General features: G+C 44.7%; 1 long non-coding RNA gene and 1 pseudogene across 1 annotated transcript; both read right to left on the bottom strand.

Annotated features, from left to right (window-relative positions):
• Window positions 1-30,215: 30,215 nt before the first annotated feature.
• Window positions 30,216-30,334, bottom strand: LOC134930600 (5S ribosomal RNA; annotated as a pseudogene).
• Window positions 30,335-36,298: 5,964 nt separating this feature from the next.
• On the bottom strand, window positions 36,299-38,526 carry LOC134929109 (uncharacterized). Its single transcript, XR_010178290.1, has 2 exons — window positions 38,390-38,526; window positions 36,299-36,372 (listed from the first exon to the last, which is right to left on the bottom strand). It is a non-coding gene; the product is annotated as an uncharacterized LOC134929109 (long non-coding RNA).
• Between the last annotated feature and the right edge of the window lie 33,563 nt (window positions 38,527-72,089).

The following is a 72,089-nucleotide window of genomic DNA, read 5'->3' as shown; positions in this document are numbered from 1 at the left end:
TCATTAACTGTGGCCACAAGCTTTGTTCATGCACCCCTATGCAAGCCCAATTATCTTAAACCTGGGTCAGCTGTTCTTTAGTAATTTATTAGCCAGTGTCAGGTGACTAGTGTACCTTTAAAAGCCATGGAGTGTTGGCAGATACACATTAAACCAAGTAGGCATTTTTGCAGTTATATTATGTGTGATACAGTTGCTAGGTTTTAATTTTTGAGACTCTGTGGTAGTGTAGGACCTGAATGAAGATGGGGTACCTTGGCGAGCGGTTTGCAGGCTTCCGTGCATTGGCCAATTCACTAACAAAACCCCCATCATTTATTGATGTTGTGAAAATAAGTGAGCTTGCGTTGGTGAGTGCTGAACTTTTTGTTTGTATATTTTTAAGTAGGTGGCCATGGGCTACATGTACCCCACCCTATGAGTTGTGAGTGCAGACACTGCACCCCGCTTCTGGGTTGGTGAGTGCTGTGGTTTTATATTTGTTGGTATATTGTAGAGTTAATCTTTGGTTAACTCATTAACTGTGGCCACAAGCTTAGTTCATGCACCCCTATGCAAGCCCAATTATCTTAAACCTGGGTCAGCTGTTCTTTAGTAATTTATTAGCCAGTGTCAGGTGACTAGTGTACCTTTAAAAGCCATGGAGTATTGGCAGATACACATTAAACCAAGTAGGCATTTTTGCAGTTATATTATGTGTGATACAGTTGCTAGGTTTTAATTTTTGAGACTCTGTGGTAGTGTAGGACCTGAATGAAGATGGGGTACCTTGGCGAGCGGTTTGCAGGCTTCCGTGCATTGGCCAATTCACTAAGTAAACCCCCATCATTTATTGATGTTGTGAAAATAAGTGAGCTTGCTTTGGTGAGTGCTGAACTTTCTGTTTGTATATTTTTAAGTAGGTGGCCATGGGCTACATGCACCCCACCCTATGAGTGGTGAGTGCAGACACTGCACCCCGCTTCTGGGGTGGTAAGTGCTGTGGTTTAATATTTGTTGGTATATTGTAGGGTTAATATTTGGTTAACTCATTAACTGTGGCCACAAGCTTTGTTCATGCACCCCTATGCAAGCCCAGTTATCTTAAAATAGGGTCAGCTGTTCTTTAGTAATTTATTAGCCAGTGTCAGGTGACTAGTGTACCTTTAAAAGCCATGGAGTATTGGCAGATACACATTAAACCAAGTAGGCATTTTTGCAGTTATATTATGTGTGATACAGTTGCTAGGTTTTAATTTTTGAGACTCTGAGGTAATGTAGGACCTGAATGAAGATGGGGTACCTTGGCGAGCGGTTTGCAGGCTTCCGTGCATTGGCCAATTCACTAACTAAACCCCCATCATTTATTGATGTTGTGAAAATAAGTGAGCTTGCTTTGGTGAGTGCTGAACTTTCTGTTTGTATATTTTTAAGTAGGTGGCCATGGGCTACATGTACCCCACCCTATGAGTGGTGAGTGCAGACACTGCACCCCGCTTCTGGGGTGGTGAATGCTGTGGTTTTATATTTGTTGGTATATTGTAGGGTTAATCTTTGGTTAACTCATTAACTGTGGCCACAAGCTTTGTTCATGCACCCCTATGCAAGCCCAATTATCTTAAACCTGGGTCAGCTGTTCTTTAGTAATTTATTAGCCAGTGTCAGGTGACTAGTGTATCTTTAAAAGCCATGGAGTTTTGGCAGATACACATTAAACCAAGTAGGCATTTTTGCAGTTATATTATGTGTGATACAGTTGCTAGGTTTTAATTTTTGAGACTCTGTGGTAGTGTAGGACCTGCATGAAGATGGGGTACCTTGGCGAGCGGTTTGCAGGCTTCCGTGCATTGGCCAATTCACTAACTAAACCTCCATCATTTAGTGATGTTGTGAAAATAAGTGAGCTTGCTTTGGTGAGTGCTGAACTTTCTGTTTGTATATTTTTAAGTAGGTGGCCATGGGCTACATGTACACCACCCTATGAGTGGTGAGTGCAGACACTGCAACCCGCTTCTGGGGTGGTGAGTGCTGTGGTTTTATATTTGTTGGTATATTGTAGGGTTAATATTTGCTTAACTCATTAACTGTGGCCACAAGCTTTGTTCATGCACCCCTATGCGAGCCCAATTATCTTAAACCTGGGTCAGCTGTTCTTTAGTAATTTATTAGCCCGTGTCAGGTGACTAGTGTACCTTTAAAAGCCATGGAGTATTGGCAGATACACATTAAACCAAGTAGGCATTTTTGCAGTTATATTATGTGTGATACAGTTGCTAGGTTTTATTTTTTGAGACTATGTGGTAGTGTAGGACCTGCATGAAGATGGGGTACCTTGGCGAGCGGTTTGCAGGCTTCCGTGCATTGGCCAATTCACTAACTAAACCCCCATCATTTATTGATGTTGTGAAAATAAGTGAGCTTGCTTTGGTGAGTGCTGAACTTTCTGTTTGTATATTTTTAAGTAGGTGGCCATGGGCTACATGCACCCCACCCTATGAGTGGTGAGTGCAGACACTGCACCCCGCTTCTGGGGTGGTGAGTGCTGTGGTTTTTATATTTGTTGGTATATTGTAGGGTTAATCTTTGGTTAACTCATTAACTGTGGCCACAAGCTTTGTTCATGCACCCCTATGCAAGCCCAATTATCTTAAACCTGGGTCAGCTGTTCTTTAGTAATTTATTAGCCAGTGTCAGGTGACTAGTGTACCTTTAAAAGCCATGGAGTATTGGCAGATACACATTAAACCAAGTAGGCATTTTTGCAGTTATATTATGTGTGATACAGTGTCTAGGTTTTAATTTTTGAGACTCTGTGGTAGTGTAGGACCTGCATGAAGATGGGGTACCTTGGCGAGCAGTTTGCAGGCTTCCGTGCATTGGCCAATTCACTAACTAAACCCCCATTATTTATTGATGTTGTGAAAATAAGTGAGCTTGCTTTGGTGAGTGCTGAACTTTCTGTTTTGTATATATATATATATATATATATATATATAAAATAAGTGATCACGCTGTTGGTGCATATGCATAGCTATGCAATCACATGAATGGTAACAGTATTATTCATATATCCCGACAGCCTCCCAGTAAGCCCCTTAACCCTCCTCTGCCCCTTACCATAACTCTCCCCAGTGGTGCCTAACCCTAACCCTCCTCGCTTTGTGCCTAACCCTAACCCTCCCTTCCCCATTGCCTCAACCTAACCCTCCCTGCTTGATGCCTAACCCTAACCATAACCTTCCTGCATCTGCAGCCTAGCCCTAACCCCCCTTTCTTCTGCCTAAAACTAACCTGTCGATAATGTGCCCCCGGCATCCCGTGCGGCGTCGGTATACCGACGCTGGCATTGCCTCCTACTTTGGGATCCCCACGTCGGTATATTGACCGCTGGGATCCCGTCTGTCGGGAAGCTAACTGCTTCCCAATAAAACAGATAAAAACTATATCTAAATATTTGGACTTTCAAACTCTGCATGCAACGTTTGCACAGCATGGATGCTTGCAGTTAGCTGCAAGGACATTGTAACTGTGTACAGGATCATAGTCCCAAGCTTTGACATGCCCCCAAAATGGTCACAACTCGCCTATGTTTTAGCCACCACTCTTCCATTATTCCCACACACGGTCCCGTAATGTCAATCACTTTGCGGATAAATCCTCACTGTTGCGTTACTCCTGTTTGTGGCTTTACTCCAAACTTTGAATCAGACCCATTTTGCATTTAGTATTTCTTTCTTAGTGCTGGACTACATTTTCTAATACACAGTACTAACATACAGTATATCCTCAAAATGTTCCATTAAAATTTTACAGCATGTATTTATTATTACAACAGACGCTGTTTATACAAAAACAAAATATATTGATAGAATGTGACCTTTATTGCTCCTTGGTTTTTCAAATCATATAAAATCTACTTACAAAAGGCCATGTAGTAATAGTATTACAGCTGGTAAAATCATTAATTCACACTTGTCTTATTTCATCGACAACACATATACTACAAAAGAAATTATTTGTTACATTTTGTAAGCACAAAATCTAATGTAGTATAAATGTGTCATTTAAACCAGAAGCTGTAGATCAGCCATATTATACTGTCATCTTTTCAATGTAGCACAAACAGTATTCCTGCTCTACCTGATCCCACGGGAAGCAAAAAGTGGTGTATCCAATTAACTGAACACCAAGAACATAAAGGCATAGTAAGTGATGAAATTAGAAATCTGTTGGAGCAACTCTGTGTTTTCTGATTAAACTCTGTTCCTGGCAGCGCTTGGCAATCATGTTCACCTTCGTGCTCATAGTATAATTGCTTGTGTCAAAGCTGAGAGTCTTTGGCATAAAGGCAAGTTATAATTTTAATTTAGGTGGAGATACTGTAATTGTAGCCTGCCTTTCTTCAGGCGCACTGCATCACGTTAGAACTGTTGTGCTTGACATGGACGGAAATACTGGGAGAAGCCCTGAAGGCTTTTAGTTTAATAGTACGTGAAACTCTAAATGCCCAAATCACAACCACTGAAGTTGAAAAATGCAATTTACAACCACAAAGAAAACCATAAGATTCCAATGTTACTGCCTTGTACGCCATTTAAAGGTGTTCATTCCTCCAGGGCAATTGCATTTTAACTTCTGCTATTGCTTGATTACAATTGTAATGCCATTTGTTGAAAATTGATCTTTTGACGGCTTACAGAAAACAAGTTTATTTCCGTTAGAAAAAAATACATTTCTTCAAAAATATTCTTTAAATTGTACGTATACAGGGGGTAATTCCAAGTTGATCGCAGCAGGATTTTTGATAGCAATTGGGCAAAACCATGTGCACTGCAGGGGAGGAAGATATAACGTGCAGAGAGAGTTAGATTGGGTGGGTTATATTGTTTCTGTGCAGGGTAAATACTGGCTGCTTTATTTTTACACTGCAAATTAGATTGCAGATTGAACACACCCCACCCAAATTTAACTCTCTCTGCATGTGTTATATCTGCCTCCCCTGCAGTGCACATGGTTTTGCCCAATTGGTAACAAAAATCCTGCTGCGATCAACTTGGTATTACCCCCACTGTGTATATCCTATCAACAACAACAAAATTAGGCAGTTACAAGGGGAGATGTGAGGGTGGTCACAGAAAAATGGAAGGGTCTTATTATTTGCACCATTCACCAGTTTGACAGACAGGATATATGGTAACACTTATTTTAGGTTATGTGTCCTCCAAGGAATACAAATCATAATGTAACTGTATTTATATTTTTATCAGTGTTTGTTAGAAATCTACAAGTTATTAGAGTAAGTACAGAAGGACCGACATTTCAGGTTTCTCAGAGCAAATTTCTTTTAGATTTATTTATCTTTCTGACTTCGTCTATAGACTTAAAAATGATTAGACCACCACTATGAGTTAGAGCCCAGCTCCACTACATGTATAAGGTATGTGTAAACTGCTATGCATCTGATCAACATGCATGAGTTACCATTATGTTCTTTTCTTATGCATCACTTATGTGTTATAAATAGAAATTAGTCGGAACAGGTAGCAATGGTGGTGGATTTTTACCTCTCCCGTGGGCTGGTGTCACCAAGCGTCCTCAGGTGTAGTCCACTGTAGAGCCCACTGGCAAGGGAGAGTGAGATAAAGCTCGTCCACTGGAAGAGTCCTAAGGACTCCTCCTTTAATCACACTGAGTGCACTGTGAGGGTTTTGTACGGCTTACAGCTGCTTCCCATTGGTGTTAGTTTATGCCGTTAGGAGACTCGGACGCTCATTTAGTGCACTGTACATACTGTAAAGTCAATGAGCTACATTATTACTTTCACACATTAGTTGCGTCCGCATACACAAGTGTTTTAACATGTTCATTTGCATCTGTATAAACAGTGATTTGTAGTGATGAGGGATCCAAACTTCCCCCCCGAACTTCACCCTTTTTTGCACGGGTCCGAGTAGACTCGGATCCTCCCGCCTTGCTCGGTTAACCCGAGCGCGCCCGAACGTCATCATCCCGCGGTCGGATTCTCGCGAGATTCGTATTCTATATAAGGAGCCGCGCGTCGTCTCCATTTTTAACTCGTGCATTGGAGATGATCGTGAGAGGACGTGGCTGGCATCCTCTCATTTTCTATGTTCAGTGTGCTGCAAATATCTGTGCTCAGTGTGCTGCAAATATCTACGTTTCTGCCTGAAAAACGCTCCATATCTGTGCTCAGTGTGCTGCAAATATATGTGCTCAGTGTGCTAATTGCTTTATTGTGGGGACTGGGGACCAGCAGTATTATATAGTTGGAGGACAGTGCACAGTTTTGCTGACCAGTGACCACCAGTATTATACGTTCTCTGCCTTTAAGTTTTGCACAGTATATATATAGTAGGAGGACAGTGCATAATTTTGCTGACCACCAGTATATAATATATAGCAGTACGGTACAGTAGGCCACTGCTCTACATACCTCTGTGTTGTCAAGTATACTATCCATCCATACCTGTGGTGCATTTAAGTTTTGCAGAGTATATATATAGTAGGAGGACAGTGCATAATTTTGCTGACCACCAATATATAGCAGTACGGTACAGTAGGCCACTGCTCTACCTACATCTGTGTCGTGAAGTATACTATCCCATCCATACCTGTGGTGCATTTAAGTTTTGCACAGTATATATATAGCAGGAGGACAGTGCATAATTTTGCTGACCACCAGTATATAATATATAGCAGTACGGTACAGTAGGCCACTGCTCTACCTACCTCTGTGTTTTCAAGTATACTATCCATCAATATCTGTGGTGCATTTAAGTTTTGCACAGTATATATATAGTAGGAGGACAGTGCATAATTTTGCTGACCACCAGTATATAATATATAGCAGTACGGTACAGTAATCCACTGCTCTACCTACCTCTGTGTCGTCAAGTATACTATCCCATCCATACCTGTGGTGCATTTAATTTTTACACAGTATATATATAGTAGAAGGACAGTGCATAATTTTGCTGACAACCAGTATATAATATATTGCAGTACGGTACAGTAGGCCACTGCTCTACCTACCTCTGTGTCTTCAAGTATACTATCCCATCCATACCTGTGGTGCATTTAAGTTTTGCACAGTATATATATAGTAGGAGGACAGTGCATAATTTTGCTGACCACCAGTATATAATATATAGCAGTACAGTACAGTAGGCCACTGCTCTACCTACCTCTGTGTCATCAAGTATACTATCCATCAATACCTGTGGTGCATTTCAGTTGTGCGCAGTATAGTAGTAGGCCATTGCTATTGATATATTACTGGCATATAATTCCACACATTTAAAAATGGAGAACAAAAATGTGGAGGGTAAAATAGGGAAAGATCAACATCCACTTCCACCTCGTGCTGAAGCTGCTGCCACTAGTCATGGCCGAGACGATGAAATGCCATCAACGTCATCTGCCAAGGCCGATGCCCAATGTCATAGTAGAGAGCATGTAAAATCCAAAAAAAATAAAGCTCAGTAAAATGACCCAAAAATCTAAATCAAAATCGTCTGAGGAGAAGCGTAAACTTGCCAATGTGCCATTTACAACACGGAGTGGCACGGAACGACTGAGGGCCTGGCCTATGTTCATGGCTAGTGGTTCAGCTTCACATGAGGATGGATGCACTCATCCTCCTGCTAGAAAACTTAAAAGAGTTAAGATGGCAAAACCACAGCAAAGAACTGTGCGTTCTTCTAAATCACAAATCCCCAAGGAGAGTCCAATTGTGTCGGTTGCGATGCCTGACCTTCCCAACACTGGACGGGAAGAGGTGGCGCCTTCCACCATTTGCACGCCCCCCCGCAGTCTAGTTCCTGATAATCAAATTGAAGATGTCACTGTTGAAGTATACCAGGATGAGGATATGGGTGTTGCTGGCGCTGGGGAGGAAATTGACAAGGAGGATTCTGATGGTGAGGTGGTTTGTTTAAGTCAGGCACCTGGGGTGACACCTGTTGTCCGTGGGACGAATATGGCCATTGACATGCCTGGTGAAAATACAAAAAAAAATCACCTCTTCGGTGTGGAATTATTTCAACAGAAATGCGAACAACTGGTGTCAAGCCATGTGTTGCCTTTGTCAAGCTGTAATAAGTAGGGGTAAGGACGTTAACCACCTAGGGACATCCTCCCTTATACGTCACCAGGAGCGCATTCATCAGAAGTCATTGACAAGTTTAAAAACTTTGGGTGACAGCGGAAGCAGTCCACTGCCAACTAAATCCCTTCCTCTTGTAACCAAGCTCCTGCAAACCACACCACCAACTCCCTCAGTGTCAATTTCCTCCTTAGACAGGAAAGCCAATAGTCCTGCAGGCCATGTCACTGTCAAGTCTGACGAGTCCTCTCCTGCCTGGGATTCCTCCGATGCATCCTTAAGTGTAACGCCTACTGCTGCTGGTGCTGCTGTTGTTGCTGCTGGGAGTCGATCGTCATCCCAGAGGGGAAGTCGGAAGACCACTTGTACTACTTCCACTAAGCAATTGACTGTCCAACATTCCTTTGCGAGGAAGATGAAATATCACAGCAGTCATCCTGCTGCAAAGCGGATAACTCAACCCTTGGCAGCCTGGGTGGTGAGAAACGTGTTTCCGGTATCCACCGTTAAGTCACAGGGAAATGGAGAATTGATTGAGGTACTGTGTCCCCGGTACCAAATACCATCTAGGTTCCATTTCTCTAGGCAGGCGATACCGAAAATGTACACAGATGTCAGAAAAAGACTCACCAGTGTCCTAAAAAAAGCAGTTGTACCCAATGTCCACTTAACCACGGACATGTGGACAAGTGGACCAGGGCAGACTCAGGACTATATGACTGTGACAGCCCACTGGGTAGATGTATTGCCTCCCGCAGCAAGAACAGCAGCGGCGGCACCAGTAGCAGCATCTCGCAAACACCAAATCGTTCCTATGCAGGCTAGGCTTTGTCTCACCGCTTTCCATAAGAGGCACACAGCTGACAACCTCTTACAGAAACTGAGGAACATCATCGCAGAATGGCTTACCCCAATTGGACTCTCCTGGAGATTTGTGATATCGGACAACGCCACCAATATTGTGCGTGCATTACATGTGGGCAAATTCCAGCACGTCCCATGTTTTGCACATACATTGAATTTGGTGGTGCAGAATTATTTAAAAAACAACAGGGGCATGCAAGTGATGCTGTCGGTGGCCCGAAGAATTGCGGGCCACTTTCGGCATTCAGCCACCGCGTGCCGAAGACTGGAGCGCCAGCAAACACTCCTGAACCTGCCCTGCCATCATCTGAAGCAAGAGGTGGTAACGAGGTGGAATTAAACCCTCTATATGCTTCAGAGGATGGAGGAGCAGCAAAAGGCCATTCAAGCCTATACAGCTACCTACGATATAGGCAAAAGAGGGGGAATGCACCTGACTCAAGCACAGTGGAGAATGATTTCAACGTTGTGCAAGGTTCTGCAACCCTTTGAACTTGCCACACGTGAAGTCAGTTCAGACACTGCCAGCCTGAGTCAGGTCATTCCCCTCATCAGGCTTTTGCAGAAGCAGCTGGAGAGATTGAAGGAGGAGCAAAAACAGCGATTCCGCTAGGCATGTGGGACTTGTGGATGGAGCCCTTAATTCGCTTAACCAAGATTCACGGGTGGTCAATCTGTTGAAATCAGAGCACTACATTTTGGCCACCGTGCTCGATCCTAGATTTAAAACCTACGTTGTATCTCTCTTTCCGGCAGACACAAGTCTGCAGAGGTTCAAAGACCTGCTGGTGAGAAAATTGTCAAGTCAAGCGGAACGTGACCCGTCAACCTCTCCTCCTTCATATTCTCCCGCAACTGGGGCTGCGAGGAAAAGGCTAAGAATTCCGAGCCCACCCGCTGGCGGTGATGCAGGGCAGTCTGGAGCGAATGCTGACATCTGGTCCGGACTGAAGGACCTGCCAACGATTACTGACATGTCGTCTACTGTCACTGCATATGATTCTGTCACCATTGAAAGAATGGTGGAGGATTATATGAGTGACCGCATCCAAGTAGGCACGTCAGACAGTCCGTACGTATACTGGCAGGAAGAAGATGCAATTTGAAGGCCCTTGCACAAACTGGCTTTATTCTACCTAAGTTGCCCCCCCTCCAGTGTGTACTCCGAAAGAGTGTTTAGTGCAGCCGCTCCCCTTGTCAGCAATCGGCGTATAAGGTTACTTCCAGAAAATGTGGAGAAGATGATGTTCATCAAAATTAATTATAATCAATTCCTCCGTGGAGACATTCACCAGCAATTGCCTCCAGAAAGTACACAGGGACCTGTGATGGTGGATTCCAGTGGGGATGAATTAATAATCTGTGAGGAGGGGGATGTACACAGTGAAAGGGGTGAGGAATCGGACGATGAGGAGGAGGTGGACATCTTGCCTCTGTAGAGCCAGTTTGTGCAAGGAGAGATTGATTGCTTCTCTTTTGGTGGGGGCCCAAACCAACCAGTCATTTCAGTCACAGTTGTGTGGCAGGCCCTGTCGCTGAAATGATGGGTTTGTTAAAGTGTGCATGTCCTGTTTATACAACATAAGGGTGGGTGGGAGGGCCCAAGGACAATTCCATCTTGCACCTCTTTTTTCTTTCATTTTTCTTTGCATTATGTGCTGTTTGGGGACTCTTTTTTGAAGTGCCATCCTGTCTGACACTGCAGTGCCACTCCTAGATGGGCCAGGTGTTTGTGTCGGCCACTTGGGTCGCTTAGCTTAGTCACACAACTACCTCATTGCGCCTCTTTTTTTCTTTGAATCATGTGCTGTTTGGGGACAATTTTTTTAATCTGCCATCCTGTCTGACACTGCAGTGCCACTCCTAGATGGGCCAGGTATTTGTGTCGGCCACTTGGGTCGCTTAGCTTAGTCACACAGCTACCTCATTGCGCCTCTTTTTTTCTTTGCATCATGTACTGTTTGGGGACTATTTTTTTGAAGTGCCATCCTGTCTGACACTGCAGTGCCACTCCTAGATGGGCCAGGTGTTTGTGTCGGCCACTTGGGTCGCTTAGCTTAGTCACACAGCTACCTCATTGCACCTCTTTTTTTCTTTGCATCATGTGCTGTTTGGGGACTATTTTTTTGAAGTGCCATCCTGTCTGACACTGCAGTGCCACTCCTAGATGGGCCAGGTGTTTGTGTCGGCCACTTGGGTCGCTTAGCTTAGTCACACAGCTACCTCATTGCGCCTCTTTTTTTCTTTGCATCATGTGCTGTTTGGGGACTATTTTTTTGAAGTGCCATCCTGTCTGACACTGCAGTGCCACTCCTAGATGGGCCAGGTGTTTGTGTCGGCCACTTGGGTCGCTTAGCTTAGTCACACAGCTACCTCATTGCGCCTCTTTTTTTCTTTGCATCATGTGCTGTTTGGGGACTATTTTTTTGAAGTGCCATCCTGTCTGACACTGCAGTGCCACTCCTAGATGGGCCAGGTGTTTGTGTCGGCCACTTGGGTGGCTTAGCTTAGTCACACAGCTACCTCATTGCGCCTCTTTTTTTCTTTGCATCATGTGCTGTTTGGGGACAATTTTTTAAATCTGCCATCCTGTCTGACACTGCAGTGCCACTCCTAGATGGTCCAGGTGTTTGTGTCGGCCACTTGGGTCGCTTAGCTTAGTCATCCAGCGACCTCGGTGCAAATTTTAGGACTAAAAATAATATTGTGATTTGTGAGGTGTTCAGAATAGACTGGAAATGAGTGTAAATTATGGTTATTGAGGTTAATAATACTATGGTATCAAAATGACCCCCAAATTCTATGATTTAAGCTGTTTTTGAGGGTTTTTGTAAAAAACCACCCGAATCCAAAACACACCCGAATCCGACCAAAAATTTTTAAGGAGGTTTTGCCAAAACGCATCCGAATCCAAAACACGGCCGCGGAACCGAATCCAAAACCAAAACACAAAATCCGAAAAATTTCCGGTGCACATCACTAGAGCTTTTATCTCTCTCCATTGTACTTAATACTACAGGATTTGGACGCTCACATATCCCTAACATCAATAGGCCATACTGTATCTGTAACACGTTCGTTTGCATCTGTATATGCTGTACTATTAGCATCTGTACTGTATATATTGTTATATACTGTATGACATACTGTAGCATAATGTAGCGTAATGAGATGCACCAGTTAAGCAGTTCTTACACTGTAGTTCAGTATTGTATTTTAATGGAGTCCACACGCATGTGCATTGGTGATTTTACAAAGCGACATCTGGTGGATGATCTTAGGTATTACACTCAAAGGTAACGCCAAACGCTCTGTGCACCTCCCTTCGACTAGGCGCGCCTCCTTGCGCCCAGGCATGCTGCGTATGCCTGATCGCGACTAACGCCTCAGTCAGCCAAGATAACGGAGGACCCATCTGTAAATTATTTATTTACCTTTCTCTGTTTATCAGTGATTTCGATACGTTTGCTAATGTTCAAAAAGGAATCAAAGTGCAACTGCCTCATTACATTGACTTAGATAATGCTTTCAATACCTCTTTCCTTAGGTAGCATTTGTGATGTTATTTTACACTAATGATTGTGAAATATAGGGGGGGGGGCAGACATCTTAGATATTTCAGATGGTAATGGAAATTAATTGTGAATTGTCTATTTATATGTTACACTTGGCAAAATGTAACAGTAAACAGGGAATTAAAAAAAATCCTCTCTTTACAAGTCAAAAGTTTTATCTATTCAACTAAACTCAGTCCGCTCATATCCTCTGAACATCTTTGCAAATATGACCCTTGTCACAGGAGCACCATTTCTATTCTTAATCCATGATAACCACTGTGCCAACTGTTGAAGCAGAACCTTTTTTAACTTTATTGGGATACACATTTTGGAATGTGTCTGGATGCGTAGGAGTGGTTGTTCATCCATTAAAACACCATCTTTTATTAAAATTAATGTGAACAAACATGCATATAGAATGTATACCCTCTGAAACTGTGTACATTCCCTACTAAGCAACATTTCATATATCCACAAACATATATTGGTGGCACTGTGGCTATATGGGAACCTGTTTACTTATATGGTGGAAAACACAATGATTATTTAGAACCAAAACCACAACTGTGGCTTTTAAACAATGACAGTCCCATCTTCAACCTTATCATTGTAATCAGTGCCGTAACTAGGTATGTGCGCTGTGTGTTATGCACACAGCACAGGATGACCTGGGGCGCAATCAGCCGGCCGCACAATCTACTTAGGCGATCAGTAACTGTCAGCTCCGCCTCCCCCCAACCCAAAGCCGGAGCTATCAGTACAGATGCATGGAGCCGCAAGTGATGCCCGCCCCCCGCCAACACAGAGCCACGATGATCTCCGCCTCCTCTCCCAGCCAAGTCGGAGCTTATAGTGCAGCAGCGCAGGAAGCTGCGATCAATGTCCGTCCTCCACCCCCCCCCCCCCCACCCCCATCCTGTGCATTGTACACCTAATGAAATGCAAATAAACCAAGAAAATGTTAGCAAGGTTTTTACCCAGTCACTTGGTGCTTTTACAGTCTTCAGGAAAGCATGGCATGTTGACTGTCAGTGTCATCTATACAGACCGCCTCTTCTGTGTGTCAGAGGGGCGGAATCTTGTCTCTCCCAGAACTAACGTTATTTTGTCCTACATAGCAACCAAGTACCTATGCCCTGCACACACAGAGGTGTCAAATACAGCCTGCTGGTGTGAAAGCCGTAGAGGTTGGGTGAGTAGTAAATGTGTGTGTGTGTGGTATGCCAGGTCTCAGTGCAGCCTGCGGGTCATCATCATGGAGTGACCATGTCACTGCTGCTGTGTCCCAGCCTCGCAGGAGGGTGTCATACCATCTCTCCCTGTGCAGAAGTTATGGGCAGGGGATTTATACAATGTCAGTCTTTATGCAAAGTGTAAAGGTGACCCATTATTATATGCATGAAGAGACAAGATCCCACCCTCCCCAAATTAGGAATTGCAGATATCTGTAATCTGACAGGACAGTATTTGAGGCATTTACAGAGACCTGTCATACACAGACTCATGGCTCTTTCTTGTCCCCTGCTGTCCCCTTCAGGTCTTTTTTTATTATTTTATTTCACTGGCGTTCTTGTAAATGCACTTAAAAAAAATTAAAATAAATGTTTATGACAATATAATTGTTTTATAACGTGTATGGAACTTGGAGTTGTTTAATAACAGTAATTATGGTAAAATACTGTTTGCAGGGCTGTGAGTTGAAACATATAATGTATCGAAATTACAATTTCTTGACTATGTAACCTTTGTTGCCTATAGGCATAAGACAATGCATGGTTACACTGAGCTGCGTGACCCCCGAACCCCCCACCTGCAGGCACTTACAGCTGCGCTGGGATACTCCCTTGTGCAGAGTGATGATCTGTGCTGCAGTGCCCGTGGGCCGTGGTAGTTGAGATCTGCCTTCTCCCCCGGCTCCTGCAGTGACAGGCTGAAGGGACTTATAGCTGAGGAGTCGCTCAGTTCAGGACAAAAGGTAAAATCAGCATAAACAAGCAGCATAGCATGGAAGAGGGGGGAAGGTGGGCAGGCATGGGGCAAATGCAGGATATTTTAGGGGGAGGGTAGGTTAAATATACACCATAATGTGTCAGAGGGGATTCTACCTGGCGTAATGTGATAAAAGGAGCTCTACCTGTCGTACTGTGTCAGAGGGGACTCTACCTGCTGTAATGTGTGACAGAGGTTCTACCTGGTGTAATGTGTGTAAGTGGCACTACTGTTTGGAGTAATTAGAATAATGGAGTCTACTGTGCAACGTAACATGAATTGGTATTATTTTGTGGTCACATCCCTTCCCCATGAAGCCATCCCTATATTTTTGGCGCACCCCTACGACGCGCACTGGCCCTATTTTGAATATTGAGGGGGGGGAGGGGGGCGCCGATGCTGTTTCTTGCACACAGCACTAAAATGTCTAGTTACGGCACTGATTCTAATGGTTGTATAGTGCACCTGCTCTCTTGTTCCTATGTTGCTATCTCAGCCTAGTAAGTTTTCTAATTAAGTTATGTTTAGATCATTTTTAAAAACAGGGCCTGATTCAGAGTTGTACGGTATTGCACAGCTGCAAGGAAGTGGCTGTACAATATCATAAAGCCAATATGCAAATGCAGCAGTAGACGTCTGATGCATATAGACACCTCCTGACTGCTTCCATGATCTGCTGGTGCATCTCAAGATGCACCATTTAATCACAATGCATGACCATCGACCATCTGAGTCACCTTCAGGTTACTCAGATTTCCGTCTCAGGTCCGCAGCCAAGGTTGGTAAATATGCATCGATAGACGCAAACACTGACATAGATAATAGGCTTCATAACAGTACACAATGTCAAAATGCAGCAAAGAAGGCAAGTAAAGTCCTTGCGTACATAAAACGGGGCATTGAGACAAGGGACGAGGATGTAATCCTGCCGCTGCATAAATCATTGGTATGGCCGCACCTGGAATATTGTGTTACATTTTGAGCTTCATATTATAAAAAAGATATTGAGGATCTTGAAAGAGTTCAAAGGCGAGCTACTAAACTATTTAAAGAGTTAGAGACACTGGACTATAAGGAAAGGCTTAGTAGGTTAAATACGTATACACTAGCAAAAAGACGACTAAGAGGAGACATTATTAATATCTTCAATTATGTAAAGGGTCATTACAAAGCGTTAGCAGGGGATTTGTTTATTAATAGAACTCTGTATATGACACGTGAGCACTCACTGAGGCTAGAGGAGAGAAAATTCCGCACAAAACGTAGGAAAGGGTTCATCACCTTAAGGACAATAAGGATTTGGAACTCCCTGCCGGTGAAGGTAATAATGGCAGACTCTGTAAATGCATTTAAAAATGGATTGGACAGTTTTCTAGCTGAAAAAAGTATCCAGGGCTATAGCATTTAATATATTGACAATAAATATCTGGGAGTGGTACGAAATATAGTTGTCAATTGGTACGAAACCATTACTTCAGCTGGTGCATTATAAAGTGCACAGCTTAATACAGAATACAGGTTGAACCCGATGGGCATTTTGCCTCTTTTCAGCCTCATTAACTATGTTACTATGTTATATTGGCACTTCTACAAAACGGAGGTGACAGGCCTCTGTTTTGAGGAACAGACATGGTTACCGTCCCCTACCCGCCCCCAAACACCCTCAGCATGTCAAACAGGCTGGGGCTTAGGGGACACCGCATTCGAAGATGCGGAACTGTTCTGCACAAGCACAGAATGGTTATTGCTCATGCATAGTGTCCCCAACATCACACTTATATGCTAACCATCAGGTTAGTGTACAAGTCTGAATTAGGACCTAAGTCACATAGGATGCAGGCAGCCATGTCAGTGAAAGCTCAGCTGGCTTCACTTCAAAAATGTATCTATTCTCTGCAACATATCCTCCCATCAAGCACCTATGCCAAATCTCCACACCAGCTTCCAAAACAAATCCATTACTTGTGCCCAACACATTCCACTATTGCTGATCTATCGATCAAACAAAGCTCTGCTTCTGTCAATCCAGCCTGGATCGTTCCGCATAATGAATCAGAATCAGAATCAGAATCAGCTTTATTGGCCAGGTATACTTACGTATACTAGGAATTTGTCTTCGGTTTGCTATACAACAGCCAAGTAGGTAACAGGTAAGCAGGTGTGTGTGTGTGTGTGTGTGTGTGTGTGTGTGTGTAGGGGGGGGCAACAAGTAAAGTTACACAGATAGGTATACCGTAGGGACACAAGTGAGTTACATGTACGTCTAGTCAGTCAATGTTCAGGAGTTCAGCAGGCGGACAGCTTGGGGAAAGAAACTTTTGAGGCTTCTGGTGGATCTGGCGGGGACAGCCCTGTAACGCCTGCCTGAAGGAAGCAAGTTAAACATGCTGTGGCTGGGGTGTAGCTGGTCTTTTACTATCTTCATTGCCCGCTTTTTAGCTCTGGACAAGTACAGGTCCTGGACTGAGGGAAGGTCGGCCCCGATGATCTTCTCTGCGGTTCTGACCACCTTTTGGAGCCTGCATATGTCCCTCGCGCTGGCGGAGCTGTACCATACGAGTATCGAGGAGCACAGTACCGACTCCACAATCGCGGAGTAGAAGAGGAGCAGGAGCTTCTGTGGGATGTTGAACTTCCTTAGTTGCCTGAGGAAGAACAACCTCTGCTGCGCTTTCCCAACAGTGGCGTCAGTGTTGGACCCCCATTTAAGGTTCCTGGAGATTGTGGTCCCTAGAAACTTGAAGGAGTCCACTAGCGATACCACACTGTCAGCAATCGTTAGCGGAGGTGCACTAGATGACTTCTTCCTGAAGTCCACTATCATCTCAACAGTTTTGAGGGGGTTGAGGTCAAGGTTGTTGTGGATGCACCACTGGGCCAGCCGGCCTACTTCCTGTCTATAGGCCGATTCGTCCCCATCCTTGATGAGGCCGATGACGGTGGTGTCATCGGCGAATTTGATGATCCTTACTGATTGCGCCTCTGAGGTACAGTCATTTGTGTACAGGGAGAAGAGCAGGGGTGAGAGGACACAGCCCTGAGGGGCCCCTGTACTGATGGACCGCGCTTGAGAGGTGAATTCCCCCGCTTTCACCACCTGTGTCCTATCTGTCAGGAAGTCTATTATCCAGGAACAGGTAGCTTCTGGGACCCCTAGGCGAAGTAATTTGGGGTGGAGGATGCTGGGGACGATTGTATTGAAGGCCGAGCTGAAATCGACAAACAGGACCCTCGCGTAGGTACCGGGAATGTCTAGGTGCTGTAGAATGTAGTGCAGGCCCAGGTTGACTGCATCCTCGACACACCGATTCGAGCGATAGGCGAACTGCAGGGGGTCCAGTTGGGGGCCAGTCACAGTTTTCAGGTGATTCAAAACCAGACGCTCAAACGTTTTCATGACCACAGACATCAGTGCTATCGGCCTGTAGTCGTTCAGGTTCGTGATAGTGGGTTTCTTGGGGACCGGGACTATAGTAGACCTTTTGAGGCAGGAAGGGACTTTCTGTAGCTCCAGCGATTTATTGAAGATCTTGGTGAATATGGGGGCGAGCTGACCCGCACATGCTCTTAGGGCAGATGGTGACACTCCGTCAGGACCCGGAGCTTTCCTGGTTTTGGTCCTTTTGAACAATGCCTCCACCTCTTCTTGGGTGACTTGCAGTGCCTGGGGTTGGCCGTCGGTGTTCGGGGCATCGTAGAGGTGATTGTTTGGGTTGCAGGGGACTTCTTTTGCGAACCTGCAATAAAAGTGGTTCAGTTCATCTGCAAGGTCTTGGTGCATGGCGGTGGACTTTGATGTTTTCCTATAGTTGGTTATGGATTGCATTCCTTTCCATACAGATACGGGGTCATTGGTGGAGAGATCGTTTGTCAGCTTGTCCGAGAACCGCTTTTTTGCTAGCCTAATTCCTTTAGTCAGAGAGTTCCTAGTACGGTTGTATAGTGCTCTGTCACCGCTGCTATAGGCCTCCTCTTTGGCTCGACGAAGTTGCCTGAGCTGGGCATTGAACCAGGGCTTGTTGTTGTTGTAAATGCGGTAAGTCTTGGTAGGTACACACATGTCCTCACAGTAGCTGATGTAGGATGTGACAGTGTCTGTCAAGTCATTCAGGTCGGTTGCCGAGGCTTCAAAGACCCCCCATTCCGTGCAGTCAAAGCAGGCCTGGAGCTTCATCTTGGCCTCATTGGTCCATTTCTTGACAGTCTTAACGACAGGCTTAACTGCTCTCAGCTTCTGTGTATAGGTAGGGAGTAGGTGGACGAGGCAGTGGTCAGATAGGCCGAGTGCAGCACGCGGGATAGACCGGAAGGCAGACTTGAGGGTAGTGTAGCAGTGATCAAGGGTGCGCCCTTCCCTAGTGGGACACGTGACTTGTTGTTTGTACTTAGGTAGCTCCTTGCTCAGGTTAGTTCTGTTGAAGTCACCCAGTACTATAAGCAGAGAGTCTGGATGTTTTTGTTCTATGTCGGATATACATATGTCCAGGTGGTGCAGGGCTTCGTTCGCGCAGGCGAGGGGGGGGATGTACACTCCCACAAGGACAATTGAGGCAAATTCCCGGGGGGAATAGAAGGGGTTGCAGTTGATACTCAGCATCTCCAGGAGGGGGCTGCATGATTTGCCTATGATCGTGACATTGGTGCACCATCCGTCGTTGATGTAGAAGCAGATGCCACCACCCTTCGTTTTTCCTAAGAGAACTTGGAGCGATCGGCCCTGAAGAGACTAATAAAGGAGTGACCGAAAATCCAGACAGGACAATCATCCAAATACAATCCTAGAGAAAGAATAATAAAAAACAACCGCAAAAGCTACCACAACCAGAAAAAAACCCATACAATTGAAACAATCTGTTATGATTCCAGCACTCTGGTCAGAGGAGATCTTATGGCAAGGACCGGAGCACTGGAACAGAATGCTGGGGAAGGGAGCAGGACAGGAAAATAGCCCCTGGCGCCCTAACTCTGTTGTCTCACCCGTGTTGTCAGAAATCCCCTGCGAGACTATGGTTTCTTGAGCCCTTGGCAGCCGCGTTTGAAGGGCGGATTATGTCTGCCCAACTTCGATGCCCCCCGGTCTTAATGAGAGACAAAGGGAAACCCGAGACAGGGTGATAACAAGAGGCCCTCTAACTAAACAACCAGGCCAGGGGCTAAGCAAACTCAAAACTATAATATGTGCGGAGAAACCGCCAGGGAAAAGGACAACCAAAATATCCACTTGTACAATTCTCCTACCCGGCACCGCCGAGTACCAGAGAGGACTTGTGGAAGCGGAACCCTCCGCAAATGCTCCAAACACAAAATATAAAAGGTAAAGCGGCTGAGCCGCAACACGCGGCAGAGCCGCAACTCACAAACACCACTGGATATAAAACGGTGATCAGTCAGGACTCCAGGGAACCAAACGACCTTTTGGGATGAGATGACAACTCCCGAATACCGGACTTCTGAGGACTGGAATGACCGGATACAGCAGGACTGGAAACAGACTCTCAGCAAACAAAGGCAGCATGCAGGAAGCTATTAACGGCATCTGTGAGAAGCCCTGGGAGTGTATTTAACAAGGAGTCCTCCAATCAGCTGCTAAAGGCTGATTAGAATAAATGCCGTGCAGCTGCCTTGCTGCACGGCCAGAGAGCAGGTGAATATCTTAATTTCCTAAAGCCTAGCAACGGGGAACGCGGTCCGCCAGTGGCGTCCCCGTTGCTAGGGTCCGTGCGGCTCAGCGCGCCCGGCGTCTAGCGTTGCTAGGGAGTCAGCGGCTGTACGCGCATGGCGTCTCTAGTTGCTAGGCGCCGGGCCGCGCAGACAAGCGGACCCCGGCGCCTAACAGTACCCCCCCCCTTGAGGAGGGGTCAAGGAACCCCTAAAGCCAGGTTTCTGAGGAAATTCCCGAAAAAATGCCCTCTTGAGCCTCGGGGCATGAAGATCCTTATCCAGGACCCAAGACCTTTCCTCCGGACCTTAGCCTTTCCAGTGAACTAGAAAATACAGCCGACCCCGGGAAAATTTGGAATCGAGAACCTTCTCTACCAAGAACTCCTGTTGTCCCTGTACATCCACTGGAGATCTACCCTGAGAGATCTTCCGAGGAAATCTACTGGAAGAAACGTATTGTTTCAACAGGGAACAATGAAACGCATTTCCAATCATGAGAGATCTTGGTAAACGTAACCGAAAGGCAACTGGGTTGACTCTTTTAATAATAAGAAATGGCCCAATAAATTTGGGTCCCAGTCTAGCCGAGGATTGTTGAAGCCTGATGTTGCAAGTCGACAACCACACCCTATCTCCCACCTTAAAAGTGCAAGGACGTCGGAGCCTGTCAGAAAATTTCTTCTCTCGAAAGGCCGCTTTTCTGAGAGCAAGGTGCACCTTTTTCCAAATGGCTCTGAGATGGGAGATTAAGGTTAGCGAGTAGACTGAGGAATGATGAAAAAAAGAATTAGCTCTGGGGTGAAAAACAAAAACTGAAAAGAATGGATACTCTTTAGTGGAGGAATGACAAGAATTATTGTAAGCAAATTCAGCCAACGGAAGAAACTCGGACTAATCATTCTGGAGTTTGGCTGAATACAAGCGCAAATATTGTTTCAATGATTGGTTAACTCGTTCGGTTTGCCCGTTGGATTGTGGGTGGTAACCGGATGTTAACGACAATTTTATCTTCAATGAGGCACAAAAACATTTCCAGAATTGTGCGATGAATTGTGGACCCCGATCAGAAACAATATCAGTAGGCAACCCATGAAGCCTGAATACATGGCGGAGAAACAAAACTGCCAACCCTTGGGCAGAAGGCAATCGGGGAAGAGCAATAAAATGAGCCATTTTACTAAAACGGTCCACTACCACCCATATGACTCGGAATCTGGCTGAAAGGGGAAGGTCAACCACAAAATCCATGGAAATATGAGACCACGGCCTGAGAGGAACATTTAAGGGCATAAGTTGCCCGATGGGCAAGGAACGGGGAACCTTATGCTGTGCACAAACCTGACATGAATAAACAAATTCCTTGACGTCTTTAGAAAGACCAGGCCACCATACTGAGCGAGAGACTAACTCCAATGTCTTAGAGACTCCTGGATGCCCTGAAACTTTGTTATCATGGAATTCCGTTAAAACAGTAGCTCTCAAAAACTCAGGGACGTAAAGACGACCAGCAGGAGTAATTCTAGGAGCTTGGTGTTGAAGCTGTTTTCACTGAGTAAATAAATCTTGTGTGAGGCCCGCCCAGATGACCGAAGATGGAAGTATGGGGGTAACAGGATTGTTATTGTGAACCGGAAGAAAGCTACGTGACAGGGCATCAGCCTTAGTATTCTTGGAACCAGGCCTGAAAGTGATTATAAATTTGAAACGCGTAAAAAATAATGCCCAACGTGTCTGCCGGGCATTAAGCCGCTTAGCCGATTCAATGTATTGCAGGTTCTTATGGTCAGTCAATACCGAAATAGTATGTTTTGCTCCCTCCAGCCAATGCCTCCACTCCTCAAAAGCCCACTTTACCGCCAGTAACTCCCGATTACCAACGTCATAGTTGGATTCAGCGGAGGAGAATTTCCTGGACATAAAGGCACAAGGATGTAACTCCAGAGACTCCGGATCCTTTTGAGAAAGGATAGCCCCCACTCCAACCTCCGAGGCATCAACCTCCACCACAAAGGGCAATTCCGGATTAGGATGTCTGAGGACTGGAGCCGAGACAAAGGCTTGTTTCAAGGCCCGGAAGGACAACTCAGCTTCACGCGACCAGTTGGTAGGATCCGCTCCTTTCTTTGTCAGAGCTACAATGGGAGCAACCAGGTCAGAAAAAGAATGAATGAACCTCCTATAATAATTCACAAACCCTAAAAAGCGCTGAATTGCTTTTAAATTGGTGGGTTGCGCCCAACTAAGGATGGCCTGGAGTTTCTTTGGTTCCATGGAAAATCCCTGAGGGGAAATTATGTACCCTAAAAAAGATACTTCCGTGACATGAAACTCACACTTCTCCAGCTTGGCATATAAATGATTCTCGCGTAACTTTTGAAGAACCAGACGCACCTGGGTAACATGTTGTTCCATTGATTCAGAAAAATCAGGATGTCGTCTAAGTAAACGACCACGAATTTCCCTAGGAAGTCACGGAGCACATCGTTAATGAGGTCTTGAAAAACTGCCGGAGCATTGGACAGGCCGAACGGCATCACCAGGTATTCGTAGTGACCCGACTGAGAACTGAAGGCCGTTTTCCACTCATCTCCAGATTTAATTCGGATGAGGTTGTACGCTCCTCTAAGGTCAATTTTAGAAAAAATCACAGCAGAACGTAACTGATCAAAGAGTACAGAAATCAACGGCAAAGGATAGGTGTTTTTAACTGAGATCTTATTCAGGGCTCTAAAATCAATGCAAGGTCTAAGCGAGCCATCCTTTTTCTCCACAAAGAAGAAGCCTGCACTTAAAGGAGATTTTGATGGTCTAATAAATCCTTTCTCAAGGCTCTCCTTTACATAATCATTCATAGCCGCAGTTTCTGGCCCGGATAATGCATATAATCTTCCCTTTGGCAATGCGGCACCAGGAATTAACTCAATAGCACAATCATAAGGCCGATGGGGAGGCAGAATGTCCGCATTGCCTTTGGAGAAAACATCAGCAAACTCCTGGTATTCCACCGGAATGAGTTCTGGAATGATAGCTGCTACTCTGACTGGAAACGTGATACATTCCTTATCACAAAAAGTACCCCATTGTGAAATCTCCCCCGACCGCCAATCAATGGTGGGATTATGAAAGGCCAGCCAAGGGTGACCCAGAACAACTGGGACTGCTGGGCAATGTGTAAGAAAGAACTCGATTTTCTCGGAATGTAGAGCTCCTACTGTAAGTAGTACAGGGGGTGTATGGAGAGAAATAATCCCATTAGACAGCGGACTCCCATCTAAGCCATGCATGGTGACCCACCTACCCAAAGGTAACTGAGGAATGCCTAAGGCCTTAGCCCAAGTTAAATCCATAAAGTTTCCTGCAGCTCCACTGTCAACAAAAGCCGACACCGAAGAACTGAGGCTGCCAAAGGAAACTTTAACTGGGACTAAAAGGGAGTTATTCGAGGAGATAAGCTGCAGACCTAGGTGAACCCCCTCACAATTCACCTGGTCAAAGCGTTTACCGACTTGTTCGGACAATTACGAGCAAAATGTCCCTTACCCCCACAGTACAGACAAAGACCAGAATTTTGCCTTCTGGCTCTTTCTTCAGGAGACAGCCGGGAGAGACCCATCTGCATGGGCTCCTCTACATCTTCAGGAATGGAATATACACACGGACTTGACCTTACAGGTGCTCCTTTTTCAGCCCTCCGCTCTCTGAGACGACGATCAATCTTAATAGAAAGCTCCATGAGTTTATCGAGAGTCTCAGGAGCGGGGTACTGAAGGAGACTGTCTTTTATAGACTCTGATAAGCCGAGGCGAAACTGACTGCGCAGGGCTGGGTCATTCCAGCCACAGTCGTTCGACCAACGGCGAAACTCCGTACAATAAACCTCCGCAGGATTTCTACCCTGTCTGAGAGCGCGCAACTGACTTTCAGCGGACGCCTCTCTATCAGGGTCATCATACAAGAGCCCTAAAGACTCAAAAAAAGCGTCAACTGACAACAATGCCGGATCCTCTGCTCTTAAACCAAATGCCCAGGTCTGAGGATCCCCCAGGAGCAAAGAAATAATAATCCCGACCCGTTGAGATTCAGTACCCGAGGAAGTCGGTCTTAAATGAAAATAAAGCTTACAGGATTCTTTAAAATTAAAAAACTCTTTTCTATCACCAGAAAAACGGTCAGGCAAATGCATCTTTGGTTCAGGGACTACCCTTGGGGAAGCTCGCAAAAGATCTTCCTGCGACTACACCCGAAGAGAAAGATCCTGAACCATCTGAGTAAGTTCTTGAATCTGGCTGACTAAGAGCTGACCAGGATTTGGCCCTAAACCTGTTGGATTCATAAGGCAGATAAACTCTCACAAAACTGAATGAGAAAAAATTAAACCCCGTTTAATTTTAAGTTTTGGTATGGCCGGTAATAATGTTATGATTCCAGCACTCTGGTCAGAGGAGATCTTATGGCAAGGATCGGAGCACTGGAACGGAATGCTGGGGAAGGGAGCAGGACAGGAAAATAGCCCCTGGCGCCCTAACTCTGTTGTCTCACCCGTGTTGTCAGAAATCCCCTGCGAGACTATGGTTTCTTGAGCCCTTGGCAGCCGCGTTTGAAGGGCGGATTATGTCTCCCCAACTTCGATGCCCCCCAGTCTTAATGAGAGACAAAGGGAAACCCGAGACAGGGTGATAACAAGAGGCCCTCTAACTAAACAACCAGGCCAGGGGCTAAGCAAACTCAAAACTATAATATGTGTGGAGAAACCGCCAGGGAAAAGGACAACCAAAATATCCACTTGTCCAATTCTCCTACCCGGCACCGCCGAGTACCAGAGAGGACTTGTGGAAGCGGAACCCTCCGCAAATGCTCCAAACACAAAATATAAAAGGTAAAGCGGCTGAGCCGCAACACACGGCAGAGCCGCAACTCACAAACACCACTGGATATAAAACGGTGATCAGTCAGGACTCCAGGGAACCAAACGACCTCTTGGGATGAGATGACAACTCCCGAATACCGGACTTCTGAGGACTGGAATGACCGGATACAGCAGGACTGGAAACAGACTCTCAGCAAACAAAGGCAGCATGCAGGAAGCTATTACCGGCGTCTGTGAGAAGCCCTGGGAGTGTATTTAACAAGGAGTCCTCCAATCAGCTGCTAAAGGCTGATTAGAATAAATGCCGTGCAGCTGCCTTGCTGCACGGCCAGAGAGCAGGTGAATATCTTAATTTCCTAAAGCCTAGCAACGGGGAACGCGGTCCGCCAGTGGCGTCCCCGTTGCTAGGGTCCGTGCGGCTCAGCGCGCCCGGCGTCTAGCGTTGCTAGGGAGCCGGCGGCTGTACGCGCACGGCGTCTCTAGTTGCTAGGCGCCGGGCCGCGCAGACAAGCGGACCCCGGCGCCTAACACAATCATTACCAAAACCTGACACAAAGCTTGTAGTGTTGTGTAACTAAATGTAAAATTGACATATGGGTGGGTGGATGGGCGGGCAGGGCAGGTGTTGGAATACAGACGTGTTGACAGGCAAAAAACACAAACTTTCCATGTGGGCTAGACCCCAAGGCTTAAGACATTCGGGAGGACAAACAGTTACTCAAGACCTGTATCAAAGATGATGAGTTGCTAATCCCAAAGTCCAGAATGAACGTATCAGTCAAAACCTGACGTATCACCGAAATCCGTAAGATTTCCACCTTCCTAATAACCAAATTTCTCCCACCGAATGCCGAAGTAGCAGCCCCAATATGAAATGAATGCGTCCCATAATCCTCTGAATGGTAAGTCAAGCATCTGAGTACAGCATTTCAAATCCCACCTAAAACTTGGATAACAGAACCTCTATCTACATGCTGCAACCAGAAACCTGGACCAACTGGACACATCCTTATGTATCAACAGGCCACTACTACTGGGCAAACCCTTGCATCTCTAAAACCCGGCAGCACAACCCAACTCCCCCTCCCTAACTGATCAGTCTTGGAATGGGGCAGTAGGCATCGGAACCCAAAACTATGCGCTTAAGCAACACAGGTGACACGGATCTGCACAGGGCTAGAAAAAGGCTAGTGGGGGCCCCGGGCAACAAAGGTGTGGGAGCCCTACCAATAAAATTCTCTGCACCCTGCTGCTGACTCTACTGTGCCCATTAGAAGAGTAGAAGAGAGTGAGGGGAGTGAGAGACAAAGAGGTTGTCAGGGAGAAAGAGAGGGTGTCAGGAAAAGAGAGGGAATGAGAGAAAGAAATAAGGTGTCAGGGAGAGGGTGAGAGAGAAGGTGTCAAGGAGATGTGTGAGGGCACCTTGACAACCGCCCACCCACCCCACCTATAATCTCTCTCTGGCACCACTAATTCCTCCACCCTAAATCGCACCAAAAAAGGCAATAGTAAAATTCAAACTGAACAAAAGTTCTTTGTATGATGGATCGCAGACATCCAGAAGTACCCCCAGGAAGCGCCTCAATAAAGATACATCTTTCGGGCAACTAGAGTCCTGGGGGTTTGGCACAGCTCTCGTCCAACCCCTTATAACTCTTGATAACAAAAAGGACTTTGTGAAATTATGCTGACCTCATAATTGCACAAAATAAGACAGCCCTGCTAGCAAACGTGATACCACTCCCGGGACCTCCCCATCTGAAAACACCTCCAAACAAAGGCTAGAAACAATGCATACCTACTCCTAGCTTGATTGCGATGGAGCCAGGCGTAACACTCCCACTCCTTTACAGAAGCTCTGTATGCTCCAAGCATAGAAGGGGACCTTTTACCAATGAGGCCGTATTACCTACCAGACATAAGATGGGCAATGGTCACCAGATACATTCGCATCTGGCACTAGCCCCCTAAACTGCACCCAAACAAAGTGCGATAAAGCATGTGCCACACCATTCTCCACTCCCAGCACATGCCTCAAGCAAAAGGTGAAGTTCGCCTGCAAGCAACGCAACACAATCTGAGCCAGTAAATGCAGTGCCAGAATCCTGAAGCCCATTGACTATTCACAGCCTGGACCACCCTCAAATTAACACACCAAAAAAACACAGAAGAGTCCGCCAACTCCATATGTCAGCGCTCCAAAGCAACCATAATAGGGAATAATTCTAACAACAACATATTCCCTGTGAAACCCTCAGCATGCCATTTATAAGGCCAAGGGGCAGCACACCAGTTGCCTGCCAAGTAAGCCCCAAAACCATAGGAACCAGCTACATCTGTAAAAAGCTGCAGATCCACATTCGAAGCAGGCCAAGGTGGCCAAAAACACACCCCATTAAAAGTACACAGAAACTCATACCAAATCAGCAAGTCGCTACGTATTTCCGCTGACAAATGTATAAATTGACTAGGATGCCTAACACCGACTGTGGTCCTCTCCAACTTCCTACAAAAAACCTTCCCCATAGGAATAACCCTGCAAACAAAATTAAATAAACCAAGCAAAGACTGAGCTTGGTACAGTGTCACCTTGCCATTTGCTAAGGCACATGTAATCTCATCTTTGAGGCGCACTACCTTGTCTGCTGGCAAACGACAACAACCATCGCAAGTATCTATCTCTATTCCCAAATAAGTTAGTACCGACACTGGATCCACTTTCTTATTCTCTGCTATTGGGACCCCATATCCAGAAAATAACACCAGCATATCTGACCGTAACCTCTTATACCTACCCAACCCTGCAGGACCAATAAACAGAAAATTGTCTAAATAATGCACCGCGCCTTGTTCACCCGTACCTACCATGACACACCATTGCAGAAAACCACTAAACTTCTCAAAATAAGCGCATAATACGGAGCATCCCATGGGCAGCCATTTATCAACATAAAAAGCCTGTCAAACAAAAACCAAAGAAACATTAAAATTAGGCATCTAAAGGCAACAGGTGAAAAGCTGACTCAGTATCAATCTTACCCATTAATGCGCCCGACTCAAAGGACTGGACCTGCACCAAAGCCTCCTCAAACAATTGATATACAACTCTGCACAAAGCTTCAGAAATTGCATCATTAACTGAAGACCCCGCCAGATACAACAAATGCTAACTTAGCCTGAACGTCCCGAGGAACTTCTTCAGCACAACACCTACTGGTGACAAAATTAAATCTGGTATCAGTTATTCCTTAAAGGGGCCAACCATCCTCCCCAAAGCTACCTCCCTAGTCACCTTCTCCGGTAATATGTCAGGAAATTGCTAAGCCGAGCGCAAATTAAGCACTATACCCATATTAACCCAACCCATGATAAGCAGCGGAAAACCTATAGAAAAACCAGTCCTTAAAATATCTGCATCCTCTCTATGCGGTTTTATCCAGTGGCCACGGGAGTGCAGTTCTGCTGCCTACCAAACCCGCCGCCACCTCCTGCAGGCCGGGAGCAGTGTTTAATGGGATGGGTGCCTCCACAGCGGATACAAACATGCCAAAAGTGACACCTAGCTCCCAGTTAACACTACTCATTATTAAATGCATTTACTTTCCTTGCCCACACTTTACTGCCTGTGCCTTACCAACAAACCTCGACCGTTTAGGCTGTACCCCTTCCATCATGCCTTTTTGCGGCTGTGTCACATCCACAAAAACTTCCACATCGTTAGTGCCAAAATCCATACAGCTTTCCCATGCTGCTCCCTCCGAAACTCTTCATCAAACACCATCCAAGCAGCCGCATGATCAGTCCGACCTAACTCATGTACCAAATACATATATTTAATTACATTCATATGCTCTTGAGGGCGAGTCTCCAAATAATACGCTGCGAACACCAACATACCCTTTTGCCAGTTAAAGTAAGATCTATAAGCATCTTCGCTATCTCAGACTTCTTACGGGCAGCAGCCAATGCTTTTTTAGCCTTCCATATAAGAGCAAACGGTATGCGGTTAGCATATTGCTCACCGGGATCCCAGCTGTCACATACCGATGCCGGGATCCCGACGGGGGCACCATACTACCGCCAGTATACCGCAAGTGGCTTTGTTGCGCTCACCCCCCTGCCGGCATTCTACCACTCGGGATGCCGATGTTGGTATACTTACATTCAGCATCCCGTGCGGTGGTAATACATAGGGAACCTGAGCAAACATGTTGACATATCTGCAAATCATGAATACTGTTCCTCACCCTCGATCTCAAACCATGCAACATGGCCATATTTGTGCACTGGATGGAATCCAGCGGTCCTTCCTCAGAAAGTAGACTGCTACTGCTGTCTTTTTAATTTTGCTTGTGTCTCTTGTGTTTCTTCTTCCCACTGCTAACACTATCATCAGAGTCGGTAGACTATGAAGAAGAAGTGGAAGAACTACCACCTTGTCTACATCTGCTTGTGCCTCGCCTTAGCTTTCTGCTTATAGGACTTGGTACACTTGAAAAGGGTTCAATTTGGTACCGCACAGGACTATTTTAGTAATCTTTATAACGGGTTCTTAGAAAATATGTCCCTTGTGAACCAACAGTGCATATACATAAAAGATGCCTGAAGTAGGTAGCCAAGGAATTAGTGTTGTTGGTGGTGCACCCCGAGTCAATGATACATATCGATATGACAAAAGAGAAAAAGAGAGACTCTGTGTTGGGGCACTCTTTATATAATAAAACTTAACTTTTAATTAATTATAATAAAAGGATTGTACACAAACAAACACACACACCGACACAATAAGGAAGGTTTCAAAATTTCCCTTCCACATCTGATATCATAAATTCTTAATCAAAAACTGGAGGTAGATACACTCCGAGAACTAAATGTTCTAGGTGACAATAGCACCTGAGGTGAAAATATCAGAATAGAAATATCAGACAAGTAACAGAAAAATATCAAAGGTAAAAAACAGTGGCATATATCAAAATAATCATGACTGTAGAATTAGTCCAAAGTTAAGTAGCAGCTGTAATATCATCCCCTGGTATAAGCTAATTTGCTGTATATAGATCTGTAGTCAAAGAGTGTATAATCTAGATAGATAGATAGATAGATAGATAGATGAATTGGGTAAGGGTCAAATGTTGCTCCAACACTTCTGCTTTTCACATAGAATAAGGAGTGTTCTTTACTGCACCCAATATTCCCTAGAGGTCTCCCATCTAGGTACCAAATGGGCTTCTCACTGCTTTGATTCCAAGATCAGGCGAGATTGGGCATAGCCAGTGAAATATGGCAGTAATTGCTCAAAAGTTGTAAATGAGAGAGTGTATGGTTATTGGCGCATACCGAGATAAGAGGTACTTCTGCTGTCCAATATTTATGCACAGATTCTCTGTTACCGTAGCATTGCAGAGAGATAAATGGCTGGCATTTGGATGAGAGAGTACTGAAAAAGATTTGATACAAAGAAATGTATAGGTTCAGGGTCCGTCTTCTGCTGTCCACTGTCATATAAGAATATAGCAGACAGTGGATGAGAGAGGCGGGTTGCCTTGGCCTATTGAAAATAGATAGGTTGGAAAGTTTGAAAATAATTAGTGAGACTCGCACTTTAGCAATATCGTAGATGTTGGTAATCCAATCAGTAAACAGTGCAGTATACTCAAATCAAATATAACGTATCCACTAAATGAGGTAGATATACACTGAAGCAGTTTTTTGGTAATTGGTAGAGAAATAATTGGTAGAGAAAAACTTGGTAGAGAAAAAATTGCCCAAATGTCAGTAATAAAATAAATTTATAGAATTGCTACTTTGAGGAGTAAATATACATAGTAAATCTTTGGAGCAAGGGATTTATGTTAATAATATTATCCAAATGTCAGTAATCCAATAAGTTTATAGCATTGCTACTTTGTAAGGTAAATATATAGCAGTTCTTTAGAACAAGGGATTTATATTGATAATATACACGAGTAATACATAATTGCTTCCAAAAGGGTTATTTTTTTTGTAAGAGAGACAGCAGTGTGTACAGAGATATATACACTTTAGATAGGAAGTAATAAATAAGACTCTGATCTTATAAGCAATTCATAGCAATAGAAATAAAGAAAAATAGGGAAGTAATAAACAATTTCCAGCCCAAATGGGTATATATACGATACCAGGAGGTGAGTGGGCTGAACTGTGCGCGGTTCAGCACCACTATCCACAGACGGCCGTTTCACCTAGAGGTGGCTTGCTCACTGTGTACTAGGGTACTAATTAGCTGTTCGTGCTAATTAGTACTCTAATAGAAAATATTGTACAAAGATACTAAGGACGGTGATTTGGCATCCAGGAACTTAGGGAAGAGCTTTTATCTCTCTCCATTATACATAGAAAGATTAAACTTGCCGCTATATGTTACAAGCTGTTCATGCTAATTAGTACACTAGTAGAACATACTGTACAGATATACTAAGGACGGTGATTTGGCATCCAGGAACTTGGGGAGGAGCTTTGATCTCTCTCCATTGTAATATTTTTAAGTATAATGGAGAGAGATAAAAGCTCCTCCCTAAGTTCCTGGATGCCAAATCACCGTCCTTAGTATCTCTGTACAATATTTTCTATTAGAGTACTAATTAGCATGAACAGCTAATTAGTACCCTAATAGAACATACTGTACAGAGATACTAAGGACGGTGATTTGGCATCCAGGAACTTAGGGATGAGCTTTGATCTCTCTCCATTGTAATCTTTCTAAGTATAATGGAGAGAGATAAAAGCTCCTCCCTAAGTTCCTGGAAGCCAAATCACCGTCCTTAGTATCTCTGTACAGTATGTTCTACTAGTGTACTAATTAGCACGAACAGCTTGTAACGTACAGTGGCATGTTTAATCTTTCTGTGTATAATGGAGAGAGATAAAAGCTTCTCCCTAAGTTCCTGTATGCCAAATCACTGTCCTTAGTATCTCTGTACAGTATGTTCTATTAGGAGACTAATTAGCTGTTCATGCTAATTAGCTGTACACTAAAAACTCTGATTTATGTGAAACCTGTGTGCACCCTTTCATTGAATGTTTTACAATGGATTACACAGAATTTTTTTTTAATAAAGTAAATGTCAGGGGAAAAAAAATATAGATTGGCACTTTGGGAATCGAAACCGGGACCCACAGTGTGGGAGGTGGGAGCCTTCACCGCTAGCCTATGTCGCTGCACGGAAGATACACAAGTTCATGTGTAAAAGTAATGCAAGCAGCGATTCCTTCCCATTGGTGTTCGTTTATGCCGTTAGGGGTCTCGGACGTTCATTTTGTGCACTGTACATACTGTAAAGTCAATTAGCTACTTTATTCCTTTCACACATTAGTTGCATCTGCATACACAAGTGTTTTAAATCGTTAATTTGCATCTGTATAAACTATTCATACAGTGATTTGGCATCCAGGAACTTAGGGAGGAGCTTTTATCTCTCCCCATTATACTTAATACTACGGGATTTGGACGCTCACATATCACTAACATCAATAGGCCATACTGTATCTGTAACACATTCGTTTGCATCTGTATATGCTGTACTATTTGCATCTGTACTGTATATACTGTTATATACTGTATGACATACTGTAGCATAATGTAGCGTAATGAGACGCACCAGTAAAGTAGTTCTTACACTGTAGTTCAGTACTGTATATTAATGGAGACCACACGCATGCGCATTGGTGATTTTAAAAAGACATCTGGTGGATGATCTTAGGTATTACACTCAAAGGTAACACCAAACGCTCTGTGCGCCTCCCTTCGACTAGGCGCGCTTCCTTGCGCCCAGGCACGCTGCGTATGCCCGATCGTGACTAACGCCTCAGTCAGCCAAGATAATGGAGAACCCATCCGTATATACACAAATTCATATATACATCTACGGAAACCCCCCATGGAAATCATGCATTTTCCACTGTCCCTAACTGCTGCCCCCGTGCCCCACAGCCCAGCTATCGCAGCATCCACAGCCCAGATGCCTCAGTCCTTTTGCTGGATGTTAAAACAGGGACTTGGGAAGAAATAACAGAGGTACATATGGATGTCACCTCAGATGCATTGCATCTACCATCCTCCCCATGTACCGTATGGATCTGAGACAGTCCTTGAGCCAGTCGCACTGCATCCGCATATGTCTGACCTGGAAACACGAGCTGGCTAGCCAAAAATCTGGCCACTGAACCACTGCCAGCACCCCTTCATTGCCAAGCCAAGACCGCCCTATGTGGCACTCAAGCCTGATGCCACCTAAAATGGCGCCCCCGAGGCCTGGCCTCAAGAATAGCTCTTCTTGAGGAGCCACCTTCCAAGATGACACGACGCGCCCTAATCAAAGTCTCAGCTACGCCCCCGGATCCCCTACCAGTGTTGCGCTGAGAAACACTTATAGATGCAGAACCCCACTCACCTCTAGAAATATTCCAGACACTACCCATCCACATTGTACAGGCATGGCCCACCACGGGACCGCAGGATGACCAATATGGACTACCACCCCATCCACCCCAGAAGTAGGGCCACCTCTTCTGACAGGAACTCCTAGCGCAGACCTCTGCTCCCTGCTCTACCAAACTACCAGACTGCTACCCCTGCGCAATAAACGCGTGACAGTCATGCTAATAACATGGCCCTTGGTGATGGAGAGACGCCACTAAACGAAACCCTATCGCAAGGCCTAACCTGACCCCTAGTAGCAGTACCACTCTCACCACCACCACTTGTCGCTCCGCTAAACTGCTCCCTGAACCTATATGTGAAAAGTGTGTATTTCAGCGCAAAAATCCTACATGGTAGCAGAGTATGAAAGTTAATTAAAATTATATAGACTGGAGGTAAATAAAAGTATTTATTTTCAACAGATGGCTATCACCTGATTATTACATAGTACATTGACATGGAAAAGAAATAAAGGGACAAAAAGGGAAAGGACAGAAGAAGGGAGAGGAAGAAGAGAGAAAAAAAAAATACATTTTTAGAAAATTGTATTTAAAAAAAACAATTCATTTGTGAAAAATGGATCAAACTTGAGGATTCCTCTTGGATGCTAGCAGAAGTTGTTCATCAAAAAATGTATTAAAAACACTGGTATGAAATGCATATGTGTGAGTGACAGTCACAATTGATGTATCCTGGTACTGACAGTTTCCCATTCAGTTATTTTTTGAAAATAGGTCACTTGTCCAAGTCAGGTTAGTGATCAATTTTCATTATCTTTCATACACTCCTACCATATAGGGTTTTTGTGCTGAAATACACACTTTACACATACTGTATAGATACTTCCCTATGGGATAGAGGTTTCCCCTATTCCAAGCAGCATACCTTATACGGATATATTACTTATTTCTCCAGTTAGTGCAGCCATTATTTACAATTCGCTGCTCCCTAAGCCTGCCTCTTCCTCTTGCTGCAGACATGGACAATCCTGCACCAATCCTCACATCCTCTAAATTACGGAGGGGCAGCACGACTACACGGTGCGGACGAGACATGTCCTCATATAAAGGAGAGGATAATATTGTCAACGATGTGTGCTTCCACAGGGTCATTGACGAGGTCCTCTGTACATGTAGGTCAATTTTGACTATATCGTCTGAAACTACATGTTCGGGGTGGCAGTGATATCATTCAGTGTGTATACACTATCTCGTTTGCCTGTGAGTTCAAGGGCAACACTGGTGATATCGCTCATGGAGCATATCGTCTAGTGCGTACCCAGCTTTAGTAAAAAAATATAGTGGCCAAAACGGTAAAATGACCAAATAAGTACATTATAACTGATGCTAGCACTTGACAGTAACAATTAATATTGTCCATCTTCATGGTCACTTGTCAGCATTAACTTAGTTTTATGGTTTGATCTTTCTAGTTTTTGGTAAAATTATCTTTCATAAGCATATTACATATCTACCAACTATCCCAATTCCAGCGGGTCTGTCCTGTTATTCAGACACTTTCCCGCTGACCCACCCGAAGGTCGCAGTGTCCCGTTGGAGGGGGGCTCAGTTGGGGGATTGATCATCCGCTGCTGTGCTCTGCAAAGCAGCGAGTGATCTCTGAAAAGATGCCATGCGCATGCACACGGCATCTATTCAGTGCTTGGAGGAGAGCAAGGGGCTACTAGCTGCTTGGGGAGCGCTGGGCATACCCCCAAAAGGCTGGAAAATGGGTCAGATTGACAAGGCCACGCCCACTCGAGCGAGACCCGACTCCCATCACACTTCACAGTTGGGAGAAATGATGTTACTATGTAATTAGTGTGACTATTACATTACTCATGCCATAACAATTACAGTATAACCATACAAGAAATATTTACTGAATATTGTGCCTGATTCAGATATTGATGCAATGCCGATGCTGCATGCAGTGGAGCATTTTTTTGCCACTGCACAAATGTCTAAGTAGCACATCGCATTTACCACAATGGTCTTGCAATGATGGTTGCAGTGAGGATTTATTTGCAAAGTGGTTGACAGCCAGGCACCATTTGTGGGAGGTAATGGGAGAATTGAGACTCAAACGCAGGGGTCTCATGACTATCACAGCTGGCGAATGCGATTCCATGTGCAGTTACAAAGGTTTAGGTGTTTTACTTCTAGAAGCCATTTTGCGCGACCATAGGTTTTTTCAGAAGATTGATGTTTGACGGTCGTGCAATGGTTGCATTTTTGTATGCAAAGGGCGGCTGCGACATTTGCAGATTTCCGCACAGCAACGCATACGAACTTGAAGCTGTGATAACATTAACGTACATACAATATGAATTAGGGCCATTATACCAGTGTAGTATAGAACCCAGGCAGCATATTACTAACATCTACTGTTTGTTACATGTATACACCACATCTATTTTCTTAAATGAAGGCACCATAAATTATTCTTCAAACTCTTTTAAAGGTCATGTGTGCCTGGCAAATCACTGTACTTGGCTAGTAAAACATTTTTGTGGACAAACATAACACAGGTCAGCTTGTCACACATCCAGGCCTTAGCTCCAGGGGTTTGTTTTAAGTGGATGGATAGAATCTGATAGCATTTCCTCTAAGCTACTCGATTCCTTTGTCACCATCGCCTGAAGGACCAGTTGGAAATCATGGTTCCTAACAGAAAATTCTAAGTGAATGGCAGCATTATGTTATCAGAAAGCTCTACACCATCATTTTTTGTCATTGCAAGATTCAGAAAACCTTACTACAAAACACACATAAATAAATAGAGAACATAAAAAGTGACATCGTCCAGATTCTGTTTTATTTTTTCATTAAACCTTTCATATACAGCTTTATTCCTAAGGCACAGAACCAACCTGAAACAACAATCCAGTTAAGCTGTGTCATTTTTGATGATCTTAGTCCTCAAATTTGACTTTATGTACCAATACTTTAAGTTTTCTATCAACAGGCACATTGTAAAGCAGTATAACTAATACATCATGGTGTGAGCATATATTTATTTGTAGATTTTATTTTGTTTTATTTGTGTGTAAACAATAGGGAAGATGAAAGCGTGAAACATTTTGACAAATCTATAGTTACTAAAATATCAGTGTTTCAGTTCAAATAGATCCCCACAGAAAAAATGTTTTGTAACTAGAGCCGTCTTTTAATCACTTGCTAGCCATCAAGAATAGTTTGAGAAAGGGGCTGGTGGATCTGTGTCCCTGAAACTTTAACATTATCTTTTAATGGTTGCCATCAGTGGCTGCTCAAGAGGTGGGGCTGCACTGCAGTTCACATTTCAAATTGGGGAGCCACAAAAAAAACTGCCACCAACTGTCTTCCCAAACTGAGTCACTGGCTGTTGGTGTGGCTCCCCTATTTGAACTTTGGACTGTCCTGCAGCCCCACCTTTAGAGATGCACTGGTTGACATCATCAATGGACCCATGTTTTCACTGAAGGAAGGATACTGAAGAGGTGGGAACCAAACCATTTCAATTACTAGCCCAGTAGATTTAAAGTCAAAACAGTAGGATGAGTGTAAAAGTGTTTTAAGGCCCCAATAATATTGCAGATGAGATCTATATAGGCTATAAACTGGACTTAAAGCTACTAGGTCCAGTGTTATCACCAAGCTGCAATTCAGACATTCTAAATCGAATTATGTTAGTGTGACACCCACCGGGGTGAATATCACGAATTTTTATAAACTAAGTGTTTACTGCAGCTTACAATACAGGGCATCTTATGTTATATTATACACGCTCATTAATTATGCAATTTTCCATGAAGGAGTTACTTTATTTAACTGGAGCGCTTCAGTGAGGCTTCCTCCACTGTAAAGAACTTTTAGAGATTATCACATTCGATAAATGAAATGCAAGCATCAATCATAATATACAGGAAAACATTTTGACCTTAAACAATCATATCACATCTATGTTACAAGGTACAGGAACAATTGCGTTTAAAATTTCTCAGCAATTCGGGCCCCAATAAACCTCTGTCTCTTATAGCTAGCCATAAGTTCATCTCCTGAGGTTTGGGGTAAATGTAACAAATGGGAGATTGATATATACAAAATGCATCCGGTTTTGATTCAGGTTTGCAGTTCTCTCCTGGCTTAACAATAACGTAACAATGCAGTGATCTTTCATTTACTGTGTCTCAGCAATAATCTTTAGTGAATTTGTATCTCCTTGACTAATATCTGAATTATTTCAAAACCTACTGCATTTGATAACACTCGCCAGCTGGACTTAGTGCTATTGAGTGAAGACTCTGTCCCTCCATTAGAAGCGGACTGTGTGATCCATGTTGTTTTCTAAAGAATAGTGCTTTACAATTGAACCACTTATTCTGGCTATGTCCCTTAACCATAGTCTATGAGCTGTAGCTGCTAGTTGATGGTAAAGAGCTGCGTGCCCCTGGATAACTGTCTATTTACAAAGAGCTGCTAATTGAGTTGGCTGGGGATAAATTCTTGGGCGGTTTGCGGTCCCAAAACCGCTCTCATCTAACACATTCAGTCTAAGTACAATCTGAATGGAGCTCTAGTCTCAGTTAAAATCACCTAGTCATAGGAGTGCAGGTGAAGCTGCTGGGAAGCAATGGGTTAACTTTATGTAATTGCTATACCTATCATCTTGATGATGTGAGCTGAGCAGTGTAATTGGGGATTTTACAGACACCTCTGTCTCCGTGTCACAACCAGATCAATGCTGCAGCTGGCTCACCCCTATTCGGCTGCCACTACAAGCTGTGGCCGCCTCCCGTGCCATCTCATAGTGGTGGGGAATCATGTCACTGCCCTACAGCCACACTACAAAGGGATCCCTATTGCTGCTCTGCCCCTGTTCAGTGCCTGTTGGAAGCTGCTACTCACTGGGTGAAGACACACAGTTACTCTCCGTCTTCCCTCTGGTCACCGGGAACATTAGTCAAGACCGGGTTAAATAACGCAGCACTTCTCCTCACTGCCAGCCACTGGATCTTCTCTAACATGGCTGCCCAACTGTTCAACTGTCACACCAGCCAGCATGAGCCAGCCTCTCCCTGAAGCTGCATGTGACATTTGTGTAGCCAGCGCATGGGTGAGAGTTCCCATTCACCATGCGCTAGCTCTGTAGCTCTAGTCCCACTGTCACCAATGATGCTCTGGCCCCATTAACTGGATATAAAGGAGTATTTACAAATTAACAGCAAATGTCCTCACTAGGAGTGGGCAGAGGAAATTCATTTAAGTACTGTATAGGGAAGTAATAAGCATCATACTACCCAAAGACATAATACGGCCCACCAAGTTTTTCCCTGTGGTCCCCAGCTACTTCCTGCTTTATAGCCCATCAGTTCTGGTGCTGTGTGACATCCTTCCATTCCATAGAGAATACAGGATGCATAGTTTACATAATGGGGTAGTTACATCCATACAAGAAATACAATCAAATTAATCCTTCTCTGTTCCATGCCTTGTTGTCCACAGCTAATTCTATACTTTATGCCCCACACAACTTCACCTGCAGGTCCAATTTTAAGGTACAGGTAATAGAGCTGGGGTGATGTGCAAGGCCAGCCCGAGCTTTTGTTTTTGGTAAGCAAAAATAAATGTTGCCGCCCCTTGATTGGATAAACTTTTAAACAGCGCACTCCACAAAAAAGGGGTGTTGTCTCACAAGAAAGGTACATGGCCACACAATTCTACCCGCAAGGGTAGAGGGTGATAGTGGGCGACAGGGAGATAATAGGTAACTGGGAACCCAGGTGTGGCAGAGAGATAGTGGGTGACTGGGGCAGGGGTGACAGGAAGATAGTGGGTGGCTGAGGCAGGGGTGACTGGGAGATAGTGGTTGGCAGAGGCAGGAGTGACAGGGAGATAGTGGTTGGCTGAAGCAGGGGTGACTAGGAGATAGTGAGTGACTGAGCAGGGGTGACGGAGACAGTGGTTGACTGAGGCAGGGGCGACAGGGAGATTGTGGGTGACTGAGGCAGGGGTGACTGAGAGCTAGTGGCTGACTGAGGCAGGGTTGACTGGGAGATAGTGAGTGGCTGAGGCAGGGTCACGGAGATAGTGCGTGACTGAGGCAGGGGTGACTGGGAGATAGTGGGTGACTGAGGCAGGGGTGACAGGGAGATAGTGGGTGACTGGAGATAGTGGGTGACTGAGGCAGGGGTGACAAGGACATAGTGGCTGACTGAGGCAGGGGTGACTGGGAGATAGAGGGTGATTGGGAGATAGTGGATGACTGAGGCAGGGGTGACTGGGAGATAGTGGGTGACTGAAGCAGGGGTGACAAGGAGATCATTGGTGACTGAGGCAGGGGTGACAAGGAGATCATTGGTGACTGAGGCAGGGGTGACAAGATCATTGGTGACTGAGGGAGGGGTGACTGGGAGATAGTGGGTGGCTGAAGCAGGGTTGACTGGGAGATAGTGAGTGACTGAGGCAGGGGTGATAGGGAGATAGAGGGTGACTGAGGCAGGGGTGATAGGGACATAGGGGTTGACTGATGCAACTAAACAAAATGGACTTTATTACATTTTATGAAAAGCAATTATCTTGTACAAGAATTATACTTTCTTGCTTTGAATTGTGGACACAAATTTATCTTGTACTACATATTCTAATTTCATGCGAAATCGCAAAACACCCCATGCACTATTTACTGTAAAAAGGACTTGACTCCTAGTAAGTTTGCATAATGGAATTGCTAAGACTTCTTGCAGATTTCACTATATACAGAACTCTATAGTTTGTTTTATTTTCGTAAAGTAGAGATAAAGTACCAACCTAGCAGCTCCTGTTATTTTTCAAACACAGCCTTTAACATGGCAGTAAGGAGCTGATTGGCTCTCTCACCAAGTGTGGCGAGGCCAAGGGCTGCGTTGTGTATGCAGTTTCCTTGGCCTCGCAGTCCCTATAGCGTTGGCAAGGCTTAGTAAACTGAAGCTTACACAGTCTGCCTTCGAAGATGAACATTGCGACTGATGGTTGCGATGTTCATCACATGTACGTTCGCATCGCAAATGCAGATAGGAGGTGGTATGCACCTCCTCCTGCATTTGCATTGCTAAGGATTACAAGTCCAAAGTTGCTGCATGCAACTTTGCAAATTGCCATCCTTGATGAATTAGACCCTGGGGGTCATTCCGAGATGATCGTAGCTAAATTTAGCACAGCTACAATCATTCACACTGAAATGTGGGGGGACGCCCAGCACAGGGCTATCCCGCCCCGCATGTCAGCGGCGATGCCTTTGCACTTCAAGAGCAGCTCCCGGCCAGTGCAGCTTTAGCGTGCTGGCCGGGAGCTACTCATCGCTCCCTGGCTCGCAGCGGCTGCGTGTGATGTCACGCAGCCGCTGCGGCCCACCCCCCCGTTCGGTCCGGCCAGACCTGCGTTGGCCGGACCGCGCTCACGAAATGGCGGACGCCGTTCCGCCCCCCCCCCCGCCCAGCGACCGCCTCTGCCTGTCAATCAGGCAGAGGCGATCGTAGCGGCCCATCGGCCTTCGGCCGTCTGGCATGAGCGGGCGCACTGCAGCGCCGGCGCGTGTACAGTTCTGACCCGATCGCACCGCTGCGATAAACTGCAGCATGGGATCGGGTCAGAATGACCCCCCCTGTGTAAGAAATTGCTACAGTACCGTTTGCTGGTTGTTGACTGGTGACACAAAGCTATTAATGCACTGGTATGATTCGTTTCTCCTCAACTGCAACTTGTCCTGGCAAAGGAACCATATGGTCTTATGTTATGAATGTGGATGTTAGTAAAAAGTTTTCTTTCCTTTTAAACATGAACATTTTAAATTGTATTTCAGTAACTGTTTAGGGGTGTGAGAAAATGTTACAGTATAATGAGAGTTAATGAGAGTTTTAGGTGTAACAAGGTTTTCTTTTGTCTGGCTATACAATGCTGTATGAGGCTTTGGTCTGCTATAGCAGGTGGTAGTTTGCCAGGTCTACAATCTGTTCCGTTTGATTTTCAAAGCTTTGAACATGAGCTGCTTTAGCTGGACCTGCTTTCATACCTTGCTGTCATTACAAACAGGCAGCACGTTTCAAAACAAGCAAAGGCTGATAAGGTTTGATATTTATTACAAAAGCATATGTTCTCTTGAAGAAGCTGTCTCCCCAGGATAAGACCCAGTGTAAAACAAAAGAGATCTTTGTGTTAGATGCAACTGTATGACTGATTCTCCTGCATGCCTGTCTTTCAAAAACGAGTCAATTGTTAGACACCTGTACAATGTAACTTTACACTGCAGAACTTACAGGGCAAGCAAAGTTCATTCCAACTTTACTTTGGAATTTATTCTGAATTATTAAAACTAGAAGTCAGCAAAATAGTAGGCAAACCCAAACAAATGTGTAACATATACCTTCTATTTCACTACAAAATATGTTTTCATTCAGCTGGCTACACTGCTGCAATGTAATCTTACATGAAATGTTAATATACACAGGATAGGAACATGTACAACATTCACAGTGGTAAAAAAATCCATGGTGACCTTTTCCTGTGTTGACCTGTTGTCCATGTCGTCCTTTAGTCTATGTCGACCTAATGCCTGTCGACCATTAGTGGTTGATCTTATCCATGTTGACCTATTATCTGGATACCAAAAAATATATTTGAGTCGTTTATGCAAAATTAGTATCTTCTTCAAGTACAGTAATTAAGGGTTTATTTTACACCAATAGATAAGCAAAACATACACTATTAGGGGTTCCTGAGGATTGAAGTTGGGAAACATTGCCCTGCTGTATACATAAGTATGATGCAGGCACTGTATTTTTTAAATGCTTTTAAAACAAATTAGTGCAAATACACCCACAACATAAGTCAAACAATAATCACAATAACAGGTTATTTTAAGGAGTGGGGCTTTCTTTGCTGAGAGTTCTTGAATAATGTGGCAAAATAAGAAGCGTTCAATGGTGCTGTATGTTCAGCGTTAAATAGTGCAGTATGTTCTAACGTTAGACCCGCAGTGCTTTGATACCAAATGTACTTTACTAAATGAAATAACTAATGTGGCTTATATGGGATGCTATTAGGATCCCGCCATTTGGAATCCCGGTGTTCGGTATCCTGATGTCTGAATCCTGACACTGATCGGAATACCAACATGGATTACACTGCTGGAGCCAGGATCCCAAACAAGTAGCTGCCACCACTCAGGATAGGATGAGAGAGGGGAAGGGAGGGTGTGTGTGTTAGGTTAAGGTTGCAGGGGGCGGGTTAGGGTTACACTGCCACGGTGGAATGTTTAGAGCAGTGGTGGAACTAGCAAGTGGTGGGCCCAGATGCAGCAATATGCATTGGGGCCCCCACACATTACAAAATGGGGCATGGCCTTATTGAGGAGAGGCGTGGGAACACAATAGTACCTCCAATTCAAATGATGGCACATAGTAGTGAATCTTATTCACATTACACCACATAGTAGAGCATCTTATTCATGTTGTATCACAGAGTAGTACTCCTTAAAACACGTTATACCACACAGTAGAGATCTTTATATTTATTGCGCCATGCAGTATTACTACTTATACATGTTACATCACACACTTGAACCCTTATTCACATTGCACTACACAGTAGTGCCTCTTAATTACGTTAAGTCACAAAGTACTGCTCCTTACACGTTATTGCACACAGAAGTAGTGCCCCTTACACATTAAACCATACAATAGTAGTGCTCCTTACACATTATGCCACACAGGAGTGGTGCCCCTTACACGTTATGCCACACAGTAGTAGTGCTCCTTACACATTATGCCACACAGAAGTGATGCCCCAGACACATAATGCCCCACAGTAGTAGTGCTCCTTACACATTATTCCACACAGAAGTAGTGCCCCTTACACATTATGCCACACAGTAGTAGTGCTCATTACACATTATGCCAAATAGTAGTAGTGCCCCTTACACATTATTCCACACAGTAGTAGTGCCCCTTACACATTATTCCACACAGTAGTAGTGCCCCTTACACATTATTTCACACACACTAATGCATGCCCACCTGTGACAGAAGCCTGCCTCATTGAGGTAGGAGTGCAGCACTGCAGATCTGGAGACCGACTTTTGATTGGAGCAGAGTCTGAGACCAGCACTGCCCACAGATGTTCTGGTAGTATACAAGACAAGGCAAAGTGCTAGAAGGGATCTGGCTGCCTGACGCTGCTGAGAGCAGTCACAAAAAAAGGGATGTAGTCCGCACCAGAAACTTTTCCCAGTTCCCAGTCCGCCAAAGCGACTGGAGTGAAAAATGGGAGCTGATATAATTTAGATACTCAACTAATGTTCTATTCAACCTTAATTAGGAAATCATACAGTAATTGGCGGTGCTCCCTAGAGTCAAATATGATATTACAGAGTTTGGAGAAAAGAGGACTCTTTGTTTAGGGCAGCTTCAAATAAAAATAGTACTACATTCTTAAAACATAACTTTTAATATTACATTGAATAAAATAGGAGAATGGTATTAAAAGAGAATTAAATGAAGGTTAGATAATTAAGCCTAAACCACCATTTTAAAAAGAGGAAAGAGGAAGGCAGAAATAGAGGGCATTAATGTTCCTTCTTCTTTTCCTTAATCAGACTCCACCCTTTTTTATAGTAACCTCTTAAATGTGGTCTGGTAATAAATGGTGAGTATTAGCAATTCTCAAAAGGTAAAGTACCTCATTTGTGGACATCATAGGCATACAATTGCATAAAAAGTTATTGCTAAGAAGCTCCTTCTGATGAGCCACTCAGAATTACTAACTCTGTTATGTAACCCCCTCTCAGAGGGATGCACAAAGTTCCTACCATCAGTGTAACGTTTTGCAAATCAGATAGATACTTGTATCTTTCCATACGCTGTTTAGCAATAATGTATCAGTACTTGAAACTACTGTATGTATACATGGAGTGCCTTTTTGTAGTAACAGTGATTCAGTCTAATATGGGCAGATAACAATGCTCTAGAGATATAAGACCTACCTGCCTCCTAGTCCCCCTACTTCTTCTGTCATGCCGTTATGCATGCAGAGGATGGTGGATGAGAGAGCAGAGATGGCTGCTGGGGTGAGAGGACAGTCAGAGGTGGTCACTTTTACTGTCCGTGTTATCCCCCAAATTGTGTCCTGGTATCCAAGTACATTGCAGGACACAACTCTGGGATCACGGATTAGAGGGTGCCCAGAAATTTGAATGCCTGATAATATAGAGTGCATGGCATGGTAGGGATGATTCCAGTCGGAGCTCTGTGCCTAGTCAATGTCTGTAGCCAGCAGTATCAGTACACACTGCTGAGATCAGTTAACTAGTAGGGCGTTCAGTTGGGGAGAGAGGCAGGCAAAGCTACATCTTCAGAGGATGCTGTGAAATTGGAGTAACAAGAGGTAAATGGGGAAAGTTGAGAGAAGAGAGTGTCCCAGACTGTGCAGACAGCCTCTAATCATTACTGGGGGACTGGCAGTGGCATGAGTCAGACTCACTGACTGACTGTAATGCCGCAAGCTGTGGTCCCCTTTGATAATGTGGGCCCTGGTGCAATGCACCAGACACTGCTAGTTCTGCCTGTGGTTTATGGTTAGGCTGAAGGGAGGGTGGGGTAGGTTTAGGCTGCGGGAAGGGGGGGTTAGGGTTAGGCACCACGGAGGAGTGTTAGGGTTAGGATGCGGGAGGGGGAGGGATAGGTTTAGGCTGCAGGGAGGGAGGGTTAGGCATTAGGGTTAGCTACCTCACTCCACAAGTGTCAGGATTCCCAGTGCTAAGATGGCACAGTCTGTATTTTGACTGCTTGCACCCAGAACGCAGGGATATCATATGTAACCCATTTATATGAATCTCATGGAATGATATTCACTCCTTTATCCACCATGGATATTTTATCCACCAGTACTCTTAGGTAACCTCCAAAAAAAAGTTGTATCACATCACATAGCATTATAATGTTTCAGAGGATTGTTTTATTGTAAAGTAAACATATCACACTCACCAAAAACTTGTAATATCGGTTATATGACAAAAATAGTGGACACAGGTGTATATGATGTTCATCTGATTATTGCTCCTGCCATCCTTGGTATAAGGTAGATCCCGGTTATATAGTACATGCACAGTTCTGGAACCTGATATGTTTAATCCATAATGACCTCCCTCAAAGGTTAAAACTCATCCAATGCATGCTTTATTGTTTCTACTTACAGTAGTTCCTTAAATAGGATGCTTACTCCAGTTGGTCACATGACACAATAAACTAATATGAACACGCGCTTCAGTATTTACTAGTGATGTGCACCGGAAATTTTTCGGGTTTTGTATTTTGGTTCTGGATTCGGTTCCGCGGCCGTGTTTTGGATCGGACGCGTTTTGGCAAAACCTCACCGAAAATTTTTTGTCGGATTCGGGTGTGTTTTGGATTTGGGTGTTTTTTTCAAAAACCCCTAAAAAGCAGCTTAAATCATAGAATTCGGGGGTCATTTTGATCCCATAGTATTATTAACCTCAATTACCATAATTTCCACTCATTTCCAGTGTATTCTGAACACCTCACAATATTATTTTTAGTCCTAAAATTTGCACCGAGGTCGCTGGATGACTAAGCTAAGCGACCCAAGTGGCCGACACAAACACCTGGCCCATCTAGGAGTGGCACTCCAGTGTCAGACACGATGGCCGATTTAAAAAATAGTCCCCAAACAGCACATGATGCAAAGAAAAAAAGAGGCGCACCAAGGTGGCTGTTTGACTAAGCTAAGCGACACAAGTGGCCGACACAAACACCTGGCCCATCTAGGAGTGGCACTGCAGTGTCAATCAAGACAGGATGGCCCTTCCAAAAAATTGTCCCCAAACAGCACATGATGCAAAGAAAAAAAGAGGCGCACCAAGGTGGCTGTGTGACTAAGCTAAGCGACACAAGTGGCCGACACAAACACCTGGCCCATCTAGGAGTGGCACTGCAGTGTCAATCAAGACAGGATGGCACTTCCAAAAAATTGTCCCCAAACAGCACATGATGCAAAGAAAAAAAGAGGTGCACCAAGGTGGCTGTGTGACTAAGCTAAAAGACACAAGTGGCCGACACAAACACCTGGCCCATCTAGGAGTGGCACTGCAGTGTCAATCAAGACAGGATAGCACTTCCAAAAAATTGTCCCCAAACAGCACATGATGCAAAGAAAAAAAGAGGCGCACCGAGGTGGCTGTGTGACTAAGCTAAGCGACACAAGTGGCCGACACAAACACCTGGCCCATCTAGGAGTGGCACTGCAGTGTCAATCAAGACAGGATGGCACTTCCAAAAAATTGTCCCCAAACAGCACATGATGCAAAGAAAAAAAGAGGCGCACCAAGGTGGCTGTGTGACTAAGCCAAGCGACACAAGTGACGTGAACCAAACAGGAATAAAGAAATCTGCTCCCCCAACACAGAGGTATTGTTTCTGCAGGCAAAGGGAATAGCAAGCATATCCACAGCAACAGAAGATAATTCAGATCAAAACCAAATAAAAATAGGCAGAGAGAAGAACATAGCTAGGAACAGAAAAAGCACAAACAAAACTCTAAAAGCTATGTGTACAAATGCTAGGAGCTTAGGAAATAAAATCCCAGAACTAACTGCAATAATGACAAGGGATGATCTAGACATTGTGGCAATTACAGAGTCATGGTACAATGAAAATCATGACTGGGACATAGCTATACCGGGATATACTTTATTTAGGAAGGACAGAATTGGAAAAATCGGAGGAGGGGTAGCAATGTATGTAAAAAATGCCATAAATACTACATTAATACAAAGTATTGAAGAAAAAACTGAGGCCCTTTGGGTGACCATAGAAACAGGGGAAAAGTTGATTATTCGTATTGGCGTGATATACAGGCCACCAGGTCAGGAAGAGGAACTTGACAAGAACCTATTGCAGGACATAACTAAAATGGCATTAAAAGGAGAGGTAATAATCATGGGAGACTTTAATCTTCCTGATGTAAACTGGGAGGTGTCTGTTGCTAGTTCCACTAGAAGTAGGAACATTTTAAATTCCCTTCAGGGAGCATCCCTCCACCAATTGGTGAGGGAGCCCACTCGGAAAGACGCAATATTAGACTTAATACTTACAAATGGAGACAGATTATCGGACGTAAAAGTGGGTGAAAACCTGGGATCCAGTGATCATCAAGCAGTATGGTTCAGCATTAAGACAGAGACTGACTCGTCCCATACAAAAACAAAGGTGTTGGTTTTTAGGAAGGCTGATTTTGTAGGGATGGGAAAATGTGTAAGCGATTCTTTGGCAGAGTGGAGGAACTTGGAAACAGTGCAGGAGAGGTGGGAAACATTAAAATGTGCAATATTGAAGGCAACAGACCTTTGTATCAAAACTGTTAGGAAAAACACAAGGAAAAGGAAGCCAGTGTGGTTTGCAAAAGAAGTAGCAAATATTGTGAGAGCAAAAAAGATGGCTTTTAGGAAATATAAGCAGACACAAAATAATGAAGACAAAAAGATATATCTTGTTAGACAGAATGAGACAAAGAAGGTAATCAGATGTGCAAAGGGACAAGCTGAGGAGAAAATGGCCCAGTCAGTGGGTAAAGGAGGCAAAACTTTTTTTAGGTATATAAGCGAAAGGAGAAAAACAAAAGGCGGAATTATAAAACTAAAGACGGACACTGGGAGTCTTGTTGAAGGAGACAATTTAATAGCAGATCATCTTAATGATTATTTTTGCTCAGTATTTACTACTGAAAGAGAGGGGAAGGGGCCACAGTTAAGTTGCAGGGATATTCAGGAAAATGAAACAAGTACATTTACAGAGGAGAAGGTCCTAACAGAACTCTCAAAGCTGAAAGTGGACAAATCTATGGGGCCAGATGGGATACATCCAAGGATACTAAAATAACTTAAAGAGGTGCTGGTAGCACCATTGACAGAATTATTCAACCAGTCATTAGCTACAGGAGTAATTCCAGAGGACTGGAAAATAGCAAATGTAGTCCCACTGCACAAAAGTGGAAGCAAGGAAGAGGCAAACAACTACAGACCAGTGAGTCTTACATCAGTAGTAGGGAAATTGATGGAAACACTCTTAAAAGAAAGAGTTGTAGATTATCTCAAATCCGGCAATTTACTGGATCCCAAACAGCATGGATTCACTGGGGGGAGATCATGTCAAACAAATCTTATTGACTTTTTTTATTGTGTGACTAAAGTGATGGATAAAGGTGGAGCCATGGATATAGCTTATCTAGACTTTAGTAAGGCTTTTGACACAGTTCCACATCGCAGACTGCTAAATAAACTTGAAAGTTTGGGATTGGATATTAGGATTATTGAATGGATAAGATCTTGGTTGAAGGATAGAAAACAGAGAGTTGTGGTAAATGGAGTGCATTCACAGGAGGGAAATGTTACCAGTGGAGTACCCCAGGGATCTGTACTTGGACCAGTGCTTTTTAATATCTTTATTGGTGACATTGCAAATGGCATTAAAGGGAAAGTATGCCTTTTTGCAGATGACACAAAGGTATGCAACAGGGTAGGCACACCAGGTGGGGTAAAACAAATGATTGAGGATCTAGGTAGATCTGAATGGTCAAGAGTCTGGCAATTACAGTTTAATGCCAAAAAATGCAAAATCATGCACTTGGGTCTCAAAAATCCTAAAGCTAAATACAGTATTAATGGCACTATACTGGAAACTACTGAGGAGGAAAGGGATCTAGGAGTCACTATTTCAGATGACTTAAAGGCAGGTAAGCAATGTAACAAGGCAATGAGGAAGGCTAGTCAGATGCTTGGCTGCATTGGGAGAGGAATCAGCAGCAGAAAGAAAGAAGTAATAATGCCACTGTATAGGTCATTGGTACGGCCTCATCAAGAATACTGTATTCAGTTCTGGAGGCCATATCTTCAAAAGGATATTAATACATTAGAAACTGTACAAAGGAGGGCAACTAAAATGGTGCATGGCCTACATCACAAAACATACCCAGAAAGACTAAGAAATCTCAATATGTATAGTTTGGAGCAGAGAAGGGAAAGGGGGGACATGATAGAAACTTTCAAATATATCAAGGGTCTTAACAAAGTCCAGGAGGGAAACATTCTCCAAATGAAGAGAAGCAATAGGACACGAGGACATGCACTGAGACTGGAGGGGGGGAGGTTCAGGGGAAATTTGCGGAAAAATTATTTCACAGAAAGGGTAGTGGACAAGCGGAATAGGCTCCCATTAGAGGTGGTAGAGGCTAAGACAGTAGAGCAATTTAAACATGCAAGGGATAGACATAAGGATATCCTTACAAAGAAATAAGGATCAAATAAGGTTAGAGATAAAAATAATATAAAAAAAAAAAAGGGGCAGACTAGATGGGCCAAGTGGTTCTTATCTGCCGACAAATTCTATGTTTCTATGTTTCTATGACACAAACACCTGGCCCATCTAGGAGTGGCACTGCAGTGTCAATCAAGACAGGATGGCACTTCAAAAAATTTTCCACAAACAGCACATGATGCAAAGAAAAATGAAAGAAAAAAGAGGTGCAAGATGGAATTGTCCTTGGGCCCTCCCACCCACCCTTATGTTGTATAAACAGGACATGCACACTTTAACGAACCCATCATTTCAGTGACAGGGTCTGCCACACGACTGTGACTGAAATGACTGGTTGGTTTGTGCCCCCACCAAAAAAGAAGCAATCAATCTCTCCTTGCACAAACTGGCTCTACAGAGGCAAGATGTCCACCTCATCATCATCCTCCGATTCCTCACCCCTTTCACTGTGTACATCCCCCTCCTCACAGATTATTAATTCGTCCCCACTGGAATCCACCATCTCAGGTCCCCGTGTACTTTCTGGAGGCAATTGCTGCTGGTGAATGTCTCCACGGAGGAATTGAATATAATTCATTTTTATGAACATCATCTTCTCCACATTTTCTGGAAGAAACCTCGTACGCCGATTGCTGACAAGGTGAGCGGCTGCACTAAACACTCTTTCGGAGTACACACTAGAGGGAGGGCAACTTAGGTAAAATAAAGCCAGTTTGTGCAAGGGCCTCCAAATTGCCTCTTTTTCCTGCCAGTATACGTACGGACTGTCTGACGTTCCTACTTGGATGCGGTCACTCATATAATCCTCCACCATTCTTTCCATGGTGAGAGAATCATATGCAGTGACAGTAGACAACATGTCAGTAATCATTGGCAGGTCCTTCAGTCCGGACCAGATGTCAGCACTCGCTCCAGACTGCCCTGCATCACCGCCAGCGGGTGGGCTAGGAATTCTTAGCCTTTTCCTCGCACCCCCAGTTGCGGGAGAATGTGAAGGAGGAGATGTTGACGGGTCACGTTCCGCTTGACTTGACAATTTTCTCACCAGCAGGTCTTTGAACCTCTGCAGACTTGTGTCTGCTGGAAAGAGAGATACAACGTAGGTTTTAAATCTAGGATCGAGCACGGTGGCCAAAATGTAGTGCTCTGATTTCAACAGATTGACCACCCGTGAATCCTGGTTAAGCGAATTAAGGGCTCCATCCACAAGTCCCACAAGTCTAGCGGAATCGCTCTGTTTTAGCTCCTCCTTCAATGTCTCCAGCTTCTTCTGCAAAAGCCTGATGAGGGGAATGACCTGACTCAGGTTGGCAGTGTCTGAACTAACTTCACGTGTGGCAAGTTCAAAGGGTTGCAGAACCTTGCACAACGTTGAAATCATTCTCCACTGCGCTTGAGTCAGTTGCATTCCCCCTCCTTTGCCTATATCGTGGGCAGATGTATAGGCTTGAATGGCCTTTTGCTGCTCCTCCATCCTCTGAAGCAAATAGAGGGTTGAATTCCACCTCGTTACCACCTCTTGCTTCAGATGATGGCAGGGCAGGTTCAGGAATGTTTGGTGGTGCTCCAGTCTTCTGTACGCGGTGCCTGAATGCCGAAAGTGGCCTGCAATTCTTCGGGCCACCGACAGCATCTCTTGCACGCCCCTATCATTTTTTAAATAATTCTGCACCACCAAATTCAATGTATGTGCAAAACATGGGACGTGCTGGAATTTGCCCAGATGTAATGCACGCACAATATTGCTGGCGTTGTCCGATGTCACAAATCCCCAGGAGAGTCCAATTGGGGTAAGCCATTCTGCGATGATCTTCCTCAGTTGCCGTAAGAGGTTGTCAGCTGTGTACCTATTCTGGAAAGTGGTGATACAAAGCGTAGCCTGCCTTGGAACGAGTTGGCGTTTGCGAGATGCTGCTACTGGTGCCGCCGCTGCTGTTCTTGCTGTGGGAGGCAATACATCTACCCAGTGGGCTGTCATAGTCATATAGTCCTGAGTCTGCCCTGCGCCACTTGTCCACATGTCCGTGGTTAAGTGGACATTGGGTACAACTGCATTTTTTAGGACACTGGTGAGTCTTTTTCTGAGGTCTGTGTACATTTTTGGTATCGCCTGCCTAGAGAAATGGAACCTAGATGGTATTTGGTACCGGGGACACAGTACCTCAATCAAGTCTATAGTTGCCTCTGAATTAACAATGGATACCGGAAACACGTTTCTCACCGCCCAGGCTGCCAAGGCCTGAGTTATCTGCTTTGCAGCAGGATGACTGCTGTGATATTTCATCTTCCTCGCAAAGGACTGTTGGACATATTCCTCCCACGGACAACAGGTGTCTCCCCGGGTGCCTGACTTAAACAAACCACCTCACCATCAGAATCCTCCTTGTCAATTTCCTCCCCAGCGCCAGCAACACCCATATCCTCATACTGGTGTACTTCAACAGTGACATCTTCAATTTGACTATCAGGAACTGGACTGCGGGTGCTCCTTCCAGCACTTGCAGGGGGCGTGCAAATGGTGGAAGGCGCAAGCTCTTCCCGTCCAGTGTTGGGAAGGTCAGGCATCGCAACCGACACAATTGGACTCTCCTTGGGGATTTGTGATTTTGAAGAACGCACAGTTCTTTGCTGTGCTTTTGCCAGCTTAAGTCTTTTCTTTTTTCTAGCGAGAGGATGAGTGCTTCCATCCTCATGTGAAGCTGAACCACGAGCCATGAACATAGGCCAGGGCCTCAGCCGTTCCTTGCCACTCCGTGTCGTAAATGGCATATTGGCAAGTTTACGCTTCTCCTCAGACGCTTTTAGTTTAGATTTTTGGGTCATTTTACTGAACTTTTGTGTTTTGGATTTTACATGCTCTCTACTATGACATTGGGCATCGGCCTTGGCAGACGACGTTGATGGCATTTCATCGTCTCGGCCATGACTAGTGGCAGCAGCTTCAGCACGAGGTGGAAGTGGATCTTGATCTTTCCCTTTAACCTCCACATTTTTGTTCTCCATTTTTTAATGTGTGGAATTATATGCCAGTATCAATAGCAATGGCCTACTACTATATTTACTGCGCAAAACTGTCTAAAATGCACAGCAGTGGCCTACCGTACTGCTATAAGTATATATATAGTATACTGGTGGACACTGTCAGCAAACTGCAAAACTGTCTAAAATGCACCACAGGTATAGAATGTAGATGGATAGTATACTTAATGGATGACGAGTGACGACACAGAGGTAGGTACAGCAGTGGCCTACCGTACTGCTATAAGTATATATATATTATACTGGTGGACACTGTCAGCAAACTGCAAAACTGTCTAAAATGCACCACAGGTATAGAATGTAGATGGATAGTATACTTAATGGATGACGAGTGACGACACAGAGGTAGGTACAGCAGTGGCCTACCGTACTGCTATAAGTATATATATATAGTATACTGGTGGACACTGTCAGCAAACTGCAAAACTGTCTAAAATGCACCACAGGTATAGAATGTAGATGGATAGTATACTTAATGGATGACGAGTGACGACACAGAGGTAGGTACAGCAGTGCACTCTGCACTGTACTCCTCCTATATAATATTAATTATACTGGTGGTCCCCAGTCCCCACACAATAAAGCAGCACACTGAGCACAGATATGGAGTGTTTTTCAGGCAGACAACGTATACTGGTGGTCACTGTCAGCAAAACTCTGCACTGTACTCCTGCTATAGCTGCTCCCCAGTCCCCACAATTAAGCAGTGTGAGCACTCAGCACAGATATATTATGCAGCACACTGAGCACAGATATGGTATGGAGCATTTTTTTCAGGCAGAGAACGGATAAAAACTGGTGGTCACTTATCAGCAAAACTCTGCACTGTACTCCTCCTAACAGCTGCTCCCCAATCCTCCCCACAAATAAGAAATAAAGTAAACCAATCAACTTCTACAATAAACGGAGAGGACGCCAGCCACGTCCTCTCCCTATCATCTCCAATGCACGAGTGAAAATGGCGGCGACGCACGGCTGCTTATATAGAATCCGAATCTCGCGAGAATCCGACAGCGGGATGATGACGTTCGGGCACGCTCGGGTTAGCCGAGCAAGGCGGGAAGGTTCTAACCTGCCTCGGACCCGTGTGAAAAAGGTGAAGTTCGGGGGGGTTCGGTTTCGGAGAAACCGAACCCGCTCATCACTAGTATTTACCAATTTGCTTAAAAACAAGCTTTCACATACAGATTATACATCATCATAACACATGATATCACCAGCATATTTCAGTCTTAATTCAGAGATGAATTTTATGTGCCTTTTCACAATAAGAAAAATAATCAATGAAAAGAAATACAGTATATATTTATAGAACTAGAACTTCTCTATCTTATGTGTGTTACTTCAAAAATAATAAACTTTTGGTCTGTTTTACGTACTCACTGGTTGTGAAGATAGAATATATTGAACGGGTAAAGCAGATAAAACTCCGGGTCATAAACCCAGAAGTCCGATCATTGTGAAGGACAGTTATTATGACAAGAGCTGTCCTTTTTGATTTTCTTCATGCATTTTTTAGCGTTAGTAAATGGCGATATGCATGTGGAGAGTGGCGGCAGAGGGGTAACTCCCAGAGGCAATGGAGACGTCTGCTTCCAGGCTCCAAGCCCTGAAGGGGCACCTGCATGTTCAGCAGAACCTGTGTAGTTCACAGTGGGATCCAAGTGTGATGCTGCTCTTCCAACGGAGCTCTGCGGCGCACCTGCTGCTGCTGCTGCATAGTTAATCTGCTCTATCCCAGAATCCATGCTACAACCTGCAATAGGATGGCCCATGTCTAGTACCACTCAGCTTGCACTGCAGCAAGTGATGGTGCACCCACCACTGCTGTTGGACTGTGAGATGGGACCCGCTGGTGAATGCTGATTCTGCATGCTGCAGATAGCTGAATCTCGTGAGTCTGTCCCTGACCCACCCGCCATTGTCACACAGCATAGCTGGAGACCTGCCAAGTCACTGTGGGCTCTGGTCTATTTAGACCAGCTGAGAGCGCTAACTATATAATTATGTAAGTCGTGTGTGTTTATACACACACACACACACACACACACACACACACACACACACACACACACACACACTAAAACACACACACACTAAAACACATACACACCATATTTGTATTATTTGATTTATATTGTTTTTTATTTGTTTATATTGTTTTATTTGCTTGCTGCATCCCACCCATAGACATTTTGAACTTGAGGAGCCTGCACACTGCATGTGTCAAGTGTCTAGTTTTTCCTTTAACAGGGGTTACACACGGAGATATCCATGCTTAAATTCTAAGCAATTCTGACTAGATTGCTTAGAAATTAAGCACGGATCTCTCCATGTGAATGCCCATAGTGACAACGATATGTGGCCCCGCGTATCGCTATCGCTGACTCTAGATTTGGCATGCACACATGCCAAATCTAGTTAGATTGCTCATTTCACCGCTGGGTTAAATGAGCCCCTCCCCCCCTTTCCCCCCCTACTTCGCTCAACACACATCGCGCTCTGTGCTGAGCGGTCTGTGCTAGATCACTCAGTACACATCTATCCCATGTGCACTGGCTTAATGCTCGTCTCCCTGATGTCATATCGAGATAATACGTACCTCGGTTTCTTTCTAGGTCACTGAGCTATCCAATAATGAAAACTTCATCCAAATATATCCAGTAGTTTGTTCCATCATCACGCAAAAACAGACAAACAAAATTAACAACTTTATTAGATAAATAGATATTATATTATTTATAAAATGTCTTCATTTTTACTTCAGCTAGCCCCATTAACTCCTTTTACTCAGTAGGTGACTTAAGTTGCTTAACTGTTTTATAAAATATGGTCACCTGTATTTTTTTTTTTTTACTTAATCATCTCATTATTTATCAGCAAAATTGACAAGTGTCAGATACTGTAAGACAAGTACAGTATACCATGTTGTGGTTTTCCCAACATTGCTTAACATCGGTGTTATATTGTTTCCATGTCAATGTGACAAGTAACATCTGAGGGTTTATTCATAGTGGACAACAGCAATGTAATAGGATTGGAATGCTAATGAGTGACAAGGTGCTGAAACAAAACACAAGGTTATCACATACATAGCACTGATACTATAGAGTGTTACGTGAAGGGAAATATTAACATGGTAAAGTTTAAAGATACAGGCCTTTGTGAATATATTGTAGGGTATTATCACTGTTAAAAAATATTCCTATTTGATTTGCAGACATTTTTCACATTTGTTAACAGTTGTCATGTTCATATGTTTTTATTATTTCTATTAGATACATAAAGACATAGAATACACAGACCAACAAAAACATTTACATTCCAAAATCACATTACATAAATCAAATATAAAAATAAAAGGAAAATACAAAAAACCTAGCAGTATAGGGCAAATACAGAAATTGTCTGATAACTATATTTACCAGGACAATTAACAAGGAATACTGATGTGCCTTGAAAAAAGTAAAACAGTATAATCAATACAATATGCAATATACAAAATATATGATGGGTGTTCTCTGGCCCAGTGATACAAACTTAGGTGGAGGCTCCTCCAACCCAATTGCATAGTTAGAGTGCTGTATTACACAGACTGAAAATTACTCAATCAATGTATTGGTCCATCAAAGGTGCATGTAAGTGAGGGGTTAATCTAGATTAATATATTGGGGGTCATTCCGACCCGATCCTACGCTGCCGTTTTTCACAGCGCAGCGACCAGGTCACTACTGCACATGCGTATGCACCGCAATGCACAGGCACGTCGTACGGGTACAAAGCAGATTGTTGCTGTGCAATGGATTTAACAAAGAATCCATTCGCACAGCCGATCACAAGGAGATTGACAGGAAGAAGGCGCTTCTGGGTGGCAACTGACCGTCTTCTGAGAGTGCCGTGGAAAACGGGGGCGTAACCAGGCATTTGCAGAGCGGGTGTCTGACGTCAATTCCGGGATCTGACAGACTGACGTGATCACAGTGGCTGAGTAAGTTCAGAGCTACTCAGAAACTGCACAAAAACTTTTTGCACAGCTCCCCTGCACAAGTGATCGCACACTTGCTATGCTAAAATACACTCCCCCATAGGCGGCGACTATCTGATTGCACGGTAGCAAAAAACTGCTACCGTGCGATCAACTCGAAATGACCCCCATTCTCTGTTCTGGTGGTTCTACACCACATAATAATTACTGATGTGTCTGGACCCCTGTTTTGGTTTTAAATCTTCATTGTACTTTGTTTTTTGCTATAGTAAAACCACCCTCGAATGTGTAGTAGAGATGTGCACTTGAAATTTTTCGGGTTTTGTGTTTTGGTTTTTGGTTCGGTTCCGCGGCCGTGTTTTGGGTTCGACCGCGTTTTGGCAAAACCTCACCGAATTTTTTTTGTCGGATTCGGGTGTGTTTTGGATTCAGGTGTTTTTTTCAAAAAACACTAAAAAACAGCTTAAATCATAGAATTTGGGGGTCATTTTGATCCCAAAGTATTATTAACCTCAAAAACCATAATTTCCACTAATTTCCAGTCTATTCTGAATACCTCACACCTCACAATATTATTTTTAGTCCTAAAATTTGCATCGAGGTCGCTGGATGACTAAGCTAAGCGACCCTAGTGGCCGACACAAACACCTGGCCCATCTAGTAGTGGCACTGCAGTGTCACGCAGGATGTACCTTCAAAAAAACACTCCACAAACAGCACATGACGCAAAGAAGAAAAAAAGAGGCGCAATGAGGTAGCTGTGTGAGTAAGCTAAGCGACCCTAGTGGCCGACACAAACACCTGGCCCATCTAGGAGTGGCACTGCAGTGTCACGCAGGATGGCCCTTCCAAAAAACACTCCCCAAACAGCACATGACGCAAAGAAGAAAAAAAGAGGCGCAATGAGGTAGCTGTGTGAGTAAGCTAAGCGACCCTAGTGGCCGACACAAACACCTGGCCCATCTAGGAGTGGCACTGCAGTGTCACGCAGGATGGCCCTTCCAAAAAACACTCCCCAAACAGCACATGACGCAAAGAAGAAAAAAAGAGGCGCAATGAGGTAGCTGTGTGAGTAAGCTAAGCGACCCTAGTGGCCGACACAAACACCTGGCCCATCTAGGAGTGGCACTGCAGTGTCACGCAGGATGGCCCTTCCAAAAAACACTCCCCAAACAGCACATGACGCAAAGAAGAAAAAAAGAGGCGCAATGAGGTAGCTGTGTGAGTAAGCTAAGCGACCCTAGTGGCCGACACAAACACCTGGCCCATCTAGGAGTGGCACTGCAGTGTCACGCAGGATGGCCCTTCCAAAAAACACTCCCCAAACAGCACATGACGCAAAGAAGAAAAAAAGAGGCGCAATGAGGTAGCTGTGTGAGTAAGCTAAGCGACCCTAGTGGCCGACACAAACACCTGGCCCATCTAGGAGTGGCACTGCAGTGTCACGCAGGATGGCCCTTCCAAAAAACACTCCCCAAACAGCACATGACGCAAAGAAGAAAAAAAGAGGCGCAATGAGGTAGCTGTGTGAGTAAGCTAAGCGACCCTAGTGGCCGACACAAACACCTGGCCCATCTAGGAGTGGCACTGCAGTGTCACGCAGGATGGCCCTTCCAAAAAACACTCCCCAAACAGCACATGACGCAAAGAAGAAAAAAAGAGGCGCAATGAGGTAGCTGTGTGAGTAAGCTAAGCGACCCTAGTGGCCGACACAAACACCTGGCCCGTCTAGGAGTGGCACTGCAGTGTCACGCAGGATGGCCCTTCCAAAAAACACTCCCCAAACAGCACATGACGCAAAGAAGAAAAAAAGAGGAGCAATGAGGTAGCTGTGTGAGTAAGCTAAGCGACCCTAGTGGCCGACACAAACACCTGGCCCATCTAGGAGTGGCACTGCAGTGTCACGCAGGATGGCCCTTCCAAAAAACACTCCCCAAACAGCACATGACGCAAAGAAGAAAAAAAGAGGCGCAATGAGGTAGCTGTGTGAGTAAGCTAAGCGACCCTAGTGGCCGACACAAACACCTGGCCCATCTAGGAGTGGCACTGCAGTGTCACGCAGGATGGCCCTTCCAAAAAACACTCCCCAAACAGCACATGACGCAAAGAAGAAAAAAAGAGGCGCAATGAGGTAGCTGTGTGAGTAAGCTAAGCGACCCTAGTGGCCGACACAAACACCTGGCCCATCTAGGAGTGGCACTGCAGTGTCACGCAGGATGGCCCTTCCAAAAAACACTCCCCAAACAGCACATGACGCAAAGAAGAAAAAAAGAGGCGCAATGAGGTAGCTGTGTGAGTAAGCTAAGCGACCCTAGTGGCCGACACAAACACCTGGCCCGTCTAGGAGTGGCACTGCAGTGTCACGCAGGATGGCCCTTCCAAAAAACACTCCCCAAACAGCACATGATGCAAAGAAGAAAAAAAGAGGCGCAATGAGGTAGCTGTGTGAGTAAGCTAAGCGACCCTAGTGGCCGACACAAACACTTGGCCCATCTAGGAGTGGCACTGCAGTGTCACGCAGGATGGCCCTTCCAAAAAACACTCCCCAAACAGCACATGACGCAAAGAAGAAAAAAAGAGGCGCAATGAGGTAGCTGTGTGAGTAAGCTAAGCGACCCTAGTGGCCGACACACACACCTGGCCCATCTAGGAGTGGCACTGCAGTGTCACGCAGGATGGCCCTTCCAAAAAACACTCCCCAAACAGCACATGACGCAAAGAAGAAAAAAAGAGGCGCAATGAGGTAGCTGTGTGAGTAAGCTAAGCGACCCTAGTGGCCGACACAAACACCTGGCCCATCTAGGAGTGGCACTGCAGTGTCACGCAGGATGGCCCTTCCAAAAAACACTCCCCAAACAGCACATGACGCAAAGAAGAAAAAAAGAGGCGCAATGAGGTAGCTGTGTGAGTAAGCTAAGCGACCCTAGTGGCCGACACAAACACCTGGCCCATCTAGGAGTGGCACTGCAGTGTCACGCAGGATGGCCCTTCCAAAAAACACTCCCCAAACAGCACATGACGCAAAGAAGAAAAAAAGAGGCGCAATGAGGTAGCTGTGTGAGTAAGCTAAGCGACCCTAGTGGCCGACACAAACACCTGGCCCATCTAGGAGTGGCACTGCAGTGTCACGCAGGATGGCCCTTCCAAAAAACACTCCCCAAACAGCACATGACGCAAAGAAGAAAAAAAGAGGCGCAATGAGGTAGCTGTGTGAGTAAGCTAAGCGACCCTAGTGGCCGACACAAACACCTGGCCCATCTAGGAGTGGCACTGCAGTGTCACGCAGGATGGCCCTTCCAAAAATTTTTCCCCAAACAGCACATGACGCAAATAAAAATGAAAGAAAAAAGAGGTGCAAGATGGAATTGTCCTTGGGCCCTCCCACCCACCCTTATGTTGTATAAACAGGACATGCACACTTTAACCAACCCATCATTTCAGTGACAGGGTCTGCCACACGACTGTGACTGAAATGATGGGTTGGTTTGGACCCCCACCGAAAAAGAAGCAATTAATCTCTCCTTGCACAAACTGGCTCTACAGAGGCAAGATGTCCACCTCATCATCATCCTCCGATATATCACCGTGTACATCCCGCTCCTCACAGATTATCAATTCGTCCCCACTGGAATCCACCATCTCAGCTCCCTGTGTACTTTGTGGAGGCAATTGCTGCTGCTCAATGTCTCCACGGAGGAATTGATTATAATTCATTTTAATGAACATCATCTTCTCCACATTTTCTGGAAGTAACCTCGTACGCCGATTGCTGACAAGGTGAGCGGCGGCACTAAACACTCTTTCGGAGTACACACTTGTGGGATGGCAACTTAGGTAGAATAAAGCCAGTTTGTGCAAGGGCCTCCAAATTGCCTCTTTTTCCTGCCAGTATAAGTACGGACTGTCTGACGTGCCTACTTGGATGCGGTCACTCATATAATCCTCCACCATTCTTTCAATGGTGAGAGAATCATATGCAGTGACAGTAGACGACATGTCCGTAATCGTTGTCAGGTCCTTCAGTCCGGACCAGATGTCAGCATCAGCAGTCGCTCCAGACTGCCCTGCATCACCGCCAGCGGGTGGGCTCGGAATTCTGAGCCTTTTCCTCGCACCCCCAGTTGCGGGAGAATGTGAAGGAGGAGATGTTGACAGGTCGCGTTCCGCTTGACTTGACAATTTTGTCACCAGCAGGTCTTTGAACCCCAGCAGACTTGTGTCTGCCGGAAAGAGAGATCCAAGGTAGGTTTTAAATCTAGGATCGAGCACGGTGGCCAAAATGTAGTGCTCTGATTTCAACAGATTGACCACCCGTGAATCCTTGTTAAGCGAATGAAGGGCTCCATCCACAAGTCCCACATGCCTAGCGGAATCGCTCCCTTTTAGCTCCTCCTTCAATGCCTCCAGCTTCTTCTGCAAAAGCCTGATGAGGGGAATGACCTGACTCAGGCTGGCAGTGTCTGAACTGACTTCACGTGTGGCAAGTTCAAAAGGTTGCAGAACCTTGCACAACGTTGAAATCATTCTCCACTGCGCTTGAGACAGGTACATTCCACCTCCTATATCGTGCTCAATTGTATAGGCTTGAATGGCCTTTTGCTGCTCCTCCAACCTCTGAAGCATATATAGGGTTGAATTCCACCTCGTTACCACTTCTTGCTTCAGATGATGGCAGGGCAGGTTCAGGCATTTTTGGTGGTGCTCCAGTCTTCTGTACGTGGTGCCTGTACGCCGAAAGTGTCCCGCAATTCTTCTGGCCACCGACAGCATCTCTTGCACGCCCCTGTCGTTTTTAAAAAAATTCTGCACCACCAAATTCAAGGTATGTGCAAAACATGGGACGTGCTGGAATTTGCCCATATTTAATGCACACACAATATTGCTGGCGTTGTCCGATGCCACAAATCCACAGGAGAGTCCAATTGGGGTAAGCCATTCCGCGATGATCTTCCTCAGTTGCCGTAAGAGGTTTTCAGCTGTGTGCGTATTCTGGAAAGCGGTGATACAAAGCGTAGCCTGCCTAGGAAAGAGTTGGCGTTTGCGAGATGCTGCTACTGGTGCCGCCGCTGCTGTTCTTGCGGCGGGAGTCCATACATCTACCCAGTGGGCTGTCACAGTCATATAGTCCTGACCCTGCCCTGCTCCACTTGTCCACATGTCCGTGGTTAAGTGGACATTGGGTACAACTGCATTTTTTAGGACACTGGTGAGTCTTTTTCTGACGTCCGTGTACATTCTCGGTATCGCCTGCCTAGAGAAGTGGAACCTAGATGGTATTTGGTAACGGGGGCACACTACCTCAAGAAATTGTCTAGTTCCCTGTGAACTAACGGCGGATACCGGACGCACGTCGAACACCAACATAGTTGTCAAGGCCTCAGTTATCCGCTTTGCAACAGGATGACTGCTGTGATATTTCATCTTCCTCGCAAAGGACTGTTGGACAGTCAATTGCTTGGTGGAAGTAGTAAAAGTGGGCTTACGACTTCCCCTCTGGGATGACCATCGACTCCCAGCAGCAACAACAGCAGCGCCAGCAGCAGTAGGCGTTACACGCAAGGATGCATCGGAGGAATCCCAGGCAGGAGAGGACTCGTCAGAATTGCCAGTGACATGGCCTGCAGGACTATTGGCATTCCTGGGGAAGGAGGAAATTGACACTGAGGGAGTTGGTGGGGTAGTTTGCGTGAGCTTGGTTACAAGAGGAAGGGATTTACTGGTCAGTGGACTGCTTCCGCTGTCGCCCAAAGTTTTTGAACTTGTCACTGAATTATTATGAATGCGCTGCAGGTGACGTATAAGGGAGGATGTTCCGAGGTGGTTAACGTCCTTACCCCTACTTAATACAGCTTGACAAAGGCAACACACGGCTTGAAAAATGTTGTCCGCATTTCTGTTGAAATACTTCCACACCGAAAAGCTGATTTTTTTGGTATTTTCACCAGGCATGTCAACGGCCATATTCCTCCCACGGACAACAGGTGTCTCCCCGGGTGCCTGACTTAAACAAACCACCTCACCATCAGAATCCTCCTTGTCAATTTCCTCCCCAGCGCCAGCAACACCCATATCCTCCTCATCCTGGTGTACTTCAACACTGACATCTTCAATCTGACTATCAGGAACTGGACTGCGGGTGCTCCTTCCAGCACTTGCAGGGGGCGTGCAAATGGTGGAAGGCGCATGCTCTTCACGTCCAGTGTTGGGAAGGTCAGGCATTGCAACCGACACAATTGGACTATCCTTGTGGATTTGGGATTTCGAAGAACGCACAGTTCTTTGCGGTGCTTTTGCCAGCTTGAGTCTTTTCATTTTTCTAGCTAGAGGCTGAGTGCTTCCATCCTCATGTGAAGCTAAACCACTAGCCATGAACATAGGCCAGGGCCTCAGCCGTTCCTTGCCACTCCGTGTGGTAAATGGCATATTGGCAAGTTTACGCTTCTCCTCCGACAATTTTATTTTAGATTTTGGAGTCCTTTTTTTACTGATATTTGGTGTTTTGGATTTTACATGCTCTGTACTAAGACATTGGGCATCGGCCTTGGCAGACGACGTTGATGGCATTTCATCGTCTCGGCCATGACTAGTGGCAGCAGCTTCAGCACGAGGTGGAAGTGGATCTTGATCTTTCCCTATTTTTGGAACCTCAACATTTTTGTTCTCCATATTTTAATAGGCACAATTAAAAGGCACCTCAGGTAAACAATGGAGATGGATGGATACTAGTATACAATTATGGATGGACGAGCGACTGCCAACACAGAGGTAGCTACAGCCGTGGACTACCGTACTGTGTCTGCTGCTAATATAGACTGGATGATAATGAGATGAAATTAATATATATATATATATATATATATAATATCACTAGTACTGCAGCCGGACAGGTATATATATTTATTATGTAATGACTGATGACGGACCTGCTGGACACTGTCAGCTCAGCACCGCAGACTGCTACAGTAAGCTACTATAGTAGTATGTATCAAGAAGAAAGAAAAAAAAAAACCACGGGTAGGTGGTATACAATTATGGATGGACGAGCGACTGCCGACACAGAGGTAGCTACAGCCGTGGACTACCGTACTGTGTCTGCTGCTAATATAGACTGGATGATAATGAGATGAAATTAATATATATATATATATAATATCACTAGTACTGCAGCCGGACAGGTATATATATTTATTATGTAATGACGGACCTGCTGGACACTGTCAGCTCAGCACCGCAGACTGCTACAGTAAGCTACTATAGTAGTATGTATCAAGAAGGAAAAAAAAAAAACCACCGGTAGGTGGTATACAATTATGGATCGACGAGCGACTGCCGACACAGAGGTAGCTACAGCCGTGGACTACCGTACTGTGTCTGCTGCTAATATAGACTGGATGATAATGAGATGAAATTAATATATATATATATAATATCACTAGTACTGCAGCCGGACAGGTATATATATTTATTATGTAATGACGGACCTGCTGGACACTGTCAGCTCAGCACCGCAGACTGCTACAGTAAGCTACTATAGTAGTATGTATCAAGAAGAAAGAAAAAAAAAAACCACGGGTAGGTGGTATACAATTATGGATGGACGAGCGACTGCCGACACAGAGGTAGCTACAGCCGTGGACTACCGTATTGTGTCTGCTGCTAATATAGACTGGATGATAATGAGATGAAATAATATATATATATATATATATATATATATAATATCACTAGTACTGCAGCCGGACAGGTATATATATTTATTATGTAATGACGGACCTGCTGGACACTGTCAGCTCAGCACCGCAGACTGCTACAGTAAGCTACTATAGTAGTATGTATCAAGAAGAAAGAAAAAAAAAAAACACGGGTAGGTGGTATACAATTATGGATGGACGAACGACTGCCGACACAGAGGTAGCTACAGCCGTGGACTACCGTACTGTGTCTGCTGCTAATATAGACTGGATGATAATGAGATGAAATTAATATATATATATATAATATCACTAGTACTGCAGCCGGACAGGTATATATATTTATTATGTAATGACGGACCTGCTGGACACTGTCAGCTCAGCACCGCAGACTGCTACAGTAAGCTACTATAGTAGTATGTATCAAGAAGAAAGAAAAAAAAAACCACGGGTAGGTGGTATACAATTATGGATGGACGAGCGACTGCCGACACAGAGGTAGCTACAGCCGTGGACTACCGTACTGTGTCTGCTGCTAATATAGACTGGATGATAATGAGATGAAATTAATATATATATATATAATATCACTAGTACTGCAGCCGGACAGGTATATATATTTATTATGTAATGACTGATGACGGACCTGCTGGACACTGTCAGCTCAGCACCGCAGACTGCTACAGTAAGCTACTATAGTAGTATGTATCAAGAAGAAAGAAAAAAAAAACACGGGTAGGTGGTATACAATTATGGATGGACGAGCGACTGCCGACACAGAGGTAGCTACAGCCGTGGACTACCGTACTGTGTCTGCTGTTAATATAGACTGGATGATAATGAGATGAAATTAATATATATATATATATATATAATATCACTAGTACTGCAGCCGGACAGGTATATATATTTATTATGTAATGACGGACCTGCTGGACACTGTCAGCTCAGCACCGCAGACTGCTACAGTAAGCTACTATAGTAGTATGTATCAAGAAGAAAGGAAAAAAAAAAACCACATTTAGGTGGTATACAATTATGGATGGACGAGCAACTGCCGACACAGAGGTAGCTACAGCCGTGGACTACCGTACTGTGTCTGCTGCTAATATAGACTGGATGATAATGAGATGAAATTAATATATATATATATATATATATATATAATATCACTAGTACTGCAGCCGGACAGGTATATATATTTATTATGTAATGACGGACCTGCTGGACACTGTCAGCTCAGCACCGCAGACTGCTACAGTAAGCTACTATAGTAGTATGTATCAAGAAGAAAGAAAAAAAAAAACCACGGGTAGGTGGTATACAATTATGGATGGACGAGCGACTGCCGACACAGAGGTAGCTACAGCCGTGGACTACCGTACTGTGTCTGCTGCTAATATAGACTGGATGATAATGAGATGAAATTAATATATATATATATAATATCGCTAGTACTGCAGCCGGAGAGGTATATATATTTATTATGTAATGACGGACCTGCTGGACACTGTCAGCTCAGCACCGCAGACTGCTACAGTAAGCTACTATAGTAGTATGTATCAAGAAGAAAGAAAAAAAAAAACACGGGTAGGTGGTATACAATTATGGATGGACGAGCGACTGCCGACACAGAGGTAACTACAGCCGTGGACTACCGTACTGTGTCTGCTGCTAATATAGACTGGATGATAATGAGATGAAATTAATATATATATATATAATATCACTAGTACTGCAGCCGGACAGGTATATATATTTATTATGTAATGACGGACCTGCTGGACACTGTCAGCTCAGCACCGCAGACTGCTACAGTAAGCTACTATAGTAGTATGTATCAAGAAGAAAGAAAAAAAAAACACGGGTAGGTGGTATACAATTATGGCGACTGCCGACACAGAGGTAGCTACAGCCGTGGACTACCGTACTGTGTCTGCTGCTAATATAGACTGGATGATAATGAGATGAAATTAATATATATATATATATATAATATCACTAGTACTGCAGCCGGACAGGTATATATATTTATTATGTAATGACTGATGACGGACCTGATGGACACTGTCAGCTCAGCACCGCAGACTGCTGCAGTAAGCTACTATAGTATGTATCAAGAAGAAAGAAAAAAAAAAACACGGGTAGGTGGTATACAATTATATATATATGCAATTATATATATATATTAAACTGGTGGTGATTAATTAAACTGGTGGTCAGGTCACTGGTCACACTATCAGCAACTTGCAAGTAGTACTCCTAAGCAGACAATCACAATATACTGGTGGTCAGTGTGGTCACAATGGCAGTGTGGCTGGCACTCTGGCAGCAAAAGTGTGCACTGTACGTTAAAATATGTACTCCTGCTCTCAGACTCTAACTGCTCCCCACTGTCTCCCCCACAAGTCAGATATACATATACAGTCACACTACACTTCAGCAAGTAGTAGTACTCCTAAAAATGCTCCCCAAAATTACTAAATACTGTGTCTCTCTCTACTCTAGTCTCTTCTCTATAAACGGAGAGGACGCCAGCCACGTCCTCTCCCTATCAATCTCAATGCACGTGTGAAAATGGCGGCGACGCGCGGCTCCTTATATAGAATCCGAGTCTCGCGAGAATCCGACAGCGGGATGATGACGTTCGGGCGCGCTCGGGTTAACCGAGCAAGGCGGGAGGATCCGAGTCGCTCGGACCCGTGAGAAAAAAGCTGAAGTTCGGGCGGGTTCGGATTCCGAGGAACCGAACCCGCTCATCTCTAATGTGTAGGTTTTGGATCTGGATTTCTTTAAGAATTAATAGATTAATTAATTAATATATTAATAAAACAGCTGCAATCATGTTATTTGGCCTTGTGTTTCTTATAACAAAATTATTGATATTAATAACATTCATTTCCAGTAATTTCTAGTCAATTTTGGTCACCTTGCAGTGGACAATATTGTCCAATGACTGCAGTAAGCTAGCTGTCTAAACTAAGTGACAGAGCAGCACAAACATATGGAAGTTTAAAAGATTCCGGCATCTATGAAACATTGTGGCAAAGCAGTTGCAGACAGGATGGCAGTTTATTTAACTATACGACCCTAATCAAGAACTAATAGCCTAAAAGTAAAAGCCTAGTATAAAAACACAATATATTACCAACACACTTATTCAAGCAGCAAATCACAGGCCTCGGGCCAATCTAGACATATAAAGCAAGGTAGTGTAATAGCCTAGTCAAAGTCAAAATTGAATTTATTACAAAGTAAATAACTAACTTCTCCAAGCAGCAAATCACAGGCATCAGGACAATACAAGACAGATTCAAGACAGAGTCAAAGCATGGTTGAAGTCATAGGGGTATATTCAATTAAAGTCGGATCCATGCACTTGTTGGAATGGATCCAAGAGGACCTATTCAATGAACGGATAAATCCGACAGGATTTGGCTGTTCCCAACAATCTCAATCCAACTTTAAAAAAGTCGAATTGAGGAGATGAGGGAGCTGAGAGGAGGAGACAGGGGAGAGCAGCGGGGAGAGCAGGAACCCAGCTGCTGCAGCAACATGGAAGGAGGATGGGGCACCGCCGCCAGACCTCACGGCAGCATCCACCCAGCTCTAGCAAGCGGCTGCAGTTGTCTGTGCCATCAGCAGTTTACCTGGGACACATCAGCTCCATACCAGCCTAAAGCTACAGTGCCTCAGGATCAAGCCGACCAGCAGGGAAAGCAGCCGCGGCCAGCAGGGATTGAACTGCCGATCAACACCCTACTTACGGTCCCGGGTGGTGGCGTGTGATGTCGTGGGAGGTCTCGGCTTCAATCCGTTGGGCTGATGGAGGATGGCAGCGGAAATCAGCAGTGGGAGACACTCGCAATGGTGACCACGGGAGACGTCTGTGAGGGCAGCCACAGGAGGAGAGCAAGTGATGCCAGGGGAGGTCTCAGCTGCACCCTCCGGGCTGATGGAGGATGGCAGCGGGAATCTGCAGAGGGAGACACCCGCAATGGTGCCTCATCCTCCTGCTACACTGCTGCAGCCGCTGGGTTCCTTCTCTCCCCATGTCTCCTCCTCTCAGCTCCCAATAGCTTTCGGGTCCTTTCAGGACCTGACAGATCTCTACTCAATGCCAGGCCAAACCTGTCAGGTTTTTTTAAAAGTCGGATTGACATTGTTGGAAATGGGACTAAAACCTGTTGGGTTTGACCCCGCTTCCAATGCACGTTGATCGGTGGCTGAAGCCGCCAATCCGCATGCATTCTGACAGCTAATGAATAGGTCGGAACCCCTTCCTACCTAAATCTGTTGGAAGCTGCCATCTTTCCGACAAGTCAGCAGCTTCCGACACTTATTGAATATACCCCATAATTGAATAGTTTAATAACAACAAACTTATCAAAGCAGCAAATCACAGGTCTCAGGACAATACAGAGTCACAGTCTAGTCAAAGTCAATAATTACATGATTGTCTGATTTGATGATATGATATGATTATATGATTTGAAGATTATACAGATGTAGCCCTGATCATCTTTGCTGCGATGATCTATTAATACCTAATGAATGCCACATGCCGCATCGCAGCAAAATGAGCATGGCTACATCTGCATGAACATTACACAACTTGATTATATGATTTGAAGATTATATGATTTAATGATACTACTCTGTACCTGTGGAGAAGCTGCAGGAATTGGGGTCTATATGCCTGGATGAGATGATGGTGATGGATGGTCTTGCAACATATAGACCAACAATGCCCCACTAAAGTACAATAATATATGTTGCCTGTCAACCATACACTAAAGAATGATAGGTAGGATGATACTACTCTGTATCTGTGAAGAAGGTGCTGGAAACAAGACCTATACACCTAGATGAGAAGATAGTGTTGATTGGCATTGCAAGATACAGAACATAAATGCCCCAGGAAAGTACAATATACGATGCCAGTCAAAAGCACACAATAAATGATGATAAGGGAGGATGATACTATTCTGTATCTGTGGTGAAGGTGCCAGAAACTGGGCCTATACACCTGGATGAGAAACTGAATAACGGATGGCCTTGCAAGATACAGAACATCAATGCCCCAGTAGATAGGTGTTAGAGGGCTAAAATAGGAAGATATGGGGCATCTATTCAAGGATTCCATTATCCTATATGTTGCATGATTTATACAAGTGCCTGGGGAATCAGCTGATCCTTAGCAAAGCTGATATAGCTAAATGGCAGTCTCTTAATGGGTCAATGTTTGGTCAGATATAGTTCAGCATAGGGTTTGGAGATGCCCACATTGAGGGTATGTAGTAGATAGTATCAGGTGGAAGGTTAATACCTCTGCTGGTAAATATGTCATAAGCCTTGGGGATTTTTGTGGTACAGCACCCCAATGTCGGACCGGGGCATGAGGGCCCACCGGGGAATGAAGTTATAGGGGCCCATACTTAGGGCTGTGGCCAGCCTACAAAGGGGGTGTGGCCAGCCTACACAGAGGCTTGAAATACACAATAGTTTAGTGCAGTGTAATGCAACATATCTACCATGTATAATACATATGCACAGTCTGGAACCTGATCCCTAGAGGTAGGAGTGGGCCCTCAAACAGTGGGGCCTACCGGTGGTTTCCCTGGTACCCCTGTGGGCCAGTCCGACCCTGCAGCACCCATTCATTTGCTATGATGCTACTGGATAATTTGGAGTGGATGGGGTGCACCTCGGTGATTTTGGGATGGCTATTATCATGCAGGATATATTTTCTGTAATAGGAGTGGATATGTAAAGACACTGGACGGTGGGCTGAGATTGTTCGAACAGAGATTTAGTGGTTTTCAGAAAGCATTGTTTCTCACTAGCCAACAGGGGGAGCAAATGGGTGCTGCAGGGCACTTTCTTTTTTGCATAATGAGCTCTCTCTGCCCATAGGGGGGACCTGGGCTCCTTCACTGATGTTGGGCTCTAGTAGTGTTATGCTAATAGAAAGGGGAGTGTACGCCTTTACAGCTTACTTTGCATTGGGGGCGTACAGCCTCCCCCTATTGTTAGTGAAGTACATCTTGGCTAGAGCTGAGGTTTGTAATGCTTTCTTAGGCCACCCTTATTCAGTTGACATCATATTAATGAAAGTATTTAAATCCCAATACTTGTGTCTTGTGTCTGTATTTCTAGTTTACTGTTCATTGATTTATTATATTTAGCGATAACCAGTGGTGGGTTTTACCTATGGGCTGCCAGACTGCAGCCCCCCCCCCCCCCCCCCCCCCCGGTAAAATCCGCCACCCAGCTCACTGTCAGTGAAGCCAGATGCAGTTCATGAGACTGCACTGGCTTCACTGTGACTGGCAGTGACTTCCTACTGGAAGTCCTATCTGCCAGTCACAGAAACTACATGCAGTCCCATTTGGATTTGTTTCTTTCCTCTGGGACTGCCAGACCGAGCTGCAATAGGCAGCCTGTAGGAAGCCAGCTCCCTGCCTCATCAGCCCTAACTGGCTTCTATGGGCTGCAGCCGATGCAGTCCATAGAAGCTGTGGTTTTGCACATGCACAGTACCGTCACCACTAATGCACATGAGCCAGGTCCCGGCGTCTGTGAACTGCACATAGCATAGGTGCCGGGACCCAGGAGATGGGACCTGAGCGGCTGCGGGGACAAGAAGGGGAGACCGGCAGCATCGCCAGCGGCAGCCCTCCTCTTCCAAGAAGGTTGGAGCCGCCACTGATGATAGCAAACCCTGAGGTTATCCGACTATATAGATAGCTTAAAGTTTTAAAAGCCAGAACCTCAGTGAAGAAAAAGACAAAGCCCACAGAAATGGCTGTTGCTATCAGTGCTTCAACCAAATTCGCAGTGATAAGTCTGACTAATCAGAACTATCAGACATGGAAATGTAAAATAAAGACTCTGCTCATAAGAGAAAGTAAATGGAAATGTATACAAGAGACTAAGCCTGACCCAGATACAGAGGAATGGACTGAGAAAGACCAGAGAGCCCAGATTACAATATCTCTCAATGAAGATAATGAACAGAGTATATACTTATAATGTATGTCTTCATACATCTTTTCTGCAGTCATGCCAAACAGCCCCTCTTGACAAGCCAGGTCCCATGAGACTCTGCTAGCATCTGGAATCTTTTTGCCAAAAGGCATCTTACTGTATATGAAACGTGATGCAACTAGGACGCATCAGGAGACTTTGCCGTTTGGTTTGATATATGACACCTTAGAAATCAGGCCGGCGCATGAGCACTACAGACCTGATCGCTGCTATGTGAACACGCACATCACCGATCAGCTCTGAATTAGCCCCTAAGTCTTTGAATCTGCATACAAATTGCCACAATGCAGCTGCCGGGAAACTTATTTCCATTTCAAGTTCTGTCATGCTTCATACAGTATATAGACTCAGTCACACACAGACATACATAGATATATAAGATGCCCGACTGTAGTAGACTTGCACAGGACATGGCGGCTCACTCACGTCAGGCATCTTACGCTGCATGGCATATTGAGGCCGGATGTATGAGAACGCATCTG

This window comes from Pseudophryne corroboree, chromosome 5, assembly GCF_028390025.1.
Source record: "Pseudophryne corroboree isolate aPseCor3 chromosome 5, aPseCor3.hap2, whole genome shotgun sequence".
In the NCBI taxonomy this organism is placed as follows: Eukaryota; Metazoa; Chordata; class Amphibia; order Anura; family Myobatrachidae; genus Pseudophryne; species Pseudophryne corroboree.
The sequence above is the reverse complement of the archived record's forward strand: the minus strand, read 5'-3'. Positions and strand labels throughout refer to the sequence as shown.